Source organism: Oncorhynchus tshawytscha, linkage group LG14 (assembly GCF_018296145.1).
Source record: "Oncorhynchus tshawytscha isolate Ot180627B linkage group LG14, Otsh_v2.0, whole genome shotgun sequence".
In the NCBI taxonomy this organism is placed as follows: domain Eukaryota; kingdom Metazoa; phylum Chordata; class Actinopteri; order Salmoniformes; family Salmonidae; genus Oncorhynchus; species Oncorhynchus tshawytscha.
Genome location: NC_056442.1, coordinates 29,659,713 through 29,730,827, shown reverse-complemented (window position 1 = coordinate 29,730,827; position 71,115 = coordinate 29,659,713). Strand labels below are relative to the sequence as shown.

General features: G+C 41.8%; 5 protein-coding genes and 1 long non-coding RNA gene across 10 annotated transcripts; 3 read left to right on the top strand and 3 right to left on the bottom strand.

Moving 5' to 3' along the window:
• Positions 1–11,310: 11,310 nt before the first annotated feature.
• Positions 11,311–12,403, bottom strand: LOC112267569 (olfactory receptor 11A1-like). Its single transcript, XM_024445780.2, has one exon. It carries the CDS (start codon positions 12,257–12,259, stop codon positions 11,327–11,329), a length of 933 nt encoding a protein of 310 aa, XP_024301548.2. The 5' UTR covers positions 12,260–12,403; the 3' UTR covers positions 11,311–11,326.
• A 14,128-nt stretch (positions 12,404–26,531) lies between these two features.
• On the top strand, positions 26,532–31,420 carry LOC112267570. Its single transcript, XR_002956109.2, has 3 exons — positions 26,532–26,722; positions 30,883–30,957; positions 31,245–31,420. It is a non-coding gene; the product is annotated as an uncharacterized LOC112267570 (long non-coding RNA).
• Positions 31,421–38,229: 6,809 nt separating this feature from the next.
• LOC112266955 (caspase a) lies at positions 38,230–42,202 on the bottom strand. The gene is made up of 8 exons (XM_024444926.2): positions 41,954–42,202; positions 40,506–40,790; positions 40,267–40,376; positions 39,665–39,841; positions 39,323–39,563; positions 39,098–39,226; positions 38,899–39,008; positions 38,230–38,778 (listed from the first exon to the last, which is right to left on the bottom strand). The coding sequence occupies exons 1-8, from the start codon at positions 41,958–41,960 to the stop codon at positions 38,686–38,688; spliced, it is 1,152 nt and encodes a 383-aa protein (XP_024300694.1). The 5' UTR covers positions 41,961–42,202; the 3' UTR covers positions 38,230–38,685.
• Positions 42,203–42,518: 316 nt separating this feature from the next.
• LOC112266956 (rab5 GDP/GTP exchange factor) lies at positions 42,519–51,721 on the top strand. 5 transcript variants are annotated; one of them, XM_024444930.2, is made up of 9 exons: positions 42,519–42,760; positions 43,821–44,023; positions 44,355–44,530; positions 48,482–48,651; positions 48,899–48,980; positions 49,176–49,308; positions 49,390–49,505; positions 49,639–49,895; positions 50,026–51,721. In XM_024444930.2, exons 2-9 carry the CDS (start codon positions 43,845–43,847, stop codon positions 50,425–50,427), a joined length of 1,515 nt encoding a protein of 504 aa, XP_024300698.1. In that variant the 5' UTR covers positions 42,519–42,760; positions 43,821–43,844; the 3' UTR covers positions 50,428–51,721. The 5 variants fall into 5 exon arrangements, with proteins under 5 accessions (XP_024300698.1, XP_024300697.1, XP_024300695.1 ...); XM_024444929.2 differs by having other exon boundaries at positions 43,798–44,023; XM_024444927.2 differs by having other exon boundaries at positions 42,520–42,830.
• A 752-nt stretch (positions 51,722–52,473) lies between these two features.
• Positions 52,474–61,916, top strand: LOC112266959 (high affinity immunoglobulin gamma Fc receptor I). The gene is made up of 6 exons (XM_024444933.2): positions 52,474–52,597; positions 52,742–52,777; positions 53,912–54,202; positions 55,147–55,413; positions 55,601–55,876; positions 61,444–61,916. Exons 1-6 carry the CDS (start codon positions 52,573–52,575, stop codon positions 61,641–61,643), a joined length of 1,095 nt encoding a protein of 364 aa, XP_024300701.1. The 5' UTR covers positions 52,474–52,572; the 3' UTR covers positions 61,644–61,916.
• LOC112266958 (inner ear-specific collagen-like) lies at positions 61,820–64,125 on the bottom strand. Its single transcript, XM_024444932.2, has 4 exons — positions 63,709–64,125; positions 63,517–63,606; positions 63,331–63,402; positions 61,820–63,128 (listed from the first exon to the last, which is right to left on the bottom strand). Exons 1-4 carry the CDS (start codon positions 64,106–64,108, stop codon positions 62,233–62,235), a joined length of 1,458 nt encoding a protein of 485 aa, XP_024300700.1. The 5' UTR covers positions 64,109–64,125; the 3' UTR covers positions 61,820–62,232.
• Between the last annotated feature and the right edge of the window lie 6,990 nt (positions 64,126–71,115).

Genomic DNA, 71,115 nt, shown 5'->3' with positions numbered 1-71,115 from the left:
AAACATATGAGGGGTGACTATATAGTTCCCTTAAGGAAAAGCACCTTTAGTCAATCTGCTTTCTCTGTGAGAGCTTCCCATTTCTGGAATACACTGACATCAGACACACATAACTGTACCACCTTTCACACTTTCACAAAAAATATGAAGACATGACTGTAGGTCAATCAGATTTGTGAACATAATCCATAGCTGTGTATTGTCGCTTTCCATGTTGTCTGTAGCTTGTGAGGTGTGGTGTGCGATCGTTGCTTTTATGGATTTTGTCTTGTTGCATGCTATGTTTTGCTTGTCCTAAGTTGCTCCGTGTGTGCTCAATGATTGTCTGTATTGTAATTGTTTTTAATAACCTGCCCAGGGACTGCGGTTGAAAATTAGCCGGCAGGCTAAAACCGGCACTTCTACTGAAACGTTGATTCATGTGCACTTTCCCTGTAAAAATGCAAATAAACTCCAACTCAAACACATTTTCTTTAAGTTCAACAAGGTCACTACACAACATAGCAATCACCAGGCCACTACTTTTATTTCAAAAGTGCTTTACTTCAAAGAAACAGCTGCACCATCAAGTTACATAAGCACACACTTGAGAACATCCGGACAGGATGTCAAACAGGTCAAACACAGGACACTCATCAATCATTCTTTTGACAGCAACCGTCTACTATATTCTCTCTGACATCACTGGTAGAACAGTAATTTCACATTTGACAGATGTGTATATTAAATAGGCTTGAGTCAAACATCCACCATAAGATATCACCTGAACATCTGACTGAAGGTCCAGTAAGAGCTTGGGGTGGAAACCAGTGGTTCAATACAATCGATGGGCTCATGAAGGCCTTTCCACTGACTGATTGTAATGATCAGCGTCAGATTCACAGTGATGATGAGAAGGTATAGTGCACTCGGAAAGTGTTCAGACCCCTTGACTTTTTCCAGATTTTGTTACATTACAGCCTTATTTTTAAATGGATTAAATTCATTTTTTCTCCTCATCAATCTACACACAATACTCCATAATGACAAAGCGAAAACAGGGTTTTAGAAAAAAAACTGAAATACCTTATTTAAATATGTATTTAGACCCTTTGCTATGAGGCTGGAAATTGAGCTCAGGTGCCTGTTTCCATTGGTCATCCTTGAGATGTTTCTACAATTTGATCTGGAGTCCACCTGTGGTAAATTCAATTGATTGGACATGTTTTGAAAAAGCACACACCTGTCTATATAAGGTCCCACAGTTGACAGCGCATGTCAGAGCAAAAACCAAGCAATGAGGTCAAAGGAATTGTCCATAGAGCTCCAAGACAGGAATGTGTTGAGGCACAGATCTGAGGAAGTGTACCAAAACATGCCTGCAGCATTGAAGGTACCCAAGAACACAGCGGCCCCTATTATTCTTAAATAGAAGAAGTTTGGAACTACCAAGACTCTTCTTAGAGCTTTCCACCCGGCCAAACTGAGCAATTCGGAGGAGAAGGGCCTTGGTCAGTGAGGTGACCATGAACCCGATGGTCACTCTGACAGAGCTGCAGTTCATCTGTGGAGATGGGAGAACCTTGCAGAAGGACAACCATTTCTGCAGCCCTCCACCAATCAGGCCTTTATGATAGAGTGGCAAGCGGATGCCAATCCTCAGTAAAAGGCACATTACAGCCCGCTTGGAGTTTGCCAAAAGGCACCTAAAGGACTCTCAGACCATGAGAAACAATATTCTCTGGTCTGATGAAACCAAAGTTGAACTCTTTGGCATGAATGCCAAGCGTCATGTCTGGAGGAAACCTTGCACCATCTCTACGGTGACGCATGGTGGTGACAGCATCATGCTGTGGGGATGTTTTTCAGCGACAGGGATGGGAGACCAGTCAGAATCAAGGGAAAGATGAACGGAGCAAAGTACAGAGAGATCCTTGATGAAATCCTGCTCCAGAGCTCTCAGGACCTCAGACTGGGGTGATTGGTTCACCTTCCACAAGGACTCTTAGGATGCCTCACCCTGTACCCATCTTCCTCTACCACTCTCTTCACTGCTTCGGCATACAACACTTTCTGTACTACACTAACCCTGGCAACCTCAATCTGCCTTTCTCTCACCGGACACCTCCAAACTCCCACAAATAACACTCGTAACTTTCTCCACCAATATCAAATCAAATTGTATTGGTCACAGAAACATGGTTAGCAGATGTTAATGCGATTGTAGCGAAATGCTTGTGCTTCTAGTTCCGACAATGCAGTAATATCTAACTAGTAATCAAACAAATTCACACAACTACCTTATACACACAAATGTAAGGGATGAATAAGAACATGTACATATAAATATATGGATGAGCGATGGCCGTCGGGCATAGGCAAGTTATAGTAAAGCAGTATATACATATGAGATGAGTAATGTAGGATATGAAAACATTATTAAAGTGGTGTTATTTAAAGTGACTAATGATAGGCATAGGCAAGATGCAGTAGATGGAACAGTATAGAACAGTATATACAGTGGGGAGAAAAAGTATTTGATACACTGCCGATTTTGCAGGTTTTCCTACTTACAAAGCATGTAGAGGTCTGTAATTTGTATCACAGTTACACTTCAACTGTGAGAGACGGAATCTAAAACAAAACTCCAGAAAATCACATTGTATGATTTTTAAGTAATTAATTTTCATTTTATTGCATGACATAAGCATTTGATACATCAGAAAAGCAGAACTTAATATTTGGTACAGAAACCTTTGTTTGCAATTACAGAGATCATACGTTTCCTGTAGTTCTTGACCAGGTTTGCACACACTGCAGCAGGGATTTTGGCCCACTCCTCCATACAGAGATCCATACTTCTCCAGATCCTTCAGGTTTCGGGGCTGTCGCTGGGCAATACGGACTTTCAGCTCCCTCCAAAGATTTCCTATTGGGTTCAGGTCTGGAGACTGGCTAGGCCACTCCAGGACCTTGAGATGCTTCTTACGGAGCCACTCCGTAGTTGCCCTGGCTGTGTGTTTCGGGTCGTTGTCATGCTGGAAGACCCAGCCACGACCCATCTTCAATGCTCTTACTGAGGGAAGGAGGTTGTTGGCCAAGATCTCGCGATACATAGCCCCATCCATCCCCCCCCTCAATACGGTGCAGTCGTCCTGTCCCCTTTGCAGAAAAGATTCCCCAAAGAAGGATGTTTCCACCTCCATGCTTCACAGTTGGGATGTTGTTCTTGGGGTTGAACTCATCCTTCATCTTCCTTCAAACACGGAGAGTGGAGTTTAGACCAAAAAGCTCTATTTTTGTCTCATCAGACCACATGACCTTCTCCCATTCCTCCTCTGGATCATCCAGATGGTCATTGGCAAACTTCAGACGGGCCTGGACATGCGCTGGCTTGAGCAGGGGGACCTTGCGTGCGCTGCAGGATTTTAATCCATGACGGCGTAGTGTGTTACTAATGGTTTTCTTTGAGACTGTGGTCCCAGCTATCTTCAGGTCATTGACCAGGTCCTGCCGTGTAGTTCTGGGCTGATCCCTCACCTTCCTCATGATCATTGATGCCCCACGAGGTGAGATCTTGCATGGAGCCCCAGACAGAGGGTGATTGACCGTCATCTTGAACTTCTTCCATTTTCTAATAATTGCGCCAACAGTTGTTGCCTTCTCACCAGGCTGCTTGCCTATTGTCCAGTAGCCCATCCCAGCCTTGTGCAGGTCTACAATTTATCCCTGATGTCCTTACACAGCTCTCTGGTCTTGGCCATTGTGGAGAGGTTGGAGTCTGTTTGATTGAGTGTGTGGACAGGTGTCTTTTATACAGGTAACGAGTGCAGTTAATACAGGTAATGAGTGGAGAACAGGATGGATTCTTAAAGAAAAACTAACAGGTCTGTGAGAGCCGGAATTCTTACTGGTTGGTAGGTGATCAAATACTTATGTCATGCAATAAAATGTAAATTAATTACTTAAAAATCATACAATGTGATTTTCTGGATTTTTGTTTTAGATTCTGTCTCTCACAGTTGAAGTGTACCTATCATAAAAATGACAGACCTCTACATGCTTTGTAAGTAGGAAAACCTGCAAAATCGGCAGTGTATCAAATACTTGTTCTCCCCACTGTACATATGAGATGAGTAATGTAGGATATGTAAACATTATTAGAGTGGCATTATTCAAGGTGACTAGTGATACCTTTATTAAGTCCATTTATTAAAGTGGCCAGAGATTTGAGTCTGTATGTTGACAGCAGCCTCTCTATGTCAGTGATGGCTGTTTAACAGTCTGATGGCCTTGAGATATAAGCTGTTTTTCAGTCTCTCGGTCCCAGCTTTGATGCAACTGTACTGACCTGACCTTCTGGATGATAGCGGGGTGAACAGGCAGTGGCTCGGGTGGTTGTTGTCCTTGATGATCTTTTTGGCCTTCCGGTGACATCTGGTGCTGTAGGTGTTCTGAAGGTGTCCTTAGGGCAGGTAGTTTGCCCCCGGTGATGCGTTGTGCAGACCGCACTACCCTCTGGAGAACCTTGCGGTTGAGGATGGTGCAGTTGCCGTACCAGGCAGTGATACAGCCCGACAGGATGCTCCTGATTGTGCATATGTAAAAGTTTGTGTGTGTTGTAGGTGACAAGGCAAATTTCTTCAGCCTCCTGAGGTTGAAGAGAAGCTGTTGTGCCTTCTTCACCACGTTATCTGTGTGGGTGGACCCTTTCAGTTTGTCCATGATGTGTACGCCGAGGAACTTAAAACTTTCCACCTTCCCCACTACTGTCCAGTCGATGTGGATGGGGGGTGTTGGATCAAAACTCACGACTATGATTACTTTTCCATTATTAGCAGGCTGTCCAGTTTGAAGAGCTAAGAGAGAATGGCTATTAAAGGAATGGAACATATAGGACCAGGGCCTGCTACCATTATAACCTATACAGATGTCAGATGTGGGGGTTAACAAGCAAGAACATAGATGGAGAAAGGTCAAGGGAAGCTATTTTCATATAGAGGGAGGGGACTCTATATGTTATGGAAAGACAGAATCCTATAAAGGCAGGACTCTGTAATATGATAATTTAGTCTTTTCATGGAGGGGGATCAGCTCTGTTACGTTTGAAATTGAGTCCTTCCATGGAAGGGCTCGGCTTTCCTACTTTGTATTAAAGTCTATATTGAATTCACAGGTTCTAGTAAAAGTGTTATATTTCTGAGTCAATATTCCACCACAGATCAAATCAAATGTATTTATATAGCCCTTCGTACATCAGCTGATATCTCAAAGTGCTGTACAGAAACCCAGCCTAAAACCCCAAACAGCAAGCAATGCAGGTGTAGAAGCACGGTGGCTAGGAAAAACTCCCTAGAAAGGCCAAAACCTAGGAAGAAACCTAGAGAGGAACCAGGGTATGTGGGGTGGCCAGTCCTCTTCTGGCTGTGCCGGGTGGAGATTATAACAGAACATGGCCAAGATGTTCAAATGTTCATAAATGACCAGCATGGTCGAATAATAATAAGGCAGAACAGTTGATGCTGTTCAGGGGTGCTCCCTCTGCTGTTTCCTGAAGTCCACAATCATCTCCTTTGTTTTGTTGACGTTGAGTGAGGTTATTTCCTGACACCACACTCCGAGGGCCCTCACCTCCTCCATGTAGGCCGTCTCATCATTGTTGGTAATCAAGCCTACCACTGAAGTGTTGTCTGCAAACGTGATGATTGAGTTGGAAGCGGGCATGGCCACGCAGTCATGAGTGAACAGGGAGTACAGGAGAGGGCTGAGAACGCACCCTTGTAGGGGCCCAGTGTTGAGGATCAGCGGGGTGGAGATGTTGTTGCCCACCTTCACCACTTGGGGGCTGCCCGACAAAGTCCAGGACCCAGTTGCACAGGGCGGGTCGAGACCCAGGGTCTCGAGCTTGATGATGAGTTTGGAGGGTACTATGGTATTAAATGCTGAGCTGTAGTCAATGAACAGCATTCTTACATACAGTGGGGCAAAAAAGTATTTAGTCAGCCACCAATTGTGCAAGTTCTCCCACTTAAAAAGATGAGAGAGGCCTGTAATTTTCACACTCCCCAGACAAAATCAGAATCACCATAATTTGCAAATTAATTCATTAAAAATCCTACTATATGATTTTCTGGATTTTTTTTCTCATTTTGTCTGTCATAGTTGAAGTGTACCTATGATGAAAATTACAGGCCTCTCTCATCTTTTTAAGTGGGAGAACTTGCACAATTGGTGGCTGACTAAATACTTTTTTGCCCCACTGTACGGCTCAACAAACGGGGGGCGTCAGACACCGGGAATCAATTTCAACTGCTCCGCCTGCTCCGCCTCAACACTTAAAGCCCTGCTCCGGAGAGAAAAGCAAGTCACAATTCTTGTTCTAATTGAGCAATCCGGGGAGCCTGCTCCCTCTGGGCAGGGGAAACACAATAAATCTTCACAAGTCCACTCCGAGTTACCTTCACCAACTCACCAGTCCCCAACCTCTTCTCCACCCAACCTGACACCACATATGATTCAGCCAAAATGCAACGATCAATTATCTCTACACATCTCTCTCTCAATGGGCCAGAATCATCCTGTTCATCCTCGGGATAAGGCCTGAACTTATTGTGAATTTTCCAGTACATACTGTTGAAGTCGGAAGTTTACATTTACTTTAATAATAGTAGTAGAGAGAATGATTTACATCAGCTTTTAGTTCTTTCATCACATTCCCAGTGGGTCAGAAGTTTACATACACTCAATTAGTATTTGGTAACATTGCCTTTAAATTGTTTAACTTGGGTCAAACGTTTCGGGTAGCCTTCCTGCAACAATAAAACACCATCAGGATGTGCAGTTTGCTGTTTGCTAATAGTAACCTTCAGTTCTTTCATTGCAAGTTTAGCATTAGCATCCAGAGGTATATAGGCTGCAGTAACAACAATGGATGTAAGCTCCCGAGGCAAGTAGAAAGGCCTGCACCTAATCATCAGGTACTCTAGATTGGTTGAACAGTGACTCCCGGTTATGTTACTGTCTGTACACCATGCTTTGTTTACATAAATGCACAGACCACCTCTTCTGGTCTTACCAGTCCTCTGCCGTACGACCAGCCCTGAAGACGTCGCACCCCTCTAGCCCAATAGCGTTGTCGGGTATGCTGTTGTTTAGCCACGTTTCTGTGAAAATCATGATGCTGCAATGCATAATATATATTTTTTTAATGATTCTCAGTCGTATTTCGCCCATTTTGTTCGCCAGTGACCGGAACCTAGCGAGGAAAAGGCTAGGTGGTGAAAGCCGATATGGGGTTAGCTTTTGCCAAACCCGGAGGCCACCCGCTTCCCTCGCCTTTGTTTACGATCTCAACGCTGCCCCCGGGCACTTCCTCTCAGCGATGTTTCAGTCTCCTGGGGCATCTTCACGATCTCCAATGAAAGTTGTAAGTTGTTAAAAACTCGCTTTGTGCATTAAGTAAATTACAACTAATTCCCAAAGTCTGGGTAGACGCCGAGTCTCTCGTTGTACACCCGCCACCATTCTATCAGGGGCGATTGGAAAAAGCTGTTCAAAAGAGGACATTGTATTATCTTTTCTTTGTACTCACTGACGAAGGCCATGCAGCTGAAAGGAGTCTGAGTTTTTAAACTTAGTTTCCATTGAACATGCCATACAAATAAAGGCATTTTAATTAATTATATAAAAAGAGTGCCTTGGTCCCCCTTTCTTTTAAATGACAGACAATGTCTTTTCCATTTCCCCACGCTCTCCACTGGATCCACGTCTCATCTAAAAGCATACGTCACAGACACGGGGAATCTTTAAACTTTAACTGCTCCGCTCAACACTCAATGTCACCCCTGTTATTACTCCTTTCAATGGCGCCCTGTCGCAAGTCATAACTCTTGTCTTGAGAGCCCACTCCTTCTGGGCGGAGGAAACACAATAAATCATCATGAGTCCATTCCAAGTTACCTTCACCAACTCAACAGTCCCCAACCTCTTCTCCACCCAACCTGACACCACATATGATTCAGCCAAAATGCAAGGATCCATTATCTCTACAAATCTCCCTCCCACTGAGCCAGAATCATCCTTATCATCCTAGGGATGAGGCCCGAACTCGGTGTTCCTCACCGCAGGTACTTCATCCTCATCTCTGAACTACTGGAGCATGTCTGCCTCTTTTTGCACTTGACGCCAACATTCCTCATCACACTGCTTCCCTCTACACTCTACTTTTCCTCACCGGGAATCTTCAACTTCAGTTGACCCTCAACACTTTTCAACACTCCAGTTATCACTTCTTTCAATGGTGCCCTGCTCTGGAGAGGAAAGCAAGTCATAGTTCTTGTCCCCAGTCACGTGATGTGGAGTGCATACTCCCTCTGGACGGCAGAAATGCAAAAAATATATAAAGACCACTCCCAGACACTCAAAAAAGATTCTTGCTTGAGAAATTGTGTCCTAAAAGTGGTAAAAAATAACCACAGTAAGGTATTTAAGTTGTTACCAATAAATGTTTTGATATTGAGAGAAAAATGGCTGCATTGGACATTTAAGTGAAAATAGCTGTTCATAGGTCTACTCTATACACTGTACATATACTTTTCTTATATTGGACTTTAGAAGACATTTGGAAAATTGTTATCTTAGGCCTACGACTGATTTTAAGTACTAATTTTAACATTGATCTATTTCTATGGGCACAAGCACTGTTTATGACACAAACTGTTCACACCTCTCTTGTTGGCGGAGAGAATTTTGCACGTTTAATGATTATTTCCTGCAATTCTACACATTTTGTCATCGGGTACAAAGAAAATGTTGCAATTTTAAAGCAAATGTTTTTGCAATTCTATACATTTTGCCATGTCTTATGTGTATTCATGTGATATTTGAGTGACTAAACAATTACGACAAGATCTATGGACAAAAATAAATACAAATACATTAGCTGACATGGGCTAGTTGATCTGTACATTTCTGATAAGTTGTAAATAGCTCTCTAAGGTATGCAATGACTAACATAACAAGAGGAACTGCTGATGCACTCCCCAGTTTTTTTTGGGGGGTAGTGCCGACACCTTGTGCGGGAACCACTGACTTAGAATGTCATGCTGTAGGCGGTTCTCTATGTTAAAACGAACACAACTCACAAGCTTTTCCTCTCAGGGACATTATCATTGGATACTGGTATTAAACAACACCTGTGCTTAAATGACAGTGTGAACATATATTTAAGAATTAAGCAGAAACAGACGGGCCAGGTAGTTAGGGCAAATGCCAGATGGGCTGATCCATCTTTAGCTCAGCGACCGGTCCAAAAAGTATGTAACCATAGAGGTAGATAGAGGACTGTAGTGCCCAAAAGCCAGTTTTAGCATGGGCTGCGGCATTGAGGACCTTCACCATTTTGAAGTAGTAACTGGTGGATCAGCCAATGAATTATACTTATGAGCAAACTTTCCATAACTGCAGGTGGCAGTAAATAGCCAACCTTGGCTTTATACCTGTTAAAAAAACACTGTCCAGGTGGCAGTATGCACCCTTCCAGTTTGTTTGAAAACTTGAAGAAGTAGTAGAAGAAAATGGACTACTTTAAAATGGAGATTGCCTCAATGGTGCTTCCAGTGCTCTCGCAGATGCCATAATGGGACAGACACACTGTTGTGATGTTGATCTAAGTCTATAGATCTTTCACTACTAGAGGAATAATTTACTGCCCATTTGTGGAAACAGAACTTATTGGAACCTCACATCATTTTGCCCTTTCCCCAACCCCCCTGAAACACACATACAGTACATATCCAGTGACATTGTCCAGTGACCATGTACCATCACTCATTCATATATCCTTATGTACATATTCTTTATCCCCCTACACTGTGTATGACAGTAGTTTTTTTTGGAATTGTTAGTTAGATTACTTGCTCGTTATTACTGCATTGTCGGAACTAGAAGCACAAGCATTTCGCTACACTCACATTAACATCTGCTAACCATGTGTATGTGACAAATAAAATTTGATTTGATTTGATTTGATTTGACATTCTAGAAGAACATAGGGTCAGAGCCACAGCAGCATCCCTGATTTGACTTTACTACAGTGCTCTACAGTTCTCTGACAGTAAAATATATTTACAGAAATAAGATGCAATACAAACAATTATGTTGATGATAAAAAAACAAATGTACAGTATAAGCATTCAGTTCTGGCAGCTCACATCTTGACAGATATTCTTGTCAGTCCTGGGATTCAAACCAGTAACCCTGGCCCTGCTGCTGTACCATCTAAAGTCATAATTGGTACCAGTTTAGGTTCAGATTTCTGGTCTCCTTGGTTCTCATCCCTATATGATAGGGTGCAACAGTGGTGGGAACAGAACATAGCCACAGGAAGTAGGGGTGCTGAGGGTGATGCAGCACCCCCTGAAAAATCTGAATTAATAAATATTAATATAAATATTTTTGGATTACTTTTCTTCTCACAAAAGTAGCACACTAGGCCTTTACTATCCTGCATTAGTGGACCAATATAGCCTTCTGTAGTGCGGGCATAGAATATCTTTCCCCCATGGCTAAACAATACTGATATCTCTGGTTACTGTAAACAACAGAAAAAAGGATGGTTGTAGAGAAGTTTATGAAAGTGATCAAGTGGGGAGCACATGTATTAAAAGCCTACTTTTGTGACTCCTTTGAGGCTTTCAAGCAAACAAGTAATATTTTGACAAATGAGAGCACAACTACACAGAGATTAAAACATTAAACTTGCTATGATACATATACCATGCAGGTTACTCAGTGCACTTTCAACACAGGAGAGTTTAACAATTGCTAAGTGAGAGAAAATGGTTATGGAATAAAATACAAATGGAGACATGCCGGTCATAAACCATCACTGACAGAATAAGTAAGCACTCATTACATATACATTGCAGAAAAAACCTGCAATATACATCCTTTGTGAGAGATTCCCTTTATTTCTGCCTCATGGCAAAATGTGTAGAACTGCAGGAAATTAACTTGAAAACTGAAACAATTCAAGATGACAAACATTTTAGGAAGATGGGCAGGGACACAGCTGTCCTGAGTTAGGTGGGCCAAGAGTCCAGATCTGGCAGAATGGTTTTGGGTGTAGGGTCTTCCCAAAGATCCCACTCAGCATCTGTTTGAACATAGTCTGAAGGTAGGGAGGGCCGCTCCCCTTGATGCTCTGTAGTTATGCAGTTAACTAGCTAATATGACACAAAACATTCTCAGTTACAATACATGATAAACTTGATGTGATTTTTACATTCAATTATAGCAACTATAAGTAAGAGAACATAATTCAACATGAGAAAAAGGAACTATCAGGTTATGTTTTAGGGTAAATGCCTAGTACCCTTTTACAAGCATGCCTGATTTGAACCATCCTAACACCATACATTAAAGGGTTGAAAAGTGGTGGACATATCAGAAAATAAACAAATAAAATAGTGCGAAGTATAGGTGGAAGATCTGCAGTTTCATACCTGCCTTGTAGAATCACAAATAACCAGCCAAAGAAGAAGTTCAGCAAAGAGGCTATATGTGGTGTGCAGGTGTTAAATGCTTTCTGTTTCGTCTCTTTAGAAGACTTTAAACATATTTGTAGAATTCTTACATATGAGTATATGGTAGGACATATAGTACAAGAAATATAAAGCACAGTGACAAGAAGACCCCATATGTTATTCAGCGTAGTATTTGAACAGGCAAGCTTGACTATCGAGTAGTTGTCACAATACAGTCTGTCTAGAACGTTACCACAAAATTGCAGTCGCAAACTCAGGGAGATAATGACGGCGATGAGAAAAAAAGAAGACAAGCAGGACAGTAGAATTAAGCCACAAATGGTTTTAGGTGTCATAATATTGTTATACTGTAGAGGATAACAAATAGAGATGTACCTGTCATAGGACATAACTGCTAAATTACTAAATTCTGTTAGAGCATATGTGTATAACACATAAATCTGGAGATAACAATAAAGAAGGGAAATATCATGTGTGTCAGACAGCAAGTAAAACATGAAAGCAGGAAACAAACCAGTGCTCCCATACAACTGATTAACAAACAAAGCACATAGAAACATATACATGGGTTCATGAAGGCTTCTTTCAATGTAGATAACTCCAATAAGTAAAGCATTGGCAAGAATGATGACAAAATATAAAACAGTTACTACAGCAAAGTAGCAATACTTCAATTGTCCGATATCACCGTATGCAGCAAGCCTAAAGACCTTAAAGTGAGTAGAGTTTTCCATGGTCCTGGGAGTTGGTAAAGATGTGCTGTCAATGTTTGAAGAAGAGGAGCAAATCTTCCTACTGTAGCTTTCATATAAGTTAAATTGATGAAATCACAAAGAACAGACAACCTAAATGGATACTTCCTTGACTTGTTGATTCAGTAATAGATTTCCCCACATATACAGTATACTCACCAATATAGACTGCTTTTCATTCTCATGAAAACATCATTCAAAAAATATTTTACTTTGTATGCTGTACTCATGTAACTAATTACATTCAAATGCAAAATGATACATGTATTCTAAATTCAAAATGAAGACAGCTCATTTCTAATCCATGATGATCTCCTTAAACTCAGCTCCTCACTTGATTCTTATACTCGTAAGATAAAAAAAAAAGAAGCCTGCCATGGTGTGATATGCAAATGATTACCAATACCTGGGGACACCTGGGGATAATTAGATATTTTCAGAGTCAAGGAAACCATATAGAGAAAAACAGATGCCATTTTGTATCACATGCCCTCCTGGGTGTTCAAATGCCTTTTTTAAATGAAAAATCCACCCAAAACGCTCATTCTTATAATGTCAATAATACTAATATGTGAGAACAATATTTTTTGGTGAACAAATGTTTAATTTTGCCTTTTTAATAGGGATGGGAGCAACATATGAAAATTGTTGTGGAAATCTGTTGCAGCTCAAGTTGATGACCAAATCCACATTGTAATGCTTTCTCTATGGGCTGGCTGGCTTGCAAACATAGCTACACACAATAATACCAAAGACAATATCAGTATGTGACCAGGTTAGCTGTAAAATTGCCTTATCCAACTGCACTATTAGGAGTCTACAATCGAATCATGTTCAACCTGCAGATCGATGTGCCTCACCGAGTGGAGTCTGACATTCACAATGGCACCATTACAGTGGACCCTGGACTGAAGAGGCAGAAAAATAGAAGAAATGTGCTCGACTGTCTGTAAAATTACACATTTCTTGAGGTAGGAGTATCGGTCCAGCTTTAAATGACATGCAGCTCATAAAGCCTTCATAAAGCCTTCATAAACAATACTTAAATGTGTTACAAATAATCTATAACCGTATGTTATGCTTTATAAAGGGTTCATAAATTTGGCATAACTGTGTGACAAATCTACCCATGTCATATTTGACAAACTTGTGCTTTATAAAGTGTGGCATAAGCAACGCTTAATCTTATAAATCATTTTTGAATGAAGTTTCACAAAGCATTTATAAACCTGTCATGCATCTTGGTAGAGTTTTGTAATGCCAGGATAGTGGGTTTGATTCCCGGGGCCACCCATACATAAAAATGTCTTCACACATTACTAAGTCACTTTGGATAAAGAGTCTGCTAAATTTGATATATTAAATTTCTCTAAAACATTTCTAGGATGGCCCAACATCTTTCCCTCTTGGGTGCAGTCGATATTGGACTTGACCTCAACTTTCCACAAAATGTTGTGCAGCAGGATAAAACTCTAAAGTGCAGTCATGCACAGAAAAAAACATCGGTGATCAGATTTAATTTCCTGTCTACTTCAGTTTTTTTTCCCCCAATTCCATTTTCTGAGTTGAGTTTTTCCAGGTTTCCCCCAGTTTCTTCCAAACTTTTTAAATAGAAAAACAGCAACATTTGATTTTCTGTGTTCACAACAATGCTTAAGCCACATCATGTGATGTGAATTTTTTTGTTGTTGTATAATTGCCCTTTGTAGTTGTCCACTGTTGTTTGGTTAGAGGGTTTTCTGGACTGCAGTAATTGCACATCTGATGATTATGTATTCCATATAGAGTGATTCACATTGAGCCACCAATTGAATGGGTAGAGTAAAAGGCCAACACTTTGTATTATTCAGAACTCCATTAAATGATGACAGATATACATTCTACAGACCCTGTTGAGTACACCCGACAATACTTTTACTCCGGAACCCAGAACAATTTTTGCTCTATAAGCCAAAATGTATTCCATATACTGTACAGTGATTCACATTGGGGATATTTATATGACCTTGGAACATGTTTTAAAACCCACATTTAATGCAAATGTCACTTTAATATGAACAAATATGAATCATCATGAATTATTTTTCATATATCATTAATAAATACAGGTTGTTGACTCTTTTATACTATTACGTGGTGGACTTTTATTTAGAACATTTCAGAAATTCCGTTACCCGGAAGTACTTTTTAGTGTTGCTGATGAGACGCTGATCATGTGGTGAGTTCGCAAATCAAATACCCAATTGTGGTGCCAACCTGAAAGCAAAAAACAAGTAAGTTCACCTTTATTTATTGTAGTTTAAATTAGTTTGTAGTAAAGTGTTGAGTTACATTACACACTGTAGCCACCTCCGTCGTTATTTCAAATAATTGTGGTGACTTTACAGCAATTGCTAGCTAGCTGACATTTTGCTAGCTAGCTAAAGTAGCTAAATACACGTCTCATAGTCACATCATGAGATTTGTAAATGAAAGAGGAATATAATAATATGAATCTAAGGGGAAAACTCCCTTAGATTCGTATTATTATATTCCTCTTTCATCTTGTAACGGCATTCCTCCTCCTCTTCTGAGGAGGAGTAGCGAGAAGGATCGGAGGACCAATGCGCAGCGTGGTAAGTGTCCATAATGTTTATTTAAAGACATAAACTGAACACTACAAAACAATAAACGTGAAACGAACGAAACCGAAACAGTACCGTGTGGCAACAAACACTCACACGGAAACAAACACCCACAACTCAAAAGTGAAACCCAGGCTACCTAAGTATGATTCTCAATCAGAGACAACTAACGACACCTGCCTCTGATTGAGAAACATACTGGGCTGAACTCAAAACCCCAACATAGAAAAACACACATAGACTGCCCACCCCAACTCACGTCCTGACCATACTAACTAAAGACAAAACAAAGGAAATAAAGGTCAGAGCGTGGCACATCTCCCCATTTAGAGTTTATCGTTTAGCACAGAAATGCCCTTGTCAAGATGGTGTGTTAAAGGCATTTCCTAACAGACCTGCTAACTTTATTTGTTGTTAATTTTAAGGTTGGAACCAACATGCAGTACCTCCAGCAGGCAGAGAGGCAAGAACCATTCATCCACCAGCTCAGGGACAAGCTACACTATTTTCAGTCCTGTTAGGCTGGACAATAGAACGAGTCAAAATTCACCCAAGGCTGAAAAACGTCTTAAGAATGTTGGCTAAGCTGGAACACTAGCGCGAGCTCATAGCAAATGAATGAAATTGCATTTTTATTTTGTTGTTTACATTTTAACTATAAACAACGTGAGCAGGTCTCATTGCCAACAATAGTGAATCAGGCATTGTGACGTTGAACAAGCTGGGAAGCTAGGAATAGAATGTTCGGAAGGCGAGTTGGTGCCACAGTGCTCAATAGAACAAATAGGAGCTGGCAGGGTGAAAAATGCCCTAAAATAAGGCCAGTTTTCTCGTGATTACTTTAAAACGACAGCAAAAAGCTGGGAAATATGGTCATATTATGAAACTGAGCACCACAGCAAATGCAATGAACTAGTTTTTATCCTGAAAAAAAACGATGATAAAAATGTCATGTGTCCAGCCTAGTCCTGTGTAATGTTTAATTCATTGCTGGACTTTTTGAAATTGTATGTACTTGTATTGTTTTAGAAATATACAAATAAAAGGAAATGTATGTTTTAAACAGAAATAGAGATCTCTGGCACATGCGAGAAGTACCTTATTTTGGGCTCCCGAGTGGTACAGCGGCCTAAGGCACTGCATCTCAGTGCTAGAGGCATCACTACACACACTCTGGTTTGAATCCAGGCTGTATCACAACCAGCCATGATTGGGAGTCCCATAGGGTGGGACACAATTGGCCCAGCATCATCCTGGTTTGTTAATAAGAATTTGTTCTTAAGTTAACTGATTTGCCTAGTTAAATAAAGGTTACATTTAAAAATGTATTTTTTTTGTTTTAGTAGTCGGGGATCATTTCCTAAGGGTTAATACATTTGTGTTGACATCACCAAAGGTGTCTGACTTTATAGTAAGTCATATGATACAATGCATTTATGTACGTGTTATAAATGACTGAAGGGGCCTGACTTTAAAGTAAGTGCAGCGCCATGCGATATAGAGACTTTATGGATGTGTTATGAATTACTGAAGGTGCCTCACTTCCAACCAAGTATTATAGGACACTACATAAAGTGTCAATAAATAGGTTCTTAACATTCTACTGATTTATGAAGGTTCTCTCATGATCCATAGGTTACTGTACGGTGTGAGAGGTTTTTGTTGTTTTTGTTGTGTGCATGTTTGTGTACTGCTTCCAGAAGAAAGCCACTTTCAGTTTCGGTAGGTTGGGGGCTTTCATCGAGGTAAGTGTTTCTTGGTGTAACGCCATCCCCAGGCTATTGCACACACAGCACATATAAGCCTGGGATAGCTACCATTCAAAGTTGGCCTTAGTGGGAGTGACCATAGAAGTCTATAGGAGTGACCTTACTGAGTGAAGTATTTGTCATCGTCACTAGTTAACAGTCAGAAAGTCATTTCCACAATTTATCTTCTGAAAATTAGATTTTAAACCTAACCCTAACTAATGAAGGTCAAATTTATGTAATGTGACTAACATGACTTTACTTTAGAGCGTATTCCAATCCTTTGACCCAACATGTGACCCTTTACAAAGCATATGGTTATATTATATCCAACATAGTTGTTTATGTCACATTTGACAATGATGATTATGACACACAGTTATGACACATTTATGAACCCTTTATAAAGCATGACATACAGTTGAAGATACTAACACATTTGTGTAGTGCTTATGAAGGCTTTATGAAGCCTTTATAAGCTAAACGTAATTTAAAGCTAGACTGGAATGTTGCAAAAATATGACCAATGGCTCATTCGAGAGAAGACAACCTACCGCATTATGACATCGGCCAGTATTCAAATCTGACTTGTATGATAGACGTTTTCGCAATCTAAAAGTCGTATTCCTGTTAACTACCAGTGTAGTGAGAACAGCTTTATAAATATGCTACGTCATACTGGCCAGAATTTCTGCCTGCTTGAACGTTAATAACTCAGATAGAAAATCACAGCGATGCACAAAAAACAACACTCAGAATGGGTGAATCTTTCCTTTAAATTCTATAGAAATACAGTCATTCATAGAGAATAGTATATTAAACAGGGAATGTCTAGTCAATGTGACATGGCTAGCTAGTTAGCAGTGTGCGTTAGTGACGGTCGCCGATGTGTTCAGAGGGTACCTGGTTCGTGCCCAGGTTTAGGCAAGGACATGGGGGGAAGCAACACTGTTTCACATGGTCAAACTGACATTCTTAAATAACGAATGTAGTTTGGTTGGCTGGTACAGCACATCAGAAGAATACACATTAAAGCTAAAATCTGCAGTTGAAACAATTAAACAACTGAAGGATTGGCATAGAGCAGGTTTTCCACACATTTTCTAACAGTCCATTTATATTTTCCAATGGGGCTGTACATTTGGGTGAGGGTTTTTTCTCACCTGAGTAGCCTCGTTTCACTGCCAAAAATAAAATTCAACCATCTAGTGTTCAGCGAAATAACAACACAATGTCAAACACAGGTAGCCTAGTCAAAAAAATAACGTTGTTGTAGCAGAATCAGAATAAGTTGGGTAACATAGATAAGAAGTTTTATTTTCATAATATGCTTGTGAGATACTTGTCATTTAGAATGTATTTTGTTGTACTATAGTGTTGGCCGTTTGCAGTTATCTGTTCTCTGTCAGGGTTCAGTTACTTGGGCCACAGAAAGGGGAGAGGTCAAGCTTGTCTTCATATGTAAACATATATTTTAAACCATGTGAAGGGATGATTGAGGGGGAACCAATTATCTCTTGGCTTCACAATGTCTGTGTGCCAGTCACTCCCTACTTTTCCCATCGGGGAGAGGAGGATGGCAGTGTCTGGACCATTATATGTTCCCTCTGAGGTTGCCCTTATCTTGACCTAGAGAGTCACTCTCCTCTCTGTGATCTTGTCCAGGAGGGGGTGTATTTGATATATGCCATTGGGTGAGGTAATGGTGTTGGTCCTGAGTGGTACCAAGAGCGAGATAAGAACATAGTTTAGGAGACAAAGCTGAACGATAATTTATAGCCAATGCTGTCTGGCTATATGTGTCTTTGCTATAAAGGATCTCAGTTGCAATGTGTAAGCACTCAGAGAATTCATTTATAGACACTGAATTGATCTGAGAGTCACAGGGTTGTGATGGAGCTCATATAATTAAAGCAGATGGACTTGATGATAACTCTGACTTGTGTGTGGTTTGCTCTCATGATTTGGTAATACAGGATATTTCTACTACAACGTCCAATCACATTGACAGTTACTCTCTCGCAGGAAACCTTCACTCTTGCGCAGACATTTAGAAACGAAACATGACAATTTGAAAAATAAGCCACAGGAGTTTTTTGAGCGTGAATAAAGACAACTTTCGAATAGTAAGACATGTATTAAAGCAACAGATACAATTAATAAGAAGGGGCTAGAATAGTCTTATATGGTGAGCTACCGAGTGGCTAGGACAGGCAAGCCCCATATTATCGTGGAGGTCTTAATTGTTCCTGCTGACGCGCATATGGCTGGGACAATACTGGGGGAAAAGGCCAAAAAAAAAACTATACAGACAATGCTTCATCAAACAACACTGTTTAACAATGCATCAGTGACATGGCAGGAGATGTTTTGAAACGATTACTGCTTCGCATACAAGCCAGTGAATTCTATGCGTCATAGCTGGATGAGTCAACAGATGTGGCGGGCCTGGCACATGTCCGTTACGTTTATGGGGGGTCAATTAAGGAAGACATCCTCTTCTGCTAACTAATGGAAACCAGGACAACATGAGAGGATGTTTGACCATAATTTTCGCTTGTCTGACCGCTTGCATAATAACTCAAGCTTACGGACTGTGTCAAATGTGATGTTGCGAAGCACCTGAGTGAGCTGGGTGCGCAATTATGCAGGTACTTTCCTGAAACGGATGACACAAACAACTGGATTCGTTATCCCTTTCATGCCCTGCCTCCATCCTCTTACCAATATCTGAACAAGAGAGCCTCATCGAAATTGCAACAAGTGGTTCTGTGAAAATGAAATCATAAGCCACTGCCAGATTTCTGGATGGGGCTGCGCTCAGAGTTTCTTGCCCTGGCAAATCGTACTGTTAAGACACTGATGCCCTTTGCAACCACGTACCTATGTGAGAGTGGATTCTCGGCCCTCACTAGCATGAAAACTAAATACAGGCACAGACTGTGCTTGGAAATAATTTAAGACTGAGACTCTCCAATACAACCCAACATTGCAGAGTTCTGTGCATCCTTTCAAGCACACCCTTCTCATTAACCTGTGGTGAGTTAGTCACCATTTTCGACAAACAAATAAGGTTTTATATATAAGATGGTTAAATAAAGAGCAAAATTATTGATTGTTATTATATTATTATTTGTGCCCTGGTCCTATAAGAGCTCTTTGTCACTTCCCACGAGCTGGGTTGTGAAACAAAATCACACTCATTGTTATGTTTAATAAATGTTTTGTACAGCGCTGTCACAAACTCCACACAGTTGTCGCTGACTAGTTGTATATTTCCCACTGAGCAAACAATTTATGTACTTACATAATCCATAAAATTCATCTTGATCAGGTTTTTGCTTTGGCAGACCTTGTTTTTTTATTGAAATGTTTCCGTAAAACTCATGAGTGCAACTGTTTATGTCCAGTTCTTTGTGCTGTACTTGTAGCTTTGGTTGTCCTGCAAATAAAACGGTAAAACACTTCATTTTTAGGCTAAATATAAGCACTGGACATACAACCAACACTATCATATGTCTCATGTATGTGCACCATGTACAATAAAGCCATGGTTCAGTGAAACCAGCCTAAAGCCTCTGACAAAGGGATGGTTTCTCGGACTCGGAATTAGTATAGTCCTGGACTAAAACACAATCAATGGAGAATCTGGTCTTTAGTCTTGTTTCCAACCACAGTAGGCAGGTATTAGAGTTCTGATGAGGGGTTACCTTGATCCACAATAGTCTGACGAGAGGTTATCTAGTAGTCTGGCCCCAGATCTGTTTGTGCTATCATTCCAACTCCTTGTCATGTATGGAATGATAAGGAGTGGAATATTTGCACAAACAGACTGGTACCCAGGCTGCATAGTTAGGGCACTGTAGTTGTTCATGACCATATGTGACTCGTTTCAGGAAAATAGGCGTATGTCGCGTGTCACTACATCAAAGGAGAGGCATTTGAAAGTAAACTTTAAAAAAAAAATCTAAATACGTCTTTTTTTCAAAAATGCCTTCTGGAACATGTGAACTTTCATGTGCCTTAATAACAAACGTGTATGCCATGTGTAAATGCGAATACAATTGTTAAATTACGAGACTAGGTGGTTTAGCTGCGGAATAAGCCAGGAACCTAGCTAACATTGAACCTGGTTGGTTAGCTACCTGCAGATTCATGCAGGGTAGTAATGTTATGTGTTGGGATTATGGTTCATTGTTTAGCTAGCTAGCTACATGTCTAAACAAAATGCTCCACTATGTAAGTAACCATTTCACTACACCTTCTGAATCCTGTGCATGTGACAAGTAAACTTTAGTTTTATTGGATGTAGTATGTGTTTACCAGTGACGGTAATGTGAAGAACATGACCTGCTGTCACACCCTGACCATAGTTTGCTTTGTATGTTTCTATGTTTTGTTTGGTCAGGGTGTGATCTGAGTGAGCATTCTCTGTTGTGTGTCTAGTTTGTCTGTTTCTGTGTTTGGCCTGATATGGTTCTCAATCAGAGGCAGGTGTTAGTCATTGTCTCTGATTGGGAACCATATTTAGGTAGCCTGTTTGGTGTTGGGTTTTGTGGGTGATTGTCTCCTGTGTCAGTGTTTGTGCCACACGGGACTGTTTCGGGTTTACACGTTTGTTGTTTTTGTAGTTTATTCATGTATAGTTTTCTTATTAAAAACAAACATGAATTTCAACCACGCTGCATTTTGGTCCTCCTCTCCTTTGACGGAAGAATCCCGTTACACCTGCACCAAAGTCAAATTAGGATATAACGTTAAGCCAACGAGACAGTGTCCAAGTTAAAAAATTATCTGGTAGAATGCCCTGCTTTTATTTAGTCACACTCACAAGCGTAAGCCATTTTCTGTAATTGGCTCGCCATTAACTTGTAAATAATGATCTTGTTGTGAGTTCATGTTTCTGTAATAATAAAAACAAATGAAATAAATTGAAGACGCAGTCAGCTATATGATATGGTCATTATTTGAACTGTCTAGCCAGCTAATGTAACATTAGCTAGTTAGCTAACAAGCTAGAAACTAACCAAAACCTTGTTTAGAAATGAGCTTTTAGTTGCCTGGTTTGCTATATTGACATACACTAAATTCATTTTTAAACGGCTGGGTTCATTGGTGTTAAAATACACTAGCTGTGCTATTTTGGACCACCAGGCTGCTGGACAATCATGCAACCTATTGTTTTTGTGTTTATACTTGTTCATAACGACAATGACAAGTTGGATGTCGGACGGCAATAGAATGTTCATGATGTCACTGCGAAAACTGTCGATAGATATAATATAAAGCCTTTAGTTTTAAAATCTTTGGTTGTTTAGTACATGGCCTCACATGTGAATCCTTAAAGAGATTATTGGGGCTAAGGCTTAAGAGGGTGTGAATGATGCTGAATGGGTGTAGACAAAGAAGAGCTCTCCAGTGGGTTTACCAAAACATTCGAGGGCTATTCTCTCAAAAGTGAGATTACAGAATTACTTTCCCATTGTCCCTCAACTGTAGTGTATTACATACAATTTTCTAGCACTGAGTCTCTACTTTTATCCAATGTAAAAGAAAAAAACTATTTCAAATTAAAATCAAATTTTGCTACATATGACAGAATTGAGCCAGTCGGTCACGGATGATCTAACTAGGGAAAACAGAGAATAACTCAGGACCCTGAGTTCAACCAATGGTCTAAAACCTAGGCCCAGAGCTTTTCCTGCTCAGGTAAAAGTGAGGACCCTTATTGTCACTCTAGGCTTTCTTAGGTCTACAGTACACTTTCAGGGCTTGTCCACCCAGAGGAGACGCCAGAAGGTGTGACTCCCAAATTGCACCCTATTGCCTTTATAGTGCATGTCTTTTGACTAGAGGGCTCTGGACAATTATAGGAAATAGGGAATATATAAAGGGAATGCAGCCATTTGGGATGCAGCCAAGATCGGCAGTGCTTCTACACCTGCATTGCTTGCTGTTTGGGGTTTTAGGCTGGGTTTCTATACAGCACTTTGAGATATCAGCTGATGTAAGAAGGGCTATATAAATAAATGTGATTTGATTTGATTCTCCAGGACCCCCTCAGGTCTCTACAGGTTAATAGCTGCATTAATTGGTTCCTAGGGAACGAGGTGATAGTGGACTAATGACCTGGTACCTAATGACTCCATAAACATGTTTATTATGCTCTTGTTATTGGCTTCTGCTGTCACCATGGTGAAGTATGGATGGAGTAAACAAATTACTGGTGTTTCGCACGTAATTTTCATTGACAGAACTCCAAACGTTTTTACAGCTCGTTACAGGGTGGATGGAGTACATGATCAATATATCTTCATTACCCTTACTGTGGGTCAAACATATTTCACAGTGACCCTGGAAATACAAGATTCCTTATCTCTTGAAAGGTATCTGCTCCTCTTATTTCTCAATAAAAATGAAATGTATACAGTCTATTTGTTATTTTCAGGACAGAATAAGTTGTCCAAATTAGAAATCACGTATTCAGAGGAAAACCAAAGCTAGAGGCCATCTGTCAGATAACTGGCACAGAGGTATTATGTTACATTGAACAGTTGGCCCTGAGAAAACAATAAATGCACATAGTTGGTTTTCATGGTATAGTATGTCCCTAGATTTCTCTCTCAAAATGTCACACAATCACCAAGCTTGTATGTAACTTACATTGCCCATATACAGTGGGGCAAAAAAGTATTTAGTCAGCCACCAATTGTGCAAGTTCTCCTACTTAAAAAGTCCAGAATATCACATTGTAGGATTTTTTAATGAATTTATTTGCAAATTATGGTGGAAAATAAGTATTTGGTCACCTACAAACAAGCAAGATTTCTGGCTCTCACAGACCTGTAACTTCTTCTTTAAGAGGCTCCTCTGTCCTCCACTCATTACCTGTATTAATGGCACCTGTTTGAACTTGTTATCAGTATAAAAGACACCTGTCCACAACCTGAAACAGTCACACTCCAAACTCCACGATGGCCAAGACCAAAGAGCTGTCAAAGGACACCAGAAACAAAATTGTAGACCTGCACCAGGCTGGGAAGACTGAATCTGCAATAGGTAAGCAGCTTGGTTTGAAGAAATCAACTGTGGGAGCAATTATTAGGAAATGGAAGACATACAAGACCACTGATAATCTCCCTCGATCTGGGGCTCCACGCAAGATCTCACTCCGTGGGGTCAAAATGATCACAAGAATGGTGAGCAAAAATCCCAGAACCACACAGGGGGGACCTAGTGAATGACCTGCAGAGAGCTGGGACCAAAGTAACAAAGCCTACCATCAGTAACAAACTACGCCACCAGGGACTCAAATCCTGCAGTGCCAGACGTGTCCCCCTGCTTAAGCCAGTACATGTCCAGGCCGTCTGAAGTTTGCTAGAGAGCATTTGGATGATCCAGAAGAAGATTGGGAGAATGTCATATGTTCAGATGAAACCAAAATATAACTTTTTGGTAAAAACTCAACTCGTTGTGTTTGGAGGACAAAGAATGCTGAGTTGCATCCAAAGAACACCATACCTACTGTGAAGCATGATGGTGGAAACATCATGCTTTGGGGCTGTTTTTCTGCAAAGGGACCAGGACGACTGATCCGTGTAAAGGAAAGAATGAATGGGGCCATGTATCGTGAGATTTTGAGTGAAAACCTCCTTCCATCAGCAAGGGCATTGAAGATGAAACGTGGCTGGGTCTTTCAGCATGACAATGATACCAAACACACCGCCCGGGCAATGAAGGAGTGGCTTCGTAAGAAGCATTTTAAGGTTCTGGAGTGGCCTAGCCAGTCTCCAGATCTCAACCACATAGAAAATCTTTGGAGGGAGTTGAAAGTCCATGTTGCCCAGCAACAGCCCCAAAATATCACTGCTCTAGAGGAGATCTGCATGGAGGAATGGGCCAAAATACCAGCAAGTGTGTGTGAAAACCTTGTGAAGACTTACAGAAAACGTTTGACCTCTGTCATTGCCAACAAAGGTTATATAACAAAGTATTGAGATAAACTTTTGTTATTGACCAAATAATTATTTTCCACCATAATTTGCAAATAAAGTAATTAAAAGTCCTACAATGTGATTTTCTAGATGTTTTTTCTTTCTAATTTTGTCTGTCATAGTTGAAGTGTACCTATGATGAAAATTACAGGCCTCTCTCACCTTTTTAAGTGGGAGAACTTACACAATTGGTGGCTGACTAAATACTTTTTTGCCCCACTGTATATATATACACAGTTGCATACATCTTAGCCAAATACATTTAAACTCAGTTTTTCACAATTCCTGACATTTCTGACATTTAAATCCCCTGTCTTAGGTCAGTTAGGATCACCACTTCATTTTAGGATAGAGAAATCAGAATAATAGTAGAGAGAATCATTTATTTAAGCTTTTATTTCTTTCATCACATTCCCAGTGGGTCAGAAGTTTACATACACTTCAATTATTATTTGGTAGAATTGACTTTACATTTTTTAACTTGGGTCAAACGTTTCAGGAAGCTTTCCACATGCTTCCCACAATAAGTTGGGTGAATTTTGGCCAATTCCTCCTGACAGAGCTGGTGTAACTGAGTCAGGTTAGTAGGTCTCCCTGCTCGCACACACGTTTTCAATTCTGCCCACAGATTTTCTATGGGATTGAGGTCAGGGCTTTGTGATGGCCACTCCAATACCTTGACTTTGTTGTCCTTATGCCATTTTGCCACAACTTTGGAAGTATGCTTGGTGTCATTGTCCATTTGGAAGACCCATTTGCGACCAAGCTTTAACTTCCTGACTGATGCCTTGAGATGTTGCTTCCATATATCCACGTAATTTTCCTTTCTCGTGATGCTATCTATTTTGTGAAGTGCACCAGTCCCTCCTGCAGCAAAGCTTTTTTATGGTGGATTTGGAGAAGTGGCTTCTTCCTTGCTGAGCGGCCTTTCAGGTTATGTTGATAGGACTCGTTTTACTGTGGATATAGATACTTTTGTACCTGTTTCCTTCAGCATCTTCACAAGGTCCTTTGCTATTGTTCTGGGATTGATTAGCACTTTTCGCACCAAAGTAAGTTAATCTCTAGGAGACAAAACATGTCTCCTTCCTGAGTGGTATGACGTCTGCTTGGTCCCATGGTGTTTATACTTGCGTACTATTGTTTGTACAGATGAATATGGTACCTTCAGGCGTTTGGAAATTGCTCCCAAGGATGAACCAGACTTGTGGAGGTCTACAATTTTTTTCTGAGGTCTTTGCTGATTTCTTTTTATTTTCCAATGATGTCAAGCAAAGAGGCACTGAGTTTGAAGGTAAGCCTTGAAATACATTGTCACGACTTCCGCCGAAGTCGGTTCCTCTCCTTGTTTGGGCGACGTTCGGCAATCGACGTCGCCAGCGTTCTAGCCATCCCCGCTCCATTTTCATATATCCATTTGTCCTGTCTTGTTTCCATACACACCTGGTTTTCATTTCCCCAATCAATCTACTTGTATTTAACCCTCTGTTTCTCATCAAGTTTTGTGTGTAATTGTTTCATGTTATGTGGTGTTAGTTTACGCGCTTTACTTTTACGTTTGATTTATGTAGTGCTCTCGTTTTTGGAACTATAATAAAAGTGCGCCTGTTAATTATACTCTGCTCTCTTGCACCTGACCTCCAATACACTATTGACATACATCCACAGGTAAACCTCCAATTGACTCAAATGATGTCAATTAGCCTATCAGGCGCTTCTAAAGCCATGACATAATTTTCTGGAAATTTCCAAACTCTTTAAAGGCACAATCAATTTAGTGTATGTAAACGTCTGACCCACTGGAATTGTGATACAGTGAACTATAAGTGAAATAATCTGTAAACAATTGTTGGAAAAATTACTTGTCATTCACAAAGTAGATGTCCTAACCAACTTGCCAAATTTCTGACTTCAACTGTATGCACTTGTGGGTAAAAAAAAAGAAAAAAAGGAAATCAGAAATATTTCCTGTGGAAAAAATGGAAGTGTTTGATGGGACGTGCGACATTTTGAAAGAATGTATTGTTAATTGGCAGCGAACGGGGAAGAGATATCCCACCTATGTCATGGCTCTGGATGGTAAGCTAACTAGCTAGCTAACGTTACCCAGCTAATGACACAGTATAGCGTAGCTAGCTAACAAGATATGGTTAATGTTATCAATCGTAAAACTTAGTTAGAAATTATTAATACAGCCAAGACATTTACTATAACAATAACTAATGTAGCAAACATTAGCTACCTAAGGAGCTAGTTATATAATTTAGAGTAAGTTCACTAGTATGTGTAGGTAGCATGCTAACTAGCTGCTGGTTAGCACGAAAGCTAGCTAACACATACTGACTGGGTTGATTGCCAGGCCGTTGTTGTAAATAAGAATTTGTTCTTAACTGGCTTGCCTGGTAAAATAAAAGATATAGCTAGCTAGTAAGTTAAGTTGAAAACACAGCTTATGATATTATGGGTTGGGGGGGGTATGCAACATGGTGAGCAATGTGAGCCGCTCCTAGCTATCGCCTAGCTAATAATGTTCATTTTTACTTTGTAGAATATTGCAAGAGACTAGTATAAAAAAAAAAAAATTTAAGGACCAGGTCAGAATGTGCAAGAGAAGAAAGGGAGAGGAATGAGGGTGGAAAAGAAAAAACACGCATTATGTGGAAGAACCTTAAAATACTATTCAGAAGGTCTGATTAGTTGTGAAATTGACTAGCTATGTCTTTGCGCAAAACCTGTAATTTCCTTACTGTAGCTATGTTACTCTACCAGACTGTATAACAGAAAAAGAAGAGGGCCGAGTCTGGAAAAAAAAACATCAGGCGGAATTAATTACCAGTGTATCAAGTCAAGTAAGTTTCTAACACTTTGTAGCATTAGTAGTGCAATCTAAATTGATGGATTAAAGGTGAATTTAACCCTGTCTCACCTTCTTAATGTACTAATCACTAATATTAGCATAACACTTTGTCATAAAATTCAGATTTCTCCTCAACACAGCCAAATACATTTAAAAAATAGTTATGTGGTTAATAATTGTCTGAAACACCTCCAATCATTGAGACAAAAAAAAAACACCACAAATAGTGTCAATTGTGGATTTTGTCTTTAAAAAATATGTCCCCTATTCATGTCTAAATTTGTAAGTTGTACAAAGAATCTTTGTCCTTCCAGGCCAGACCTCAATATGACACAGAGAGTGAGGAGGACTTCACCTTAGTGTCAAAACAGGAAATGCAAATGCAACTAACCACTGCAAATTTTCAAATAAGGGAGCTTAAAAGAGAAAATGCAGCACTCAGACAATCTCTCTCCATGATTGAAGGTTAGCTTTCCTGTTTGTGGATGAACCCACAACTAAGGTTTAGTTTTGTATATACCCATAGATACTGTGATTAGGTTCAGTTGTAGGTGTATCTGTTAGTAGGTGCAGTTGTAGTGTCTACCAATCTATTAGTTGAATGCATATTGCATGCAAGTTTAATGATAGCATATTATGTTCTGTATATTTATGCTCCAGGAGGTGAAAAACCTAAAGAGGGAGAGAATGAGACACACAACATCAAAGGGTGTCTGTGTGTTTGGTTTAAGCATGATGACCAGAATATGAGGTGTAGAGATTGAGAGTAGGAAAGATGATTAGAAGTTGGAAGGAGGTGGTTGAATGAATCTATATTCACCTTCTCTAACTGTCTGTGTGTTCCCAGACATGGCTGGTGGTTTGAGACCCATCCCCAAATCTCACAATGGTGAGAGAGGAAAAACAGTTTCTAATGGTGTGTGTGTCATAGATTGTTGTTAGGTTGATGATCAGAATATGAGGAGTAGAGCTTGAGAGTAGGAGGGATGATTAGAAGTTGTAAGGAGGTGGTTGAATGAATCTGTATTAAATCTCTTTAAATGTCTGTCATACATGTATACATCATGGCTGGTGGATCCACACCATTCCTCCAACCCTCAAAAGCAGCACTCCAAGACATAGCCGATGGTAGGGTGACTTCAAACCTTGAGCTGTAAAGTGGGGATGCAAACTAGTCACAATTTGAATACAAAAGCAGGTGTATTAACAATACAGCAATCAGGAAAAATACTGAATGCATGTGCAGTTTAGCTTAATTTAATGTAAATGTTTAATGCATATTGTAGTACAATGATAATTTCTCTTATAAGTGTTTTAACTTATAGAGTTCCATATAGGAATATGCAAAACATATTCACAAAACTATTTCTCGTTAACTAATAAAACTATCTAACGGAGTACAGCAAGCAAACAACTTGAGTCATGGCAGGAAGGACTACGAGAATGGTTTTATAATTCAAATACATTTACTTATTTAATGTAATGCCCGGGGTGTAGTGGAGGAAGGAGTCAGACGCAGGAGACAGAGAGTTCAGAGTAGCACTACTTCTTTTTTCACCAACCAGGTGAAAACAGACGCCACTCAAAACAAATGCCCCAAAAACACAGGGGAACTAAACAGTCCCAAAAACAACTCGCGTACACGAACAACCGTGACTTACAGGCGTGTATAATGAGTACACATAAAACAATCCCGCACACCCAGCAGGCGGGCCGGCTGGCTAATAAAGCCCAACTAATAAACCTAATTAACAACAGGTGTAACTAAAAAAAGAAAAAAAGACAAGGAGGGTGGAGGAAAAGATTAGTGGCAGCTAGTAGGCCGGTGATGCCGAGCACCACCCGAACGGGAAGGGGTGCCACCTTCGGTAGGAGTCGTGACATTTAAAGGGGTGGTTCATCGAAAAAATACTTTTAACCTCATTAGAACATTTGCCTAAGCATTAACCTTCACCAGAGACCGTTTTTAGGTTAGTTGGTTCAGTATTTAGACTTCTGCCATTTTATTTAAAAATGCAGCATTTACGATTTTATCTAGAATGTTTTGAAAAACTACAGTATATGTATTTATCCTCACTTTATGCAAGAAATGTTGTCTCATCATTGAGTTGCCCAAAAACAATCTGTTTTGCTTTAAAAATCGACCTACTGGAGCTAATGTTTTCTCCGGTTTGTGTCATCTGGTTGATACCCTTCCTCTTGGTTCAAAGATTTGCAAGTAAATTCTGACTCTGACCCAAGTCGCGGCTCGGCACAGATTAATAGAAAATTACTTCCTGGATTTGAATGAAAAAATTACTGATATAATTGGGAAAAATTAGGCTAAATATTTTAGCAAAGTAATCTTATCCAGATTTTAACTACATGGGCTATTGGAGGCACATTGGGGTGTCTTTCAGAGATTTTATGATAAACATTGACATTAAATTGGGTTTCTATGGGAGAGGGAGAAGTAGAATTTGCTGATGAACTAAACTAAATACTGATCCAACCAACCTAAAAACTCTCTGGTGAAGGCAATGCCTAGGAAAATGATTAAATGTATTTTTGAACCACCCCTTTAACATAGTTGATGAAAACATTAAACAAGGCAATACAACAGTTTACATTTCAAGATAATACTTTATGAACAAAGCATTTATCTAAACATGAGGCAGAGAACATATGCTTGACTCAAATCTAATATACTGTACTTAGAAAGGGGGGGGAGTGAAAACAAGGGAGACAGAGAGAGAAAGAAGGACATAAGAGTTGTATAGTTACCACTAGTGCTGGGGGATAGGACTACATCCATCATCAACAACGAATACATGACAATGTCAAAAAAATGTTTTTTTTGTTTTTTTTGTCAACTCAAGAAATTCTGTTTTCAGAAACTTTTTACAATCACGGATAATGATGTCAATAATCAATTCATATTTGTGCTCTGCAAAGTCCTAATATTGGTAACAATAATGATTTTGTCCGAATACTCGGCACACCCCTATTAAAGCCAACCAGGGATTATTGCGCTAACAAGGTAAAGTTTTTTAGGACAGGTGCACGCACACACTGTAAATCAGAGCAAATGCTAATATTAAAATACTGTATTGAGTTCGGATATCATTTTTACAAATATTCTAATATCATGCAAAAAAAACTACTTTCTGTCCATCACAAAGGAAAGTTTAAATACATTGTTGATAACTACTACAGTGCTGTACAACGTGGACATTTTGACCACAGCTTCTAAAGGCCCATGTTGTACAGGTGATACTAGCAGAGGGTGTTAAACTCTAGGTGAACATTATCACTCGACTGAGCAAAGAACCATCAAAGTGCATTTCTGAGCTCATGACAGCTCTGCTTCCCAGAGAGGTGATGGCCATCTCTTCGTTGACAGGAAGAAATTTGAATGCATTCCGGGACCAGGAGGCAAAGAAACAGCTGTGCCCAACCAAAATGTCTGCCCTTTGCAGTAAGTTGCTTTGTCATTTTTTACTGTAAATCATGAACAATAACATGTAGAATTATGAAAGATAAGACTTTTACTTCAAAATAAAGCAGAACTACTAGTACAGTAAATGGCCAAAAGGGGTTTTGTAGTTTATTTTATTATATATTTATTACGAGTGTGAATGTGTGTCTGTAACCATATCTCAGGTCTATTAGTTTGTGCCAAGACTGTTGATTAATTTGTGGTTATGCAGGCTATTCTGTACTCAAAGCAAATTTGTTAAAACCCTATTTTCTTTTTCTTTACAGCCTTTTTAATTAGGCGAATACAGATGGAGAAGGATGTTTTAAAAATAATTTGATTGAAGCTTAACAATGAGTCGAAATTGCTTAAATCCACGATTTAGGTTTAAAACTCTTTTTTTTTAACTTAAAGGGAGTAACTTGGAAGCTAAGGCCTAACTTTTTTATTTATTAACTCAGTGAAAAAGTATTAAAATGTATAATTTTTCAAATATGTCCTCGTATCTGTCAACTTCTTAATGTACACTGAACAAAAAAAATCTAAAGTCTTCTATAGTTATTGCTGTAGTATCACTGAAAGATTGCTATAATATTATCATAAGATATACCATTGGTATATCTTTGTACAGTATATTGGTATAGTAGTGAATAATATTAGTTATTGCCAGAGCACATTGAGAGAAAAAAGTGTCACACACAATGTAGCAGCCAGGTAGCCTAATATCTATGGTGGTGAAACGGACAGCACTCTCTAAGGTGCTAATTAATTCAAAGCATTTCATGACGTCACTGCAGTATGCTTACATACTTGAGTATAGCTATGAGGCTTACACAAGTCAGAATTTCTTATAGCCTAATTTTCTAGACATTAGTGTACAGCAACACTTTTAGACGACACTGCAGAACACCCGCCATGTACACACATACTCAGCTGTGGGGCTCACAAGACCCCAATTTCATATCATTTTCAAGACATCAATGTAACAGTAGAACAAAATCACAATATGGGAATATCGGAAATATCAAATCAAATAAATCACTGTAGGCTACAGCAAAACACACATATGATAATATATAGGCCTCCTGCCTGTGTGATAATATGAAGCACATATTCAGATTACAAACTGTTCTGTGCTGTGAAGGTAAAGGGGAAAAAATGTCCTATCTTAGTTTTCAAAACCTCCCATAATGACTCTCCCATGTCAAGTCCATTTAACTCCTGACGGTGCATGTTCACTAGATAGCAGTAAATTGCTGTGTGCCGCTTAGGCCACCCATTGTGACTTATTTGTGGGCGTGCTGGCAGCAAAGAGCAGCATGTTCGATTGTGCTTCAAGAATTCAGCATAGCAAGTTTGTATGAAGGTCTGGTTATTAAATGGGTAAATAGTTCAATAGTAATATGCTCTAAAACACTCTGGTGACAAACAAACATTGCTTCCATGTTTCCATTCATCCACATGGCTGGGAGAACCTATTCAAGTAAGTAAATACATTTTGAAAATTTATAAAAAACTATGTATTATTAGCTAGCTAGCTACAGTGCAGGCTAACTCAAATGAGCTGCTAAATGAGCTAGCTAGTTGGCTAGCTAGCTATCTAACCAACTTTACATACTATATTGGTTATATCAGCTGTGTCGGTGAACCCTTCCTGTATCTGAACTGACTACATAGAGGGCACAGCATGACCAGAGCTGAGAAGTCACTTGGTCAGGTCAACAGGAAGTATTACTAAAGTGATGCTTTACATTGAAATACAGATAGAGATGCAAGTTGCAGAATTAATGATTCGTCAGTTTTGCATTTCACCTCCTGATGATTATGCTGACTGACAGTGAATTTAACTTTTTTTTAAATGTTAAAACACAAGGGTTAAACATGCTAACTCTCTCTCTCTCCATCTCTCTCGTCTGCAGGTATGTTTTGTGGGAGAGAGGATGCCAACCCCCAGTACCGTCATCGCCACCTCACCCGCTCTTAAGATAACCTTCGGGCCGACTGGGAGCCCAAGGCTGGTAGGAGACACCGCAGAGACACTTATATAATTGTGATGAACTGAGTGAATATTAGGGTAGCACGGTTTTAGAGTATTTACATGATGCATATGAAGTGTAGTGTACTGTTTTTCCATTCTATTTCTATTTCTGTATATATGAATGACAAATCAGCCTTTAACTAGTTAAATCATGTTTCTAGTCTATTGCATAGTTAGTGTAACCATTGATGTGTATAATTGTAATACATACATGCAGACACAGCATCAGATACTGTAATTTGATACTCCTGGTATTGGATATGACTGAAAAATAATCTCAAAAGACATGCGTACCTGAACTACACCTTTATTTGCCAAGGTAGAGTACATGATCAGTGAATATATTAAATGTACAGGCTACAATGTGAGGATCTCATGTATGGTAATGTATAAACTATTTGCATCCTTGGCACAAAGTTATATTATATTCTACTCAATCTATAGGCTTAATTAATAGGCTTAATTAATGTCCTTCAGACTGTTTTGAAGTTGATACAACTGGCTATGATAGCTGAGGTTTATAGCTAGGTTCTGAACTAATATGTATACCAAACGTTTTAGGGTCCATACAGATCGGCTACACATCCACAGGCATACGGGTATTTTTATCCTCCACTGCACAATAATCAAGAAAAAAATGTGCTAGCTACGTTATTTCATCTGCATTGCATGGCAAATATCAGCAAGGCAAGCCTACACAATTGTACATTCAATTTGCAGTAAATGCTTTAGCTAGCAAGATTCTTTACATCCACTGTTTCACAAGACAACAGCCTGGTTTGCTGGTTGTTTCAGGAGTCCCTAAAACAAACAACCAGAATTACAATTTCATACTCATGTCACAACACCCATAAAGCTAGTCAGCTAACGTAAACTCACTCACTTTTGTACATCGCCTTGGTCCGTACAATTGACCTTATTTTAGCGCCCCAAAAAATGTAATACTTCCAGATCAACTGTAATGTCAATACCATTATAAAGCACAATTTCTCCTCTTTCCAACAGAATCAATGTCACGCCCTGACCTTAGAGATCCTTTAAATTCTCTATTTGGTAGGTCAGGGTGTGACTAGGGTGGGAAATCTATGTTTATATTTCTTTGTTGGCCAAGTATGGTTCCCAGTCAGAGGCAGCTGTCTATTGTTGTCTCTGATTGGGGATCATACTTAGGCAGCCCTTTTTCCCACCTTCGGTTGTGGGATCTTGTCTTTTTGTGTTGCATGTGTTGCACTCCTAGCTTTACGTTTGTTGAGTTGTTTATTGTTTTTGGTGAAACATTTAATATTCAAGAAACTGTACGCCTACCACGCTGCAACTTGGTCTTCATTTAATGACGGATGTAATAATCAATTTCATGACCCCCATGCTGCCGGTTTCTGCATGATTCAAGAAGGCAATGAGCTCCGTCGGGTCTTTTTAAAAATGGCGGGTGGGGAAGCGAAACTAATGCATGATAGTGAGAAGGAGAGATGTTGTGTGGGAAAATTGCTTTTTTTCACTCGATCTGTCCAACTTATCACCTTATCGCCTTAAATGTAAATTAAACACTATAAAAGGTTTATATAATAATTACATACCTATTTGAAGGTTTGTGTCGAATTGGAATCTGGTTTTTAGGGCGGTGCTAAAGTGATCTTAGAAGTAAACAGCGGCTTTGAGAATGATGTTCGCATGCAATGATGATGCACAAAATGACTAGGTATCCCTCCTTACCCCCGTCACTGTCCATTTCTTGTTTTTAAAGGATGAGAGAAGTTCTACACCTGGTGGAGAGAGATTGTAAGACAGAAATAGTTTCTTTATGCGTGCTGTACGTTACGACATGACACGTCACGATGTAACAGAGGGTCCGTTTTTTTCAACTTTTCTCCAATACTATAGAGCCATTACCATGTCGATCAACGCTTGAATAGAAACGTAGTTCACACCCCCGATTTTGAAGTCAACTCAGTCGCTACAGTCCCATTAGTTTTCTTTGTAGCCTCGTTTGAATGTTGCGGTTGTGCACATTTGTACGGAATGGGGTGAGTTTATGTTAGCTGGCTAATGTTAGCTTGTCAGCTAGCTTGCTAAAGTTAATTTTTGTAACTTAACTTTATGATAAAAAAATATGCATAATCGTTTGTCTATACATTAACTAACATATTCCTCTCAACTGTACATGATTCAATTTGACCTTATAATCACTTACATTTGCTTCCATCCTAGTATTTTTGTCAGCCATCTTTGCTGAAGAAAGTGTCCAGCCTTGGGTCGCATAGTATCAAATTCATCATGGGAACCACTCGATATGATTGGTCATCGCGCAGCCGCTGGTGATTTGCATAAAGTTGGGAAAAGTTTATATTTTTCACCACCTCCCATGCCACGTTCGCACCGCCCAAAGGTACCCCACCCTCTCTGCTTTCCTTCCATTGAAAATGAATGGGAAGCGGTGTTTCACCACGCAGCATCTTGTGGTAGTGTACATGGGGCATCAACTTCTTGATCAAAGCCATGAGCGGGCATGTGGCTGTGATGTTTAGCCTCCTTAAGCTGTTCTAAAGACTGCTATTATTATTGTATATATAGTTAACTAAAAAATAATGTACAAAATATTTTATCAACTGAAAAAAAAACACTTGAAAAATTACAACTATACTGAAACTATAATCTGACTCCAAAACGAACTAAAATAAAATACAAACCATCATGTTTGTTTTTCAACCTACGGAATCTGGCGGGCCAGAAGACGGCTAACCACTGGGCACAGACATCAGTTCAACTTATAGTTTTGATTTACATTTGGTTGAGTTGTCAATTCAACGTGAAAACAACAACAACAAATGTCACCATGTCATTGGATTTAGGTTAACAGTTAGGTGAAAACAAGACAAAATGCCCGTACGTTGATAACTTTTTAAAATCTAATTTTATTGTGATGCCCACTCCAATACTTTGACTTTGTTGTCCTTAAGACATTTTGTCACAATTTTGGAAGTATGCTTGGGGTCATTGTCCATTTGGAAGACCCATTTGCGACCAAGCTTTAACTTCCTGACTGATGACTTGAGACATTGTTTCAATATATCCACATAATTTTGCTCCCTTGTGATGCCATCTATTTTGTGAAGTGCACCAGTCCCTCCTGCAGCAAAGCACCCCCACAATATGATGCTGCCACCCCCGTGCTTCACAGTTGGGATGGTGTTCTTCGGCTTGCAAGCCTCCCCCTTTTTCCTCCAAACATAACGATGGTCATTATGACCAAACAGTTCTATTTTTGTTTCATCAGACCAGAGGACATTTCGCCAAAAAGTACAATCTTTGTCCTCATGTGCAGTTGCAAACTGTAGTCTGGCTTTATTATGCCGGTTTTGTAGCAGTGGCTTCTTTCTTGCTAAGCGGCCTTTCAGGTTATGTCAATATAGGGCTCGATTTACTGTGGATAGAGATACTTTTGTACCCGTTTCCTCCAGCATCTTCACAAGGTCCTTTGCTGCTGTTCTGGGATTGATTTACACTTTTCGTACCAAAGAATGCATCTCCTTCCTGAGCGGTATGACGCCTGTGTGGTCCCATAGTGTTTATACTTGCATACTATTGTTTGTACAGATGAACGTGGTAGCATTCAGGTGTTTGGAAATTGTTCCCAAGGATGAAAGACTTGTGGAGGTCTACAATTTTTTGGCTTATTTCTTTAGATTTTCCCATGATGAAGGTAGGCCTTCAAATACATCCACAGGTACACCTCCAATTGACTCAAATGTCAATTAGCCTATCAGAAGCTTCTAAAGTCATGTCATCATTTCCTGGAATTTTCCAAGGGTGTTTAAAGGCACAGTCAACTTAGTGTATGAAAACTTCTGATCAACTGGAATTGTGATACAGTGAATTATAAGTGAATAATCTGTCTGTAAACAATTGTTGGAAAAATTACTTGTCTCATGCACAAAGTAGATGCCCTAACCGACTTGACAAAACTATAGTTTGTTAACAAGACATTTTTTGGAGTGGTTGAAAAACGAGTTTTAATGACTCCAACCTAAGTGTATGTAAACTTCCGACTTCAACTGTATAATAAACACAAATCTAAGTAAAGGAATGTATTAAAATGCAAGTCAATTTATACAATTTTTGACATGTGTTTTTCTGGATTTTTTTGTTGTTATTCTGTCTCTCACTGTTCAAATAAACTTACCATTAAAATTATAGACTGATCATTTCTTTGTCAGTGGGCAAACGTACAAAATCAGCAGGGGATCAAATACTTTTTTCCCTCACTGTATGCCAAATTGGCCACTGGTAACCCTACCATACCAATCTACTGTAGATTATACCAAGTAGCACACAGGTGTAGACAACACCGCTTGAACAGGCCTGCTAGTGATTTAAAAAACTTTTTCTGATGGAGATAAGTCATTAGTTTAGACCTCATCTGTGGTTTTAAAAACTCTACTTCTCCTTACCGAAATAACATACACATGATAAGGCACGCACTCTACACACACGTACACAAGGATGTTGTATTGTAAATATGTGATTGTGTAGTAGTGGCCTGAGGGAACACTAAATGTATTGGGTAAAGTGTTAAATTTTTATAATTTTAAACGGTATATAACTGCCTTAATGTTGCTGGACCCCAGGAAGAGTAGCTGCTAATGTTGATCCTTAATAAATGCAAATACAAATAGGCAAACTTGCTCACTGCCTCACAATTGTCACACCCTGATCTGTTTTTGTTTGTCTCCACCCCCCTCCAGGTGTCACCCATCTTCCCTATTATCCCCTGTGTATTTATACCTGTGTTCTCTATCTGTTTGTTGCAAGTTCGTCTTGTTCGTTCAAGCTAACCAACGTTTTTCCTGTCAGCTCCTATCGTTTCCCAGCCTCTTTCCTCGTCCTCCTGGTTTTTGACCTTTGCCTGTCCTGACCCTGTACCCTCCCGCCTGACCTCTCTGCCTGACCCTGAGTCCGCCTGCCATCCTGTACCTTTGCTCCACCTCTGGATTGCTGAACTCTGCCTGTCCCTGACCCTGAGTCCGCCTGCCGTCCTGTACCTTTGCCTTACCCTGGATTTTCGACCTCTGCCTGCCTTGACCTGCCTTTGCCTGCCCGTTGCCACAATAATCATTGTTACTTTGACAGTCTGCATCTTGATTCCTGATAACAATAGTGGATAGGCAAAATTAAGTTAATTTTCATTTGTAGCCAAAGGCACATCACATCTGTTAAATGTATTACATGTTTTTGAGTGCAGTGAGATATCTTTATTTTGGCAAATATTGCTTTTGTCACAGAGACTTATTTTACTTATCTTCCAAATGTTAAAACAGGAGTGGCCAATCTTCTTCCTGGAGAGTTACTGGGTAACCTAGTACCCAATACGTTTTTGTTCCAGCTCTGATCTAACACACCTTTAACACATCTTGGCGTTGATTAGCCGAATCAGGTGTGTTAGAGCAGGGCTGGAACAAGACAACATAGGCTACCCAGTAGCTCTACAGGAGGATATTATCTTTTGCAGATTATAAATAATTTGTAGATAAAATAATGTTAAAAGGTTCATTATAAGTATACATTTAAAACATACTGGTGATGATCTTAAAAGGAGTGTCTACCAAACACTTTCATACAAAATAACAGAAAATATGCTGCTCCCTTATTCCTCCATTGTGATTACAGTACAATTAATCAATCATCATAACTTCTCAGAGGCCTGGGAAGAGGTAGAAGTGCTTTGTTAGAGTGGCTCTGTCTTTGGTCGGCATCTGTCTGGGGAAATCTTCAAAGCGTCCCATGACCTGTATGGAAGAAAATACAAATATGTTATTGTGGCTCAAAGTAAATCAAAGCTGATCAATCATTCTATACAGTGCAATGAGGAAAGAACAATGTTATCTGTTCTGTTTCCAGATACTTGCCTTCCTGAACAATTCTTCTATATGATCATTCCAGGCATAGGTGTTGAATGTCTCCATGATGCGTTGGACAAAAAGGGTGCCCATCTTTGGATCTCTGTAGGACAGAGTATCTGAAAGCGAAGGGAATGTAATGAGGGTTTACTCACATTGATTTACAAACAATATAATGCCTGAGAATGTGTTAATATGACACACTAACCTGGTGTGCAGGACAGGAGGGAGATGAAGTCCTTCTCTTTGTGCTCCCTCCTAAATGAGTCACTCTCTAACCCTAGGTCAAGGCTGGACCCAGGCACTGCGTCACTGACCCAAACAGACCCATCCTTGCCTGAAACAACATGCAAATCCTCTTTAATATGGAGGTGTTGCCTGTACAAAAGGTTTACATACATTTAGGAAATGTGTATTTTTATGAAAGAATCACCTCCCCTGCAGGCCTGAATGAGGATGACTTTGGGTTTGTTAATCAGTGCTTTGCAGTTCTCTGTGTTCAGGTGTGTGAAGATGTTGTTGATGGGGAAGATGTCAAGATTAGGGTCCCCTTTCTTGTAATGGACACCCATGATGGCTCCCAGCTCCCCGTGAGACATCATCACCACGAAGACGCTGTCCGACAATAAGTGCTCCTCACGTTTAGAGAACGCTTTCACAGCCTCGTCCATCTCCTGCAAGAGCATACTGTCAGTCACAGAGGAGAAAAACCATAGACTAAGGAAACATGTAAACACTTCTAGAAGCAGGAGAGATGTTTCCTCCCTCTGTTTACCTGTCCAGACAGGTTTCTGTATTTCACCACATCATATCCCAGATCCCTGAGAAGCCTCTCCACGTTCTCCTCGTCCTTCTCTGCCCCTCGTCTCAGCATGTTCTTATCATCAAACTCCACATTGTTTATGAGCAGGGCCAGACGCTTCCGACCAGACTTATCCATTGGAGGGTAAATCTGATCGAGCAAAGCAATGATAGGTGCAAAGGTTATTTAACAGTAATATAGCCTAGCAACAATTCTACTCCTTCAAAATATGTGTGGAAATTGGTCCCAATTTACAAGTCATGCTAAAAACACTGTGTAATAACAGTGTAGGTACACATTGTTACACAGTTATTGCAGTTTGTGAAATTACAAATTGAAACTTTGACCATACTTTCACGCCTAGATTATTATATATATATATATATATTTTTTTTTTAAAGACTTTAGAGTAACTGTGTTTCCTAAACTATGACACCGGTAACCCAAGGGGTTCATAAGAAAGCTTACTGGTCTAATAGGATAACTATAAACTCAGAAGCTAATTCTATTGGGGCACTCAGAAAACCGATACATGTACACTGATCTATCCTTTGACAACGAAGTAGAGCTCAAACCTCGCTACCCTTCTTCTGAAGAATGTCCTTCTTAAAGTCATTTGTGCTGGGAATGAGGACAGAGGACACTGGCTGCTCCTCCTGCTCTGATAACTGGGGCGATGATGGTGCTGCAGGGAAAATACAGCATGTTACATTACATTTACAGTATCTGTTAAGTTCTTACTAACTCTTATCAAGTCTAAGAGAAGTTTGGCACTGTGACAGACGTAACTGAATGGTGTATCAGTTTCACTCACTCATCTGGACAGGCTGCCTGGGGGCCAGACCCATTTTGTCATAAAGTCCAGGATCTCTCTCCTGAACTCTGGCAATCATCTTCTCACTGGCTTTGCTCCCTTTCTTCCGCACCATATCGATAAGGCATCGTGCCTGCTCTGCCCTAGTGCTGTTCTCCTCCGTCACCGATTCTGTCTCTTCATCGTTCAGCACCTTGTCCTCCAAAAGGTCATCCAGGAGCTGCTTGATCACTGGCTTCGTCACACTGTCTATGAATGTCTTCCGAGCCTTGGAGAGCAACTTGTCTGGTGAAAGTAAATAGGATTTAATCAGAGCTACAATTTAGTCATTGTTGGAGCGATGTCTAAGTCTTATGCATCTGCTTTATAATTGAGCATACAGTGTATTCTAAATTTCAATTCATCCTTTAAAGGGACAATCAGCAGCTCGAACAATAACAAAGAGGACACCCCGCCACTGATTTGGTAAACAACTGAGGGATGGGGCTGGAGAAATGTAACCACTCTCAAACTCATGGACAGAGCTATGGATGCGAAGACTCCATGATATCAACATGATAGTTTAACCATGATTTGTGGCTATACAGTGTTTGTTTACAATTACATTGTTTACAAACAAATGAATAAACCAAGCTTATATTTTGATGAGTATAATGGTTGAACCAAGCTCATGAGTCATCTATAGGTTTTTAAAAAAAAATCAAGAATCAATGTGTATATCATTCATTTAAGTCTAACAATTGATGTAGCAACTTCAGTTTGTCTCTTTAATGATGCATGTATTTTTATAATATTTTGGTTCGTGTCTTACTTGGGGTGTGTTCGTAAATTAATTCTGGAGTGCCAGAGTGCGTTCAGACTGCGCTCTGGACGTTCGTTAATATCAGAGCGTTGTCAGATTGTCCGTTTGTAAACTCAGAGCGTTTCGATCTGGCGGAGGAGTAGGGTTGATCGGAGCGTTCTGACCTCACAATGGCAGTCAAGCACCCTAGCTAACTGGCTAAAGTTAGCTAGTTTGCCGACGTTTACTGACTCCGGGCATATTCAAAGCATGTTGAGCGTTCGTAAATTCGTCAGTTATTCTGCGCTCTGGCAGACTACGACGAGAGCGCTCTGTAATCGGAGTTGATGGCCATAGCAAATGTACGAACTCTATCACACACACACACATTGTTATCAAATCAACTGGTCCAGATAGAAAAAACGGGGGATCGACCGTGCATTTTGCCTGCACCAGTTAGTCTTGAGTTGGACGGCTATAGCGAAAGTGAAAGTATGCATGCTGTAGAAGTGGAAAAAAATTGGCCAGAATTCCAACAGAAATATTGCAATATTCTTCATATTTATATTTGTCAGAATAATACCATAAATACCATGTTTGTTAATAACAAATTGTACCAAAGCAAAACAGCCGATAATGTTTGTACATATACGTTTTTATTATTTACCTGCCATTCCTTAGATGAGGTGGATGAAGCTATTCTCTTCTTTCTGCTAGCTATTTCGCATAGAATAAAGATATGCCTATTTCGCATAGAATAAAGATATGCCTATTTCGCATTGAATAAAGATATGCCTATTTCGCATTGAATAAAGATATGCCTATTTCGCATAGAATAAAGATATGCCTAGGCGTTCTCTTGATGATCCCAAATACTTTTCAACCTAGACTACTGGAGTCATAAAAAGTCTTAGCAACTTCCCGTATATTTTATACAGTAACCTGATTGGCTGGCTTGGTGCATATATACATAACAGGTTTGTTGGACTGTGATATGCATTTAAAAATATGTTGTATTTTTTAGATTTACAATAAAGGAAATGTGCATTTCTATACTGTAGCTTCCAAAATATGTTTTTACAATTGAGGAGGAGTGCCAGGATGGCTTCAATACAGCGCAAGTCGTCCAGGGTTTATACACATCATTTATCAGGACCCAGTGGTCAGGACAGCTGAGTCCCTGCCCATCTTCCCGAAAACGTCTGACATCAATACTTTATTATATAGCTACTTACTATGAATGTGATATGTGGTTGTCCATATCTAGCTGCCTTTATATTCATACACTAACTGTAAATCGCTCTGAATAAGAACCCCATATAAAATGAATAACGTTTTAATAATTTCCCATTTGAAGGAATATAGTGTTGCACAGCACTGTCTGTATACCTGAAATGGTCTCAAGAGCGCGCCATTGGATATCGACTAACGAGGAAGAAGGGTGACTACGTAAACAAACTGGTCTGTCAGACGGGTGGGTAGCAGATGGTGCCAATTGGCTGCATAAAAAACTACATATATCTACACTCAATCTTTCTGAAAAGGTAATGAGTCACAGAATGTTGTTAGCTAACGAAATTGTTTGTCAATTTTGTTGGGTCTGGAATTACTGTCACCCTAGCTAGCTAACGTCAACCGCAAACTAGCTAGCTAGCTAGCTAATGTTAGCTTCTAGTAGTGAGCCAAACCCTAGTTCAATGTATCTCTACTCTGCTAAGGACCCAGTGGTCAGGTGTGTCTATTGTAGAATACTTAATTATGGTATTTTTGTAGCGAAGTTTATTGTTAATATTTAGCTACCAGAAGAAGCCTAGCTAGCTTTGTCATGTCATTGTGTCGCGTTTTTCGTGAATTTAGAGCTAGCTAATGTTAGCAAGCTAGTTAGAGTTTAGCTAAGCCCATTACATTGCATTACATCGTAGTAGGGTTAGTTATACGAATATTTGGTAGTAAAGTAGCTAACTAGCGTGTTTATAAATCAGGATGGCTAGCTACTAATAACGTTGTAATGTAATGTTGTAATGTGGCTTCAAACAAAGTCAAGTGTAGGGCAGCTACACTATTGGGATTTGACACAGCTAGAAGGCCATAAACATTTTCAACAGTGTTTGTGGTCATCCATTAAATTCCTCCTGTGTTGATTTTCGTATCATGCATTCCCAATGTGAGTCGGGAGTCAAAATCATCAGGGATAGGCAGATTCTTAGGGGTTCAAACTCTTGTCAGATTTCCAGTGTTGACCTTAATGTTACGGTGGTAAAGGTGTAAACACTGCCATATGAAATCATATTTTGATACGCACAGGAATTCACTAAGATTTTCAGTGTGTGTATTGAAATGTGTCTTTACGCTAGCTACCTCTATTAAACATACATTTTTTATCAAATACCTCAACCTGAATGTGGCCCATAGTGTGTAGGCATTCAACTTTGTCAAAGTCCTGATAAATAAAAAATAGCCATCAAGTTTGATGTAGGCCTACTTCTGACTGTGGATCTTTCTACCATTCAGACTTGTCATTTTCCTGTTCCCAGCCGTATCCACGCTAGCCGTGAGGGATGAGCCACCGGTCGGAACGTCGTGGGATCCATGTGGACCAGTCAGAGCTGCTGTGTACGAAGGGATGTGGTTTCTATGGCAACACAGCCTGGCAGGGCCTCTGCTCCAAGTGCTGGCGGGAGGAGTACCAACAAACCAGACACAAACAGATCCAGGAGGACCATGCACTGGCAGAGAGGTGTGGTTGTCTATCTGAGCAAACTTGTTTTGCATCAACCCCCAGCTGCTGGGCGGAGGTAGCACTCAATTTTAAATCTAGGAGCCCGATGGCAAACACTGAATGCCCTGCATAAAATTGAGGGGTGCAGTCGAAAACAAAACAATAACAAAATGCAGCTGTTACTTTTGATCATTGGTCAAAGAAAATCATTTTAACAGCCATTTTTACAGAAGCAAATGGAACAGTGTCATGATTCTTGACTTTTTGATCTCTGACATTTTTTTCTGTCTGTCTCTGTCGGAAGTATTGATCATGTGGTAGTAACAGCAATGCCTGTTCTGTGTCCCAGGTTACAGAAGGAGGAGGAGGCAGCGTACGCTAACAACCACCAGGGGGCAGCCCAGCCCCAGCCTGCCATCGCACCCTTCAGCAAGTTTGAAGAGAGGAAAACCAAGGAGAAGTCACGTAAAGTCAACACAATGACTAAGTTTTTCACTCCCTCAACAAAGACACCGCCCAAGAAAGGTAGGGTCCAAGTCTTTGAGATAGGGTTTATCGTGTTTTCTCTACCATTACTTGAGGTATGAGCAGATCCAAACCAAAACTACCTTCCCTCTGCATAATATTGGTGTACAGTTCCTCTTTCCCCGCTCTTTCAGAATTCTGCTCCACTACCACTCTCTCCCCCCAGTCACTGTGGAGGAGGTCACATGGGGCATCCAGCTAGAATTCCTTAGATTTTCAACCTCTCCCTGACTCAGTCTAATATCTACAGTGCCTTCAGAAAGGATTCATACCCTTTGACTTATTCCACATTTTGCTGTGTTACAGCCTGAATTCAACATTTATTAAATATGTTTTTTCTTACCCATCTACACACAATACCCCATAATGATGAAGTGAAAAACATATTTTCAATGTATTGATAATGAAATAGAGAAGTTTCTCATTTACATAAGTATTCACACCCCTGAGTCAATACATTTTAGAATCACCTTTGGCAGCGATTACAGAGACTTTCTGGGCAAGTCTCTAAGAGCTTTGCACACCTAGATTGTACAATATTTGCCCATTATTTTTTTTTCAAAGTTCTTCAAGCTCTGTCAAATTGGATGTTGATCATCGCTAGACAACCATTTTCAAATCTTGCCATAGATTTTCAAGCAGATTTAAGTAAACTATAACTCGACCACTCAGGAACATTCACTGTCTTCTTGGTGTGCATCTCCATTGTAGATTTGTTCTTGTGTTTTAGGTTATTGTCCTGCTGAAAGGTGAATTAATCTCCCAGTGTCTGGTGGAAAGCAGACTGAACCAGGTTTTCCTATAGGATTTTATCTGTGCTTAGCTCCATTCCTTTTCTTTTTTTATTCTGAAAAACAACCGTCTTTAACGATTACAAGCATACCTATAACATGATGCAGCCACCACTATGCTTAAAAATATGGAGAGTGGTAATGTGTTGCATTGGATTTGCCCCTAACAGTTTTACTTCAGTGCCATGATGCATGTTTTGGGATATTTTTAGTCTGTACAGGCTTCCGTCTTTTCACTCTGTCATTTAGGTTAGTATTGTGGAGTAACTACAATGTTGTTGAGCCATCTTCAGTTTTCTCCTGTCACAGCATTTAAATGGTGAAATCCCTGAGCGGTTTCCTTTGACTCCGGCAACTGAGGTAGGAAGGACACCTGTATCTTTGTAGTGACTGGGTGTATTGATACACCATCCACAGTGTAATTAACTTCACAATGCTCAAAGGTATATTCAATTTTGTTTTTGTTTTTTTACCTATCTATCAGTAGGTGCCTTTCTTTGCGAGGCATTGGAAAACCTCCCTGGTCATTGTGTTTGATTCTGTGTTTGAAATGCATTGCTCGACTGAGTGATCTACAAATAATTGTATGTTTGGGATAAAATCATCTTAAACACTATTATTGCACACAAAGTGAGTTCATGCAACTTATTATGTGACATGTTAAGCAAATTTCTACTTATTTAAGCTTGGCATAACAAAGGGGTTGAATACTTAATGACTCAAGACATTTCAGCTTTTCATTTGTAATTCATTTGTAAAAGTTTCAAAAACATAATTCCACTTTGAAATGATGGGTTATTGTGTGTAGGCAAAATATTTTACATTCAGGCTGTAACACAACAAAATGTGTAAAAAAGTCAAGGGGTGTGAATACTTTCTGAAGGCACTGTACATGTTTCAAGCAAACCACCATTGTCCCTGTGCCCAAGAACGCCAAGGTAACCTGTCTAAATGTATATTGCCCTGTAGATGCGAACGACTCACAATACCATCATTACACCAGCATAAAGTTGGCAGACGACACAACGGTGGTAGGCCTGATGACTGCTTGGCATCTGACCGCAAGGCGCTACAGAGAGTAGTGCGTACAGCCCAGTACATCACTGGGGCCGAGCTCCCTGCCATCTAGGACCTTTATACCAGGCGGTGTCAGAGGAAGGCCCAAAACATTGTCAGACTCCAGCCACAGGTCCCACAGTTGACCGTGCAAGTCAGAAAAAAACAAGCAATGAGGTCAAAGGAATTGTCCGTACAGCTCCGAGACAGGATTGTGTCGAGGCACAGATCTGGGGAAGGGTACCAAAACATTTCTGCAGCGTTGAAGGTGTCCCAGAACACAGTGGCCTCCATCATTCTTACATGGAAGAAGTGTGGAACCACCAAGACTCTTCCTAGAGCGGGCCGCCCAGCCAAACTGGGAAATCGGTGAGAAGGGCCTTGGTCAGGGAGGTGACCAAGAAGCCCTAATGGTCACTCTGACAGAGCTCTATAGTTCCTCTGTGGAGATGGGAGAACCTTCCAGAAGGACAACCGGCTGAATACTTTATACTCTTTTATTCGTTATTCACTGTGTATTTATTCCTCGTCACTATTTACATTTTTTATTTTACAAAATCATATTTTTTAACTGCGTTTTTGGAAAAGGACCTGTAAGTAAGCATTTCACTGTTAGTCTACACCTGTTGTCTATGTGACAAATGAAAATAGATTTTAAGACCAAATCCCAAGGCAAACCTAATTACATTCATCGGTGAGGCCATATAGAGATCAAATCACCACGCCTTAACCCTTAGCCTACAATTTCCACACCTCTGCGGAAATCTAATTAACATACAAAAAAAATCCCCATCAAAATCCGTCTGTTTTAAGCTAGAGATATATATTGGTGAAAAGGTAGCAGAGCTAGAGCAGTATTTGTCAGACATGAGACATCTTGAAAATTGGTCTTCTCACAAACGTCTGTAGCGTAAAAAATACAAAAAATCCCATCTCTCTTATATATGGCAGACACTTCAGAATAAACTTCCTTTTGATTTTTTTGGGGGGGGACTGTTGTTCCATGTAGTGAATCTGTTACTCAGTGTGTTTCTATTGGCTAATAGCAGTAATGATGAATTTTAAAATAAAATAAAAAAGATACCTTTTAAGGGTAAAATCAATACACTAAATAGTTGTTGGTATGACCATCTTAAAACAAGTCTACATGTTAGTTTAGAATCCTTCCCCCGGCTTAGACTCTAGAGGGTTTTAAAGACAGAACTGTTCAGATAATACAGGACAAGTCATGGTTGATTTAATTCATGTTGAACCATTTATTTGATGCGTAGCAAAAAGTAACTAGCGAAACACAAATTGCAGAAGGATGTTGTGTGAAATCACAACTCTGCATGCTGTGCTGGTCAAGGATGAGATTAATAGAAAGCCCACCCTTGTTTTTCTGTACTTTATATCAAGCACCTAAGGAATATTGTACACACACAGGTATATCATTCCCTCCATTATAAACTCAGCAAAAAAAGAAACATCCCTTTTTCAGGACCCTTTCTTTCAAAGATAATTTGTAAAAATCCAAATAACTTCACAAATCTTCATTGTAAAGGGTTTAAACACTGTTTCCCATGCTTGTTCAATGAACCATAAACAATAATTAATGAGCATGCACGTTCTGTGTGTGATTTCCTGCAAGACAGGCATATCAGTGTTCTGCCATGGCCAGCGAAGAGCTCGGATCTCAATCCCATTGAGCACGTCTGGGACCTGTTGGATCGGAGGGTGAAGGCTAGGGCCATTCCCCCCAAGAAATGTCCGGGAACTTGCAGGTGCCTTGGTGGAAGAGTTGGGTAACATCTCTCAGCAAGAACTGGCAAATCTGGTGCAGTCCACGAGGAGGAGATGCGCTGCAGTACTTAATGCAGCTGGTGGCCACACCAGATACTGACTGTTACTTTTATTTTGTCCCCCCACCCCCTCTTTGTTCAGGGACACATTATTCCATTTATGTTAGTCACATGGCTGTGGAACTTGTTCAGTTTATGTCTGTTGTTGAATCTTGTTATGTTCATACTAATATTTACAAATGTTAGGTTTGCTGAAAATAAATGCAGTTGACAGTGAGAGGATCTCTTTTTTTCGCTGAGTTTATGTATCCTCCCCCTCTCAGAATCCGTCCCTGGCGAGGTCCTGTCGACCCCCAGCCCCTCAGTGAGCCGCAAGCCCTTAGAGACGGACCGCACCACACGAGAGTTCATCGACTTCCTCAAGACACTGAAACCTGGCAGGGAGATCTTCAAACAGTGCCGAGCCTTCACAGAGAGCATGGCCTACAAGAGGGTGAGTAGTACACCACAATACCATAAGGGGCTTCTGAATGTGGAGAGCCTGATGGGGGTTACCTCTATTCATTCACCCCTCCGGCTTTTGTTTGGAACATTTCACTTCCTCGTTGTAGAAGAAGGATGACAAAGACAAACGCTGAGGTTACTCTAGAGCATTGAGTGAATAACCAAATGAACTCGCCCTTGAAATGAATGAAAATGTACGACAATCCCTTCATGCTAATAGTGAGCTTGTTCCCCAGGACCTGGGTGCTGATGAGCTGTCTGAGTGCGTTCAAGACTTCTACCAGAACCTTTCAGACCGCCTGCACACACACTTCAAAGGTACACCTTTCCTTTCCTCACCTCTACTACTCTAATACTGGAACATTAAGGATATCTTGAAGTAGGGGCTTGATGATAAAGTTGCTGGTGACAATGAAGTAGAAGGAACACACTTTTCTTTCAGAGAGCTCTCCTATTGGTAGGCCTTGAATGACTCACATTTGCTGTTTTCCCATCTGTCCGTGTTGACTCCAGGGTCGTCGGAGCGCGTAGAGAGTGTGATGGACGAGGTAGAGAGGTACATGATGACACGTCTCTACGAGGAAGTCTTCTGTCCTGAGACCACAGATGATGAGAAGAAAGACCTGGCCATTCAAAAGAGAATCAGGTAAAGACATTGAAACAGATATGGTACTGAGTTTAAGTATTAAAGCTGCTGTATGCCTCCTTGTACATCTGTTCACTAAAGTGGATGGGGGTGGCTGGGTTGCAGGGCCTTGCATTGGGTCACCATTGAGATGCTGTGTGTCCCTGTGGATGAGGAGATTCCAGAGGTGTCTGATAACGTGGTCAAAGCCATCACAGGTCAGACTTACAATGTATTCATTTGTTTTTAGATTTTTACAAAGAGACACAAACATTGAATGAACATGCATGTGATGTAGAATGTCATCATAGCACATTAACTACCACTCTGTTCCACCCTGACCTCCTGTAGACGTGATCGAGATGGACTCGAAGCGTGTGCCCAGGGACAAGCTGACCTGCATCACACGCTGCAGTAAGCACATCTTCAATGCCATCAATACCACCAAGAAGGAGGCGGCATCTGCTGATGACTTCCTGCCCACCCTCATCTACATCGTCCTGAAGGCCAACCCTCCGCGACTGCAGTCCAACATCCAGTACATCACCCGCTTCTGTAACCCTAGCCGCCTCATGAGCGGAGAAGACGGATACTACTTCACCAACCTGGTGAGAGGGCTGTGTCGACAAAGCAAACAGACAGACGAGCTGTACCAAACAAACTCAATTTACACATATTAAGAATGTATTTTCTGATTCCCCTAATTCCCCTTTGTCTCTCTCCTCTCTCTCTCTGCAGTGCTGTGCGGTGGCCTTCATAGAGAAGCTGGATGGCCAGTCTCTGAACCTGAGCGTTGAGGAGTTTGAGCTCTACATGTCAGGCCAGGCGTCTCCCCAGCGTCCCCAGGCTGCCACCTCCCCCGCCTGTAGTGCTGCTTTCAGCCAGATGAACGAGAGTCTGGACCTATTGACGGGACTGGGCGTGAGGCAGGAACGCGTCATGGAGGGGGCTCGCCGCCTGGAGAGTGACCTCATCGACTGGAGGGATGGGGTAGAGCACAAAGTGCAGGATGTGATGGAGAGGTTCCCCCTGGAAATGCACCCCACCGCTCCCCCCACCACCTCTTCTGCCATAGATGCTGACAACGTGGAAAACGACCACCTACCTTCTCCTCTCCAACCCCAGTTGTTTGCCGGCTGACCCCCCCCCTCTTTGGACTTGTTACTCTCTCTCCACCCTGGAAAGTGTCTCCTGTCCTTATGCACATATAGGTTCCTTCTAATGGATCCAACAAATATAACTCCAACCCTCCCCATTGTATGCACACTTAAAATAGATGCTTGCAGTCGCCTGAACCCCAGTACTCCTAAATAGCCAACTTTCTCGGTCTGTCTTCCCCACTGATTGGTAAGAGGACAAGATGAGTTGCAGGCATATTACCTTCATCCATGGTCATGAAGGAAAGGAGATAAGGAAAGGAAGCTTTAAGAGTATTGGGACACAGATCATTGATCTTGCCCTCCTTTGTCCCCTATATTACTCCTCCTGACTGAATCCAAGTCAGAGTACAGAAGCCCAAGCGTTAGGGATCTGTTGGGGTCACGTGAGTGTATGTGACCACGACCAAATTTCCCCTGAAGATGTCTATAAATAAGTGTGTGTGTGTGTGTGTGTGTGTGTGTGTGTGTGTGTGTGTGTGGGGTTTCATTTCCCTGCCAAACCTGTTCAGTCATGTGCTTAGTTTGAGGAAGTTATTTTATTTTTCTATTGTTCAGGCTATAGTCTTCTGAGAGGGGATAATGATCTTTAACCTATTAAAATGGCTAGATTGATACTGTAGCTCAAAGTTTACATTTTGTCTGGGTGCATATTTAGAATGGTTATATCTAAGAAGAGTACTTTTAGTAAGTTCTTTATATTATTTTACAGTGGTGTATATTATTTGTACAAATGTATTGGGGGTAAATGTTGCCAAGCAGAATAGCCATAACAATGTTGATCTCAGCTCCATGTAGTAACCATTCATTCTGGATCAGGTGGATATATGAAGGAAGAGTAGACATTGAGTTGAATGAGTAGTATCTTTGATACAACAGAAAGGTCAATTTACATACTACCTAATATATTTTCTGGTCTTTTATCATGTTTCATTTTATTACATTTGTAACTATCAGAACAGTGTACAAATGCTGGCCAAATCCTGGTTGCCAAAATCCATTCAATCCAATTTAAACACTAACTGAAATAACTAGGCATTGGATAGCACACAGCAATCAATGAACAGGTATTTTTGAAAGGAATGTTAAAAATATATATACATATCACACACACACACACACACACACACACACACACATCTGTACAACCTTGTAGGTTTGTTTTTGTATGTTGAAGGAGTAACTCAACATTGTCTTGTATTTTAATGTAACTTATTGAGACAGTTTTGTTTTATAGTGTCCATGGGTTTGTTGATGAATAAAATAACTCAAAAGCTGTTCTGTGTCTAGAAGGCTTTGTCACCACTGTAACATTACTATCTATGGTAAGTAGAGAAAGCAAAGGTGTGTTTGCAATGCACACAGTGTATAAAACATTAAGAACACCTGCTCTTTCCATGACTAAATGACAAGGGGAAAGATGATCCCTTGTTTATGTCACCTGTTAAATCCACTTCAATCAGTGTAGATGAAGGGGACTAGACGTGTTAAATAAAGATTTTTAAGCCTTAAGACATGGATTGTGTGTGTGTGTGTGTGTGTCAGGGGGTGAATGGGCAAAACAAAAGATTTAAGTGCCTTTGAACTGGGTTTTTCATGCTCAGCAGTTTCCCATGTGTATCAATGGTCCACCACTCAAAGGACATCCAGTCAACTTGACAACTGTGGGAAAGCATTGGAGTCAACACGGGCCAGAATCCCTGTGGAACACTTTCAACACATTGTAGAGTCTGTGCCCTGATGAATTGTCTGTTTTGAGGGCAGAAGGAGGTGCAACACAATATTAGGAAAGTGTTCCTAATGTTTTGTACACAGGCTATATTGATTTGGGTACTGTGACACAGCTTCAAAATGATATACTTGCTGGGCTGGCAAACTTATTGCTGTTTTTTTTTTTTTTACATCACACATGAGGTTGCATCCCAGGGCTTTTGTAATTCCCTCCTTCCTAAAAAGGAACTTCCCTAAAGTTATTTGTGATGTCAGGAAGAGCATTATGCAATTATTTAATGAAAAATTAGATGGTATTTTTTGCGATCGAAACTGAAAACTAGTCTCATTTCCCCTGACAATATATAGAGATTGTAGTGTAATCATCCCCATCAGAAGCACAAGCATAACATTCAACATGAAGCTGTTACTGAGCCTCCTTGGTGAGTTCCTTTCAGTCTACTTTAAGAGATTACAGACAATTATTTATGTGTATAGATGATCATTGATTGATTGATTGATTGACAGAATGATCACTGGATTTATTTTTGGTTATTTGAATGATTAATGGTTATTTATTGTTTCAGTTGTTTCGACACTACCTAAATGGGCTGTACCACAAGGTATGTGTTAAGTACACTACTCTCTGGCTACATTTACACTTTATGACCAATTATTGGCAAAAGATCTGATCTGATTGGTGAAAAATACTAAATAGTTGCAAAGGACCCGAATTGGGATGCCTGTGTAAACGCAGCCTCTGAGATTCAAATCCTTCTCTTCAAACCAGTTTTGTCTTGTGTAATGGCAACATATGAAATACAGTATGTATTTCCCGAGTGGCGCAGCGGTCTAAGGCACTGCATCTCAGTGCTAGAGGCATCACTACAGACCCTGGTTTGATTCCAGGCTGTATCGCATCCGGCCGTGATTGGGAGTCCCATAAGGCGGCACACAATTGGTTTGGCTGGGGTAGGCCGTCATTGTAAATAAGGATTTGTTATTAATTGACTAGCCTAATTAAATAAAGGTTAAATAAAAATACATGTAAATTGTCTATTTTCATGAGTTGAGTTACATAATAGTTATACACTACTGAACATTAGCTGTCTTTTGTAATGTTAGGTGACCATGTAAATAAGACTTAAGTTACCATTTATGCTCAGAAATTATGCTTAAGTCTCTCTAGTAGGCTGCGTTTACACAGGCAGCCCAATTCTGATATTTCTTTTCACTAATTGGTCTTTTGAGCAATCGGATCAGCTCTGAAAAAGATCTGATGTGATTGGTCAAAAGACCAATTAGTGGGGGGCCTCCCGGGTGGCGCAGTAGTACCATCAGAGACTCTGGGTTCGCGCCCAGGCTCTGTCTTAACCGGCCGCGACCGGGAGGTCCGTGGGGCGACGCACAATTGGCCTAGCGTCGTCCGGGTTAGGGAGGGTTTGGCCGGTAGGGATGTCCTTGTCTCACCGCGCACCAGCGACTCCTGTGGCGGGCCTTAACCAAGGTTGCCAGGTGCACTGTGTTTCCTCCGACACATTGGTGCGGCTGGCTTCTGGGTTGGATGCGCTCTGTTACGGGAGTTGTAGCGATGAGACAAGATAGTAGCTACTAAAAAAATTGGATACCACGAAATTGGGGAGAAATTAAAGACCAATTAGTGGAAAGAAATTTCAGAATTGTGCTGCCTGTGTAAACGCAGCCATAGTAATCTACTCAAAATGTCAGAAAGACTTACTTGTCAACATTTCTTCAAGTTCTCCCCATGAGGGCTCCGCTGAAAGCCGTGGCTGAGCTAGTTAATGGGGGACCCCGGATCTTCTCAGGGGAGAGAGTACGTCTGAAGTGCAGTGTTCCTGGGAAAGTGTCGGCCGAGTGGAGGTACCAGTGGTTCAGGGGGGGAGAGCAGCTCCAGGAGTCTGAGTACTTTGTCCTATGGAAGGCCAGGCCACAGCAGAGTGGGAAGTATTACTGCCAGGGCCTGAGAACCACATGGATAAGCACGCAACACACCCTCCACAGCCTGCCTATAGAAATAGAGGTGGACGGTAAGAGAACCCATATGAATATTGAGCAGTTATGACATCTATACTGAACAAAAATATAAATGCAACATGCAACAATTTCAACAATTTTACTGAATTACATATAAGAAAATCAGTCAATTTAAATAAATTCATTAGGCCCTAGTCTATGGATTTCACACAACTGAAAGGGGGCGCAGCCATGGGTGGGCCTGGGAGGGCATAGGCCCACCCACTTGGGAGCCAGGCCCACCCAGTGGGGATCCAGGCACAGGCCCAGCCAATCAGAATGAGTTTTTCCACACAAAAGGTCTTTATTACAGGCAGAAATACTCCTCAGTTTCATCATCTGTCTGGTTGGCTCGTCTCAGACGATCCCACAGGTGAGGAAAACAGATGTGGAGGTCCTGGGTTGGCGAGGTCACATGTGGTCTGCGGTTGTAAGGCCTGTTGGACATACTGCCAAATTCTCTAAAACATTAAATTCTCTGGCAACAGCTCTGGTGGACATTCCTGCAAGGCAGCATGTCAAAACTGCACATTTTAGGTTGGCCTTTTCTGGTCCCCAGCACAAGGTGCACATGTGTAGTGTAGTGATTATGCTGTGATTATGCTGCCACACCTGTCAGGTGGATGGATTGTCAAAGGAGAAATGCACAACATTTGATATAAATAAGCTTTTTGTGCATATGGAACATTTCTGGAATGTTTTATTTAAGCTCGTGAAACATGGGACCAACACTTTATATGTTGCGTTTATATTTTTGTTCAGTGTAGTTTGGTTGACCTTCTGTTAGCAGTATGTATTAGACGACTCCTTTCTTGTTGTCACACCAAACATGTGTGACAATAGCAAAAGAAGCAGAAACAGACTAAGTTATACCTGTAGCACACCAGACCATAGAGGGTACCTGTCAACAGGCCAGACAGGGACTACACCATCCCGTTAATTACTACTCTTTGCCCAGGTGGGTGGGCCATCCTGCAGGCCCCGCCCCTGCCCATGCTGGTTGGAGAGACATTGACCCTGATGTGTCGTGTCCGTGGCAACCCTAGACTGACTGAGGTCATACTCTACAAGGACGGGGTGGAGCTTCAGAGACAGTCTGGACCAGAGCTGTGTGTCACTAACCTTACCCTGCAACACCACGGATCCTATTGGTGCAGAGCATCCTGGGATGGACGGAGGCAAACCAACTCTGTGATCTCAGTGGCTGCTTCGGTGTCCATCATAGGTGAGGTTGATAGCCAGGTGTGATTTGTCATTTTGAGTTTGTGTAGGATGAGGAATCAGATTTCAAATTAGATTTGCCCTCATCATTCCATTATCATCACTATCATATCATATTTAATGGTAATTGAATAGCAGTAGGTATGTGAGAAATACTTTTCAGTATTAATGCTCTGTATTCTCCCCTGTAGAGGTTCTGACAGAACCCATGTTGGAGATTGTGCCCAATGACCCTCTGATCCATAAAGACCGTATGCTCCTGGTGTGTCATGTTCAACTGAACGCCCGTGAGCCCGTTTCACACATCCACTACTACTTCTACCAGGACGGGCTGAGTCTGGGGCTTGCCTCTTCCCAGGACAGAGTCACAGTACTGAGGGACTCAGGCCGGTACTGGTGCAAAGCCAGCATTCCTACTCTGGGGCTGAAGAGGCTCAGCGAGCCCGTACCTTATGGGCGATTGACAGGTGAACACTCAGAACACACGAGAAACCAGAAAAAAATTGTAGTGATGCAGTCCCCCTTTAGGAGGATTCATAATGCTGACCAGTGGCGTCAGTTCGGCTAAACTTAGGGTATGGCAGGAGGGGGGGGGACAGCTTCTCTCTGAGCAACGCTCCTCATGGTCCTGAAGCCAGCCAACCAACACGCTAAACAGCTGTTGCATTTTAATTGGGTTTGGAATGATTTTAGTACATTTTTTGTAGCCTAGTTGAACATTTTTGGTCTTGAGCTAGGGTATGGCGCCAAAGGAGATGGCTGCCATTCTACGATTATGCTATTGTGCTATTGTTGTATGTTTTTTATGCGTTATTTGTAACTTATTTTGTACAATGTTTCTGCCACCGTGTCTTATGACCGAAATGATCTTCTAGATATCAGGACAGCGATTACTCATCCCGTACTGGAGGAACACTTTTTCTACAACGAGTCAGACAGGAAGGTTTTACTTCATGCGCCTGACAAGGACCTCATGCCCGTCATTCGCAGGAGAAAGAGACGGAGGTATCGAGGACGAAGGTGCCTTGTAAGGATCCGTTGCCGAGAGGGTAATCTACCATTACCATCGATCCTATTAGCCAACATACAATCAATCTAAAATAAAATAGACTAATTACGATCACGTATATCCTACCAACGGAACATTAAAAACTGTAATATCTTGTGTTTCACCGAGTCGTGGCTGAATGACACATGAATAACACACAGCTGGTGGGTTTTAAGCTTTTTCAGCAGGATAGAACAGCGGCATCTGGTAAGACAAGAGGTGGGGGTCTATGTATATTTGTAAACAACAGCTGGTGCATGAAATCTAAGGAAGTCTCGAGGTTTTGTTCGCCTGAGATAGAGTATCTCATGATAAGCTGAAGACCACACTATTTACCAAAAGAGTTTTCATCTGTATTTTTCATAGCTGTCTACATACCAACACAAGCCAATGCTGGAACTAAGACCGCATTCAATGAGCTGATTATGGCCAAAAGCAAGCAGGAAAACGCTCATCCAGAGGCAACGCTCCTAGTGGCCGGAGACTTTAATGCACGGAAACTCAAATCCGTTTTACCTCATTTCTACCAGCATGTTAAATGTGCAACCAGAGGGAAAAAAAACTCTAGACCACCTTTATTCCATACACAGAGATGCGTACAAAGCTCTCCCTCGCCCTCCATTTGAGCATAATTCTATCCTTCTGATTCCTGCTTACAAGCAAAAACTAATGAAGGAAGCATCAGTGACTCGGTCAATAAGAAAGTGGTCAGATGAAGCAGATGCTAAGCTACAGGAATGTTTTGCTAACACAGACTGAAATATGTTTCGTGATTCTTCCGATTGGCATTGAGGAGTACACAACATCAGATACTGGCTTTATCAATAGGTGCATCGAGGACGTCATCCCCACAGTGACTGTACGTACATACACCAACCAGAAGCCATGGATTACAGGCAACATCTGCACTGAGCTAAAGGGTAGAGCTGCCGCTTTCAAGGTGCGGGACTCTAACCCGGAAGCTTATAAGAAATCCCGCTATACCCTCTGACGAAGCATCAAACAGGTAAAGTGTCTCTACAGGACTAAGATTGAATCATACTACACTGGTTCTGATGCTCGTCGAATGTGGCAAGGCTTGCAAACTATTACAGACTACAAAGGGAAGCACAGCCGCAAGCTGCTCAGTGACACGAGCCAACCAGACGAGCTAAATTACTTCTACGCTCGCTTCAATGCAAGCAATACTGAAGCATGCATGAGGGCATCAACTGTTCCAGACGACTGTGTGATCACGCTCTCCGTAGCCGATGTGAGTAAGACCTTTAAACAGGTCAACATTCACAAGGCCGCAGGGCCAGATGGATTACCAGAATGTGTACTCCGAGCATGCGCTGACCAACTGGCAAGTGTCTTCACTGACATTTTCAACCTGTCCCTGACTGAGTCTGTAACCACCATAGTCCCTGTGCACAAGAACACTAAGGTAACCTGCCTAAATGACTACCGACCCGTAGCACTCATGTCTGTAGCCAAAAGTACTTTGAAAGTCTGGTCATGGCTCACATCAACACCATTATCCCAGAAACCCTAGACCCACTCCAATTTGCATACCGCCCCAACAGATCCACAGATGATGCAATCTCTATTGCACTCAACACTGCCATTTCCCACCTGGACAAAAGGAACACCTATGTGAGAATGCTATTCATAGACTACAGCTCAGCGTTCAACAACATAGTGCCCTCAAAGCTCATCCCTAAGCTAAGGACCCTGGGACTAAACACCACCCTCTGCAACTGGATTCTGGACTTCCTGACAGGCCGCCCCCAGGTGGTAAGGGTAGGTAACAACACATCCGCCATGCTGATCCTTAACATGGGGGCCCCTCAGGGGGGCGTGGTCAGACCCCTCCTGTACTCCCTGTTCACTCATGACTGCATGGCCAGGCACGACTCCAACATGATCATTAAGTTTGCCGATGACACAACAGCGGTAGGCCTGATCACCAACAACGATGAGACAGCCTATAGGGAGGAGGTCAGAGACCTGGCCATGTGGTGCCAGGACAAGAACCTCTCCCTCAATGTGATCAAGACAAAGGAGATGATTCTGGACAACATGTAAAGGAGGACCGAGCACGCCCCCATTCTTATCGACGTGGCTGCAGTAGAGCAGGTTGAGAGCTTCAAGTTCCTTGGTGTCCACATCACCAACAAACTACCAACCTCAGGAGACTGAAAAGATTTGGCATGTGTTCTCAGATCCTCAAAAAGTTCTACAGGTCCTGACTGGTTGCATCACTGCCTGGTATGACAACTGCTCTGCCTCCAACTGACAAGGCACTACAGAGGGTAGTGCATACAGTCCAGTACATCACTGGGGCCAAGCTTCCTGCCATCCAGGACCTCTATACCAGGCGGTGTCAGAGTAAGGCCCTAAAAATTGTCAAAGACTCCAGCCCCCCTAGTCATAGACTGTTCTCTCTGCTACCGCACGGCAAGTGGTACCGGAGCGCCAAGTCTAGGTCCAAAAGGTTTCTTCACTGCTTCTACCTCCAAGCCATAATACTCCTGAACAGCTAATCAAAGGGCTACCCAGACCCCTCTTTTACGCTGCTGATACTCTCTGTTTATTATCTATGCATTGTCAATGTAACTCTACCTACATGTACATTTTACCTCAATTACCTCGACTAATCGGTCCCCCCGTCACTTTAACTCTACCTACATGTACACTACTGTTCAAAAGTTTGGGGTCACTTAGAAATGTCCTTGTTTTTGAAAGAAAAGCACATTTTCTGTCCATTAAAATAACATCAACTTGATCGGAAATACAGTGTAGACATTGTTAATGTTGTAAATGGCTATTGAATCTGGAAACTGAAGATTTTTCATGGAATATCTACGTAGGCGTACAGAGGCTCATTATCACTAACCATCACTCCTGTGTTCCAATGGCACACTGTGTTAGCACAATTATGTTAGCATAGCTGAAAACCGTTGTTATAATTAAAGAAGCAATAAAACTGGCCTTCTTTAGACTAGCTGAGTATTTGGAGCATCAGCATTTGTGGGTTCGATTAAATCTCAAAATGGCCAGAAACAAATAACTTCCTTCTGCAACTCATCAGTCTATTCTTGTTCTGAGAAATAAAGTCTATTCCATGCGAGAAATTGCCAAGAAACTGAAGATCTCGTATAACGCTGTGTACTACTCCCTTCACAGAACAGCGCAAACTGGCCCTAACCAGAATAAAAAGAGGAGTGGGAGGGCCAGGTGCACAACTGAGCAAGAGGACAAGTACATTAGAGTGTCTAGTTTGAGAAACAGACACATCACAAGTTCTCAACTGGCAGCTTCATTAAATAGTACCCGCAAAACATCAACAGTGAAGAGGCAACTCAAGGATGCTGGCCTTCTTGGCAGAGTTGCAAAGAAAAAGCCATATCTCAAACTGGCCAATAAAAAGAAAATATTAAGATGGGCAAAAGAACACAGACACTGGACAGAGGATGATTGAAAAAAAGTGTTATGGACAGACAAATCTAAGTTTGAGGTGTTCGGATCACAAAGAAGAGCATTCGTGAGGCTCAGAAAAAAATAAAAAGATGCTGGAGGAATGCTTGACGCCATCTGTCAAGCATGGTGGAGGCAATGTGATGGTCTGGGGGTGCTTTGGTGGTGGTAAAAGTGGGAGATTTGTACAGGGTAAAAGGGATCTTGAAGAAGGAAGGCTATCACTCCATTTTGCAATGCCATGCCATACCCTGTGGACAGCTCTTATTGATTGGAGCCAATTTCCTCCTACAACAGGACAATGACCCAAAGCACATATCCAAACTAAAGTATGCAATAACTATTTTGGGAAGAAGCAGTTAGCTGGTATTCTGTCTATAATGGAGTGGCCAGCACAGTCACCTGATCTCAACCTTATTGAGTTGTTGTGGAAGCAGCTTGACCGTATGGTACGTAAGAAGTGCCCATCAAGCCAATCCAACTTGTGGGAGGTGCTTCAGGAAGCATGGGGTGAAATCTCTTCAGATTACCTAAATAAATTGACGACTAGAATGCCAAAGATCTGCAAGGCCGTAATTGCTGCAAATGGAGGATTCTTTGACGAAAGCAAAGTTTGAAGGACACTATTATTTCAAATAAAAATCATTGTTTATAAACTTCTCATCGTCTTGACTATATTTCCTATTCATTTTGCAACTCATTTCATGTATGTTTTTATGGAAAACAAGGACATTTCTAAGTGACCCCAAACTTTTGAACGGTAGTGTATATATTACTGTCACGTCCTGACCATAGAAAGCCTTTATTTTCTATGGTGGAGTAGGTCAGGGCGTGACTGGGGGAGTGTTCTAGTTTATTATTTCTATGTGTAGTCTATTTTTTTCTATGTGTAGTCTATGTTGGCCTGGTATGTTTCCCAATCAGAGGCAGCAGTCTATCATTGTCTCTGATTGGGGATCATATTTAGGCAGCCTTTTCCCACCTGTTGTTTGTGGGATCTTGTTTTTGTATTGTTGCTTTTTGAGCCCTACAAGGCTGTACGCTTGTTTGTTTGTTTCTCTTTATTGTTTTGTTGCTGGATCGCATTTAAATAAATTATGATGAACCCAAATCACGCTGCGCCTTGGTCTACCCATTTCAACAAGCGTTACAATTACCTCGACTAACAATGCTTTAAGAAGTTAAGAAAAAGTGTTACGTAAATAAAAGTGACAAATAATTAAACAGCAGCAGTAAAATAACAATAGCACGGCTATATATATCAATGCGCATTGACTCTGTACCCGTACCCCCTGTATATAGCCTTGCTATTGTTATTTTACTGCTGCTGTTTAATTATTTGTCACTTTTATTTACGTAACACTTTTTTTTCTTCACTTCTTAAAGCATTGTTAGTTAAAGGCTAACAGTAAGAAAGCATTTCACAGTAAGGTCTGTTGTATTCGGCTCATGTGACATAATAACATTTTACGTGCCATACTCTGACATACCCAACTGACACCCCTGATGCTGACTCTGTGTTAACAGGGATACATCAGGGACCAGTTGTCTCACTCCAACCCAGAGCTCCATCTCATCCAGATCCTATGAAAGGACCTCCCCAGACCACCACCTCTATCCAGCCTTCTGAGCCCCTTACCTTACCCGATGTATCCGGTGATTCTCCAAACACATTGGCCCCTGGTGTTGGTTCAGATGATGGAACAGTGGTGTGGAAGGACTTCTAAGTTCCTTAAGAATTGTTCATTAATATGTTATTTGTCTTTTAGGTTGTGAATGAAACAATGGATTGTATTTGAACTGTTGATTGTAAGTTCAATGCAAATAAATCCAGTCAAAGTCAAACATTTACATATTGATTTTATTTCAAAAGTGTACAAAAGCTCATTTTCAAAAAGCTCATAATACAGCGATACGATGTACTGATTCCTTAACCTAACCTGGGAAACATTGTGTGATTAGTATTCCTCAAGTAATAAACATGAACTATTCCAGTGCTATCAGTCTTACTTTTTTCATTCTACCAGATTGACAGTCTTGTAAAGATGCCTGTATGTTGATGGGTCTATAGAGGGAGTATGAAGAGAGATGGGGTGAGTGCTGCCAACTCATATAGAGGTGTTTTACAGTCCCTGGTACTGTGGTGGTATAGTGGGCTCCATTGTCATAACTTGTCTGTGTAGAGCAGGAGTACAGAGGGGCTGGTCTGTGGGGTACTGTATGGGTGGTATGGAGGACTGCCAGTAGAGATTGTTTAGGTCCTGTGGAGGTACAGTAGAGTTACAGTGTAGATTGTATTAGATATCAGATCGTTTGTCAGGGCTTGTCAGCGTAGAGCAGAAAGCCAGAGAACGTGCTGTCGTCCTCACTACTGGCATAGACACCGTTCCAGTCCCTCAGTGTCTCCAGCCATACCTGGTCCCCCACCGCCAGCTGCAACAGCACCAGGCTGGACGCTTGGTCGATGTCCTGGCCATAGAGAGAGTCCCGCGTCCGCACCTTCCTCACCCCATTGACTACCAGGGCGGCGCGCAGGGGCTTGTTCCGCACGGTTATGTGGTAGGAGAACACGTAGACCCCCCCGTGGGCACAGGTGAAGCTGTTGGAGGAGGAGTTGTAGTGGTTCTCTCCGTTATAGAAGACCTTGTCGAAGCGGACGGGGAAGCCCGATGGAGGGAAGGACTTGCTGGGAGAGAGGCCCACACTGAAAGCTGAGCGTTTCTGAATCACCCCGTTACCCTTCGCCCCTCTAATCCCCCGAGGGCCCCTGTCCCCTCTCATCCCGGGGGGGCCTCTGTCACCCTTTGGCCCAAACATCCCCCTCCCTCCCTGGGGTCCAGGCAGCCCTCGCACCCCTGGCTCACCTTGAGCCCCTGGGGGTCCTAGATCCCCCTGGTCGCCCGCCACACCAGGGGAGCCCTGCATGCCATCCACCCCAGGAAGACCCACCTGTCCCTGAATACCTGGAGGCCCAGGGTCCCCTCTATCGCCCTTCAGTCCTCTCTCTCCAAATGTCCCACACTCTCCTTTGTCCCCCTTGTCCCCCTTCTGGTCTTGCACTCCAGCCAGCCCTGGGGGTCCTGTTGGGCCTTCCATTCCAGGTTCCCCTCTCTCACCCTTAGTCCCATTTTGGCTTTCACCCTTCTCCCCCTGGTTACCTTTGACACCAGGGGGCCCGCTGTCACCTTTTTCACCTTTGAAGCCAAATCCACCTGCAGGGCGCAGAGCACAGTGTAAGTGGACCATTTCAGCATCTAGGCCCAGACAGAATCTATGAGGAAGATATGAATTGATTCTATGTTGATTTAATAATCAGTATATGGAGGCTTGAACAGGTACAGGTAGCCTTGTTTCATGATTGTCTATGTTGTACCAATCACATGCCTACATGTGTTAAAAGGAATGGCTTGTTACCTCTCTCTCCTGGTTTCCCTGGGTTACCTGGAGTTCCTGCCATTCCACGGTATCCTAGGTCACCTTTAACTCCTGGAAAAGGGAGATAGAAAACAAACAACTTTGAATAATCAATAAATCTACTGTTTGCTCACACGGCCAGTAAAGTGTACATATTTCTAATTTTAAAAATTGTGTTGTGTTCACCTCTGTCTCCTTTTGGCCCCATAGTTCCATTTGAACCAGCCAGTCCAGAAAAGCCTCTGGGTCCTCGCTCCCCCTCTTCTCCAGGTGAACCTGTGAGAAAATTGTTTCATCAAGACATCAAAATCCATGGATCACCACTACAGCATACTGGTATTGTTAAATGTCCCTATGTTGTCATAGTGATTTCAATACCTGGTAGTCCTCTGTCCCCTTTTGGCCCTCGAGGGCCCCTCTCTGGTGGACAGCACTCACAAAAATTGAAGTAGCACTCGTTATAATCCATGGTGTAATTATCATGCCCAACACCAGGGGGCCCTGTGGTTTCAGAATAGTAATCCTGGTAGGCATCGCTGGGGTAGGTTGTGGTCTCTGTGGTAGCCAGAGGGTAGGGGTCCATGGGATCTGATTTCTCCACTGATTTCAGTGTCTTAGGGATGATGGGGGTTAGGGGCAGCATGGTAATCTGGGGCTGCTCGCGGTAAGGCATAGGCTTCTTGGTGTATTGGTACTTTGGCCGCTGAGTGGTCTTCGTCGATACACTGGTCACTGTGAGTGACAGCACTGCCAAGAGTGCCGAGTGATAGGGGAGCATCCTGATGTTAAAGAAGGATCTAACGAGGGAGAAATTGAGAAATTGTCACTTCTTCTACACTGATGTAGCGTCACTGTATGTAAAAATACTACTTACTACAGCCTCTGCCAAGAGGTCTGGAGCTTTATGGCACAGGATATACTGAGCTTACCCTGCCACTGCATGGTTTTTGGTTCAAACCCAGCTGTGGTTGTTCTTCCTAAATCGCTACACTGCTCTGCATATGGGGAAATTACAATCAAGACTAGAATAGGATTGAGGGGAAACTTTGCTCCAATGACTTTAGTGAGGATCTCAGTAGCAGATTACTCAACTAAAGCCTTTTTCATGAGATGCTCACCTGTTCTGACCTGTAAAAAAAATATTTCAAAACTGATTATATTAGGTGTACATCCCACGTTAATATTTACAGTAGCTCAAAAGTAACGTTATTTCAACTCAGGGCAGTGGAACATTTGAGACCTAACAACAACAATCCTCCAAAAAAACATCTATAAAACATCTTATCAACTCTTCAGGTAAATTAAGTTTGACCCCTTTCTTTTTTGCTCTCTTTTCCATCCATCTCTCTGTTGCAGACTGTTCTACTTTACAGTGGCAAGAAGAAGGTATGCTAACCGTTTGGAAATACCTGGATTTCTGCATAAATTGGTCATAAAATGTATCTGATCTTCATCTAAGTCACAACTATAGACAAACACAGTCTGCTTAAACTAATAACACAAACAATATGTTTTCATGTCTTTATTGAACACACTGTGGGGTAGGCTAGTGGTTAGAGTGTTGGACTAGTAACCGAAAGGTTGCAAGTTCAAATCCCCGAGCTGACAAGTTACAAATCTGTTGTTCTGCCCCTGAACTGTTCCTAGGCTGTCATTGAAAATAAGAACTTGTTCTTAACTGACTTGCCTATTTAAATAAAGGTAAAAAAAACATTCACAGTGCAGGGTGGGAAAAATATGTGAACCCTTGATTTAATAACTGGTTGACCCTCCTTTGGCACAATAACCTCAACCAAACTTTTTCTGTTGTTGTGGATCAGACCTGCACAATGGTCAGGAGACATTTTGGACCATTCATCTTTACAAAACTGTTTCAGTTCAGCAATATTCTTTGGAAGTCTGGTGTGAAGCGCTCTCTTGAGGTCATGCACAGCATCTCAATCGGGTTGAGGTCAGGACTGGGCCACTCCAGAAGGCATATTTTCTTCTGTTGAAGCCATTCTCTTGATTTGCTTCTGTGTTTTGGGTTGTCCTGTTGCTTCACCCAACTTCTGTTGAGCTTCAATTGGCGGACAGATAGCCTAACATTCTCCTGAAAAATGTCTTGGTCGATAGAAAAATGAATTCCCAAGTCTATGATAGCAAGCTGTCCAGGCCCTGAGGCAGCAAAGCAGCCCCAAACCATGACGCTCCTTCCACTATACTCTACAGTTGGGATGAGGTTTTGATGTTGGTATGCTTTTTTTCTCCACAGATAATGTTGTGTGTTCCTTCCAAACAACTCAACTTTGGTTTCATCTGTCCACAGAATATTTAGCCAGAAGCGTTGTGGAACATCCAGGTGCACTTTTGCAAACTTCAGACGTGCAGCAATGTTTTTTTTGGACAGCAGTGGCTTCTTCCGTGCTGTCCTCCCATGAACACCAATCTTGTTTAGTGTTTTACGTATTGTAGACTCGTGTTAACATGTTCCAGAGATTTCTGTAAGTCTTTAGCTGACACTAGGATTCTTCTTAACCTCATTGAGCATTCTGCGCTGTGCTCTTGCAGTCATCTTTGCAGGACGGCCACTCTTATGGAGAGTAGCAACAGTGCTGAACTTTCTCCATTTATAAGCAATTTGTCTTACTGTGGACTGATGAACATCAAGGCTTTAGAGATACTTTTGTAACCCTTTCCAGCTTTATGCAAGTCAACAATTCTTAATCTTAGGTCTTCTGAGATCTCTTTTGTTTGAGGCATGATTCACATCAAGCAATTCTTCTTGTGTTTTTTATAGGGCAGGGCAGCTCTAAAAAATCTCCAAATCTCCAATCTCGTCTCATTGGTTGGACTCCAGGTTAGCTGACTCCTGACTCCAATTAGCTTTAGGAGATGTCATTAGCCTAGGTGTTCACATAATTTAAACATTCACAGTGTCGGTTGGGAAAAGTATGTATTCAATATAAACAATAAAAAATACAATAATTGTGTGTTACTAGTTTAAGCACACTATGTTTGTCTATTGTTGTGAATTAGATGAGGATCAGATCAAATTTGATGACCAATTCATGCAGAAATCCAGGTAAATCCCGAAGGGTTCACCTAATTTTCCATGCCACTATATATGAACCACTCAATATTTCACTGTCACAGCACAGCCAGACATACCTTCATCACAAAGATGTTGATTGAGAACTTACAGGCACTCAACCTATCACCTCCCAATGGTTTGTCAAACAAAAAGGCCAAACAAAACAGAAACCGCTTATGGAACAGAGCTCAGTATAAAGCAATAAATCCAAATGGACACTTACCTAATTATGACGGGCCCGTCTAATCATTGATCCCCTGTCTAACAGTACCATGGAGACTGCAGCAGCAGCAACACTGGACCTCTTGATATCTCTTTAAGGCTTTGATGATGGACATCCCCACCAATGAGGAGTAGAGCTGTGAGCCCAGGGGGAGGTTTGAAACCCAACGACATGCTAATCTAGCTGAGCCTGGAGCTGGACCAAGCAGAACCACTGCACCGCACCGTGGCCCACTCTCTGTACCCGTTGTGTAAAATGTGCTTTTGTGACACTGGATACAGTGCCTGTGAGAAGCACTACCCCGGTGTGGGCCGGGCGAGGGGAGAGGGGCGACGGGTCACCTGATATAAGAGAAATTCCTCCAGCAGCCACCCTGCTGCCCCACTCTTACTGGGAGACAAAAGCCAAGCTGGGAGGTTTCCAGTGGCCCCATAGTGGGGTTCATACACGTCAGTCTTACTACAGGTGGAGGGAATGCAGCACAATACAAGAAGGTACATTTCTCCTGGCCATATTGGTCAAGTCCTTGTGAGCTTGTGGAAAGGAGTATAGACGTGATAGTGATTACAGTTGTAAATCATTAGCTACAGGTGCCCCACTCGCCCGCCTACTGAGCCCAAATCCTCTCTCTATATCTACCGCAGGACAAGGATCCGTATCATTACTATCTACTTGGTGATTGTCCAAGAAAAGCTTTAGTCTAAAGAGCACTGATAATCTCACTGTCTCACTCAGCAGTTACTAAACCTGAGCTGTCGTCAAAGGAAACTGCTTATCTCTCTAACCCTCTTTACAGGTGAACACACAGCCACACTGCACAGTCAGTGGGACCAACTATCCACACAGCCATGGAAAGACACGGTATAATTGCCAAAGACCATGTACATACATTTATGGTATAGTAAGAGAAAAGGTTTACATCTCCTCAGAATATGGGTTAGGGTTCAATTTCACACTTCTCTTGTTAGAAGAATGGTCCTCCTTTCCATAAATGATATGAAACTCAATCTCACAGGGGTAACAGGACAGCTTATGGCTGATACAAATGCAACTACTACCACCAGAGGTCATGGTTCAGTAGTTAAAGACCTCCACCTGAGGGATCTATGACCAGCCAAAAACATTTGCAGGAAGAGGGGAAATGAAAGAGGGAAATAGAGAGGGGAGATGAGGTGGAGGGAGAGGAATGGAGAGAGGGGGGTTGAGGTGGAGGGAGAGGAATGGAGAGAGGGGAGATGAGGTGGAGGGAGAGGAATGGAGAGAGGGGGTTGAGGTGGAGGGAGAGGAATGGAGAGAGGGGAGATGAGGTGGAGGGAGATGAATGGAGAGGGGGTTGAGGTGGAGGGAGAGGAATGGAGAGAGGGGGGTTGAGGTGGAGGGAGAGGAATGGAGAGAGGGGAGATGAGGTGGAGGGAGAGGAATGGAGAGAGGGGAGATGAGGTGGAGGGAGAGGAATGGAGAGGGGGGGGTTGAGGTGGAGGGAGAGGAATGGAGAGAGGGGAGATGAGGTGGAGGGAGAGGGATGGAGAGAGGGGAGATGAGGTGGAGGGAGAGGAATCGAGAGGGGGGGTTGAGGTGGAGGGAGAGGAATGGAGAGAGGGGAGATGAGGTGGAGGGAGAGGAATGGAGAGAGGGGAGATGAGGTGGAGGGAGAGGAATGGAGAGAGGGGAGATGAGGTGGAGGGAGAGGAATGGAGAGAGGGGAGATGAGGTGGAGGGAGAGGAATGGAGAGAGGGGAGATGAGGTGGAGGGAGAGGAATGGAGAGAGGGAGATGAGGTGGAGGGAGAGGAATGGAGAGAGGGAGATGAGGTGGAGGGAGAGGAATGGAGAGAGGGGAGATGAGGTGGAGGGAGAGGAATGGAGAGGGGGTTGAGGTGGAGGGAGAGGAATGGAGAGAGGGGAGATGAGGTGGAGGGAGAGGAATGGAGAGAGGGGAGATGAGGTGGAGGGAGAGGAATGGAGAGAGGGGAGATGAGGTGGAGGGAGAGGAATGGAGAGAGGGGAGATGAGGTGGAGGGAGAGGAATGGAGAGAGGGGAGATGAGGTGGAGGGAGAGGAATGGAGAGAGGGAGATGAGGTGGAGGGAGAGGAATGGAGAGAGGGAGATGAGGTGGAGGGAGAGGAATGGAGAGAGGGGAGATGAGGTGGAGGGAGAGGAATGGAGAGAGAGGGGTTGAGGTGGAGGGAGAGGAATGGAGAGAGGGGAGATGAGGTGGAGGGAGAGGAATGGAGAGGGGGGGTTGATTCCAGGTGTAGTGAGAAAGAACTTTGTGTGTACTTAACCTATTCAAGTTATTGAGTATATAAGACTGTGCTTTGACCTCCCACAAAGACATACATTTGCACATATACAATTTTCGCCTGTTTCTTATTCTTTCTTTCTCCATCTTTCTCCTTCTTGCATTCTCTTATTAGCCCTCTCCTGCCCCCTGCTCCCCCTCCGTCTCTCTCTCCCTTTGCTGTGGTCTGTCCCTGAGATGGCCCGTTGAGGTTCCACCCCTCAGTCTCACTCCTCTATTCAGTCCACACAACAGAACCGGTCAGTTTACTGGCCTCGCCACAGGGAGCCAAGAGCCGCTCACCTGCCCACTCACTTAACACTGGCGCTGCCCGTGACCCCAGACGCTCCCACAGTACAGCACCATGGAGACAAACATATACAGCCAAGAGTTAAGCAGCAGCAGTGGAGCAGGGACAGAGGCAGGATGACTTGCATGGATACTTTACATGAACTAAGACTCTAAATGGAAAGAAGATCTCCAAGTGTCAGTATAGAGGATGTAGGAGTGCAGGTGGGAAGATGTGTGAGTGTGTTTGCGTGTGTGAAAGACCAGACAGTTGTTTGCCTCCTGGGTGAACATTTCCTTTTAGCCCTAGTGAGAAGAATGACAGTTGTTTGCCTCCTGGGTGAACATTTCCTTTTAGCCCTAGTGAGAAGGATGACAGTTGTTTGCCTCCTGGGTGAACATTTCCTTTTAGCCCTAGTGAGAAGGATGACAGTTGTTTGCCTCCTGGGTGAACATCTCCTTTCAGCCCTAGTGAGAAGGATGACCGTTGTTTGCCTCCTGGGTGAACATCTCCTTTCAGCCCTAGTGAGAAGGATGACAGTTGTTTGCCTCCTGGGTGAACATCTCCTTTCAGCCCTAGTGAGAAGGATGACAGTTGTTTGCCTCCTGGGTGAACATCTCCTTTCAGCCCTAGTGAGAAGGATGACCGTTGTTTGCCTCCTGGGTGAACATCTCCTTTCAGCCCTAGTGAGAAGGATGACAGTTGTTTGCCTCCTGGGTGAACATCTTATTTTAGTCCTAGTGAGAAGGATGACAGATGAAGTAAACTATGATCAAAATGTCAGCATTAGTTTCTGATTCAGAGAACAAAATTCCCACTACCAAAACACCAGATCATTTCCCTCCCAGATTATCCCCTCGTACACTAACCTGGCCATAGACAGCTTCTTGTTCTGCAGCCCAGCCTGCCTTATCAAGTGAAATCTAGAGACCTTGGAATTAGCAACTAATGACTTTTGCACTTGAAGTCTTGGCAAAGAAATTATAGGCCTCTTAGGTAGTGAGACCCAGCAATACCTTCATATTATCTGTCACACTTTTCTAGAGTTGTTCAATACTGAAATGGAAATATCAATCTAGAACAGGTACACCCTATTTTCTTATGAGATCTTGGTTGTTGGTTTGCCATTGAGCGTTACTGAAGAAACCAGCGTAAAAAAGTATTTGCTTTTTTTCACTCAAGCACAGAGCCTAATTGTCTTGTGAGATGGAAGCTGAAGCATTGCAAGGGTATCAGAGACCCAGGTGGACTCCCCAGAGACACAGAGGGGTGTCTGTGTGGAGAGAGACCCCAGGAGAGTGATCCCTGAGTAGGGGGTTGTGGGGGCTGAGAGATGGAGGGTGGGGAGCAAGGAGCCCAGGCTACAGGGGGTGGGGGTAGTGGGGGAAACAGGGTCCGGGGTGGGTTACAGGGGAGAGGGGGGTCATGGTCAGGTGAGTGCAAGGGAGATGGGGGGGGACAGGTGGAACAAGGTGAAGGTGCTCTGGTAACACCCACTTGTTTCCCCCCACCTCCGTTCTCCACCTGTCCCATAGCCCCAGCTCCGACCCCGTCCCACGGTAAAGGTAGACTAGCCCAGACTGTGATCAGGTGTAGAACTCCTAATGGACTTCTCTATGACCCCGTGGAGAAAGGACAGGCTTTAAGTCCTCAATGAACTATAAGAAAAGCTTTTAAAAACCACCTCACTTTCTCTCTCCAACACACAGGGTTTGGTGTTCTATCCATTGCTTTTAGGCCCACATCTTACTAATAAAGAATAGCCACACACATTTTCCAGAGAATATGCCAAAACTTCATATTTTACAGAGAATATGCCAAAACTTCATATTTTACAGAAGTTTAAAAAAACCTAGGGCCCGGATTCAAGGCAAAGCACATAGCCTACAGAATAGTTCATTCAGGCAAACATTCTACAA

Bases quoted from the DNA above. Each gene is read 5' to 3' on its own strand.
- LOC112266955 (XM_024444926.2), bottom strand. The intron at 39,564-39,664 runs GTAAACAGAGGG...ATGCTCTTGCAG, and splicing joins ACAGAAACCTGTCTGGACAG to GAGATGGACGAGGCTGTGAA. The intron at 39,227-39,322 runs GTGATTCTTTCA...ATGTTGTTTCAG, and splicing joins CATTCAGGCCTGCAGGGGAG to GCAAGGATGGGTCTGTTTGG.
- LOC112266959 (XM_024444933.2), top strand. From the start codon at position 52,573: ATGAAGCTGTTACTGAGCCTCCTTG. The intron at 52,598-52,741 runs GTGAGTTCCTTT...TTATTGTTTCAG, and splicing joins GCTGTTACTGAGCCTCCTTG to TTGTTTCGACACTACCTAAA. The intron at 55,877-61,443 runs GTGAACACTCAG...CTGTGTTAACAG, and splicing joins ACCTTATGGGCGATTGACAG to GGATACATCAGGGACCAGTT.
- LOC112266958 (XM_024444932.2), bottom strand. From the start codon at position 64,108: ATGCTCCCCTATCACTCGGCACTCTTGGCAGTGCTGTCACTCACAGTG. The intron at 63,607-63,708 runs GTATTGAAATCA...ATTTTCTCACAG, and splicing joins AGGGGACAGAGGACTACCAG to GTTCACCTGGAGAAGAGGGG. The intron at 63,403-63,516 runs GTGAACACAACA...TCCCTTTTCCAG, and splicing joins GGGGCCAAAAGGAGACAGAG to GAGTTAAAGGTGACCTAGGA.
- LOC112267569 (XM_024445780.2), bottom strand. From the start codon at position 12,259: ATGGAAAACTCTACTCACTTTAAGGTCTTTAGGCTTGCTGCATACGGT.
- LOC112266956 (XM_024444930.2), top strand. From the start codon at position 43,845: ATGAGCCACCGGTCGGAACGTCGTGGGATCCATGTGGACCAGTCAGAG. The intron at 48,981-49,175 runs GTACACCTTTCC...TGTTGACTCCAG, and splicing joins CCTGCACACACACTTCAAAG to GGTCGTCGGAGCGCGTAGAG. The intron at 49,309-49,389 runs GTAAAGACATTG...TGTTCACTAAAG, and splicing joins GCCATTCAAAAGAGAATCAG to TGGATGGGGGTGGCTGGGTT.